The following is a 72,089-nucleotide window of genomic DNA, read 5'->3' as shown; positions in this document are numbered from 1 at the left end:
TTGTATTAGAATATAAATTTATAGGTTAATGGTTTACAAATTACAAATTACATGAGACAATAAAATAAAATAAGCAATATGAAAATAAATATGTTGTATATGAAAAAAAATATATATTTTCATATACTGTACAACATGTATACTTTTGGATTGTTTATTTTATAATAAAAATAGTTTACTTAAATTTTTCCTCATAAACAATATTTATTTTTATTATATATAGAAATGCTTATTTGTATATTCATGACAAAGCCCTTAAAAATAAATGTGCCACAAAATAAACATTATACAAGAATTTGTATTCATGGTCTTGACGGCTGTCACATAACTAGGGTTTATTATAAACCTATGAATTCATGTTCTACTATAATATTTGGTAGTGATTATGTATGGGGGGCAATCCATGGCAAGGGGGCATTTTAGCGCATTACACCGGAAACTAACAATGAAATGAATTGGTATACCTATTGGATCATTTTTCTGTAATACAAAAAGTTTTATTGTTGTACAGTGAGAGAAAAAAAAAAAACGTTAGATTGATGTGCACATGCCCAATAGAGCTCAAGCTGTATTCCTTCTCAACTGTATTAAACCCATAATTAAAATCAAATTACAATTATTTAAAGAATATAGTACCACAAGCTGTTCATAAAATTTTTAATGTAATTTTAATATTTTTGGAATACTATTAACTTTGTATTGGTTAAACAAGACCAAAAAAAGTTAAAGAATAAGTCATTCAGAATGTTTTGAACTGACAGTTGTTTTCTGTAGTTTTACTAGAAGTGCAACTACATTAAAAAGTATAAACATTCTTGTTTATACTGTTTTATATTGCTCTTTAAAATGTCACTCAACTAAAATAAGCACACTTGCACTATTCTTATTGCACTGTTCCATTTTTCACAGTATCAGCCTTCTGTGTTGTAAACTGTCCCTTTTTGCAGAACAGTAACTCAATTATCTTACCTCTGTTGTTCTCCAAGTTCTCCAGTGTTAAAGTTTTTTTTTTTTAGGTTCATTTACATTTTTTCAGTGTTATTTGTAACAAGAGTTGAGAGAAATGTAATTTCAATTCTCTATATGTATGCACTGTACATGTAGCAGAATTGACAATAACGTTGACTTTAACATTGCCTGCTAAGGACAAATATTAGATTAGATTAGATTCAAATTTATTGTCATTACATATGTACAAGTACAAGGCAACGAAATGCAGTTTAGGTCTAACCAGAAGTGCAATTAGCAGAAAGTGCAGGATAAAGGTATAAAGTCTTAGTACACTTAAGAGGGATATGTGCAAGAAGAAGCTATGGGTAACTATTACGGAAGGATATTATGGTAACTGGTATGGCTGGTAACTATACTTATGTGCAGGATATTATGTAAGCATAGTATACATATTGCAAGTAACTATAATTATAAATTTACAGTGGGTGGTCAATATATAGAAGTTGTTATTAACTGTAGACAGGAGTTTACAAATAGATATGAGGATAATGAAACATGTATAATGTAATAGTTCATAAAACACCACAATAAAGAGGAGGATGGGTAAAGTTTAGTAACCTTTGAAGTGGCACTTATTCAGTAAACAGTACAGACACAATTTTAGCCAATAAAAAAATTTATTTAGAGGCAGAGCTGCTCCGTTAAAGAGTGTAATCCACCCAACCTGTACACTCAATCTGCTTATTCATTCATTTATGCTGTAGTAGCAGTCCATGAAACAGAATCCTTTAAACTCTCGGTCAGAATAAAATGACGAGACCTATAACATTTCATGAGGCCTAAAAACATCTGTAGCGCAAAACGGATCCCGATACAAACTGCCAACCCTTACTTCGAGTGAAAACCTGTCCGTGTTTCGTCTCACAGTAATATGTGTTTGTCGACAACAATTAAACGAACAATTAATTGACTAATATAAAGAAAATAATTATTTATATTGACTAACCACACCAAGCCTTACCGCCGCCATGTTCTTCCACGCTAAACTAAAGGTACTTACATATAAATAGGATTATCGCTGATTGGCCAACGCAGAAGCTCCTTTCACCAATGAGAAACCTTTCGGCACGCCCCTACCTTTTGACACGTCCCCTACCTTTCGGCATGTTGATTGGCCAATGCAAAAGCTCCATTCACCCACCAGTTTCTTTTGACATGCCCTCTACCCTTCGGCACGCCCCGACCTTTCGGCACGCCTTATTGCTCCAACCTGCAGTTATCCCCACTTGACCTTTTAAACCTTTTTGTTTACTATTTAACTTAAGGTATTCATATCTTTACGTACTAAAGGAAAGGAACATAACTACTTATAATATAATTAACAGTCCATTTCACATATGAGGCACAACTTGTCGGTGGGTCTTTCCAGTGTACTGGTTTTAGTTTTGACCAGCACACGTCTCACAAGTCCTTTTTTTATCAGGGAACACTTTCGTGATTCGACCAACGACCCATGAATTTCTTGGAGAGGACTCATCAATTATTAGAACTACATCTCCAATCGAGAGGTTTTTTTCTCACTTGAGACCATTTTTGATGCTCCTGAAGCAAGGGCAAATATTCACACACCCATCGCTTCCAAAATAAGTCAGCAAGGTATTGAATTTGCTTCCTTGCGACGTGCATAAATGTCCTCTTTTTTGAAAAGTCAAGGAGGCAAGTTTGGCTGTTTTTTCATCAATAGCAGGTGGTTAGGTGTCAGGGGCTCCAGGTCTGTGGGATCATCCCTAGCAGTGGTAAGGGGTCGGTCATTCATTATTGCTTCCACTTCACACAGAAATGTATGCAAGCTCTCATCGTTTAGTGTTTGTTCTTTTAGTATGGACCTCAGGATCTTTCTGACTGATCTTATCTGCCTTTCCCATATTCCACCGAAATGAGACCCAGAAGGTGAATTGAATATCCATTGTATCCCCTTTTGCACAAGGACGCCTTTAATTTTTGACTGATTCCACTGTTAAATAGCTATACGCAATTCAATCTCAGCACCTATAAAGTTTGTTTCATTGTCACTTTTTATGATTGACACCTGACCTCTCCTGCACACAAAAGTGTCAAATGGCATTCAGACAGGAGTCTGTGTCCAGTGACTGCGCAACTTCATGGTGCACAGCTCTTGTTGTCAAATGAGTAAACAATACGCCATATCTTTTAACATTACTTCTACCTCGTTTAATCTTAAAGGGTCCGAAATAGTTTACTCCTACGTTAGTGAACGGTGGGTGATCTGGTGTTATTCTATCACGTGGCAGTTCTGACATTTTTTGTTCACCAGTCTACATGTCACACAACTAGCAAGAAATTTCCTTACCAGGGAGTTAGCTGTCGGAATCCAGTATTTCAGCCGCAATTTTGAAAGCGTGTAATTTCTTCCACAATGTCCAACCTCTTCGTCTCTTAAGATTAAAGTTGTGATGTGTAAGTCTTTAGGTATAATGACTGGGTGTTTTACGTGCTCGGGCATTGCAGACTTAACGAGACGTCCTCCAACTCTTAGCACTCCATCCTGTAGTACTGGGTCTTGGAGAGACAACTGTTTCTTTTTACAGATGCATTACCCTTTTGTAACATGGAAATTTCTTCTTTGAAATTTTGGCTCTTGTCTAACTGTGCTCCTGATACTTGTGTGCATGAACCCTTCATCTGTCACACAATTTGTAGGGCAGTTTTAAGATAATAATGTTGATGTTTTTAAGAATATCTAACTCGTCTATGGATTTAATGTTTGCCATAACGTTGCGGCAAGTTATCAGAAACGAGGAGAAAGCGCTTAATGACTTTCCGCCATCTGATTTTTGTCAGGGGGTGTTACGAGATGGCTGAACAGGGGTGAACCCAAAAGCAGACGAACAGTGATGAAATTGGTGTGCTTAGTGACTGGGAGAGCGAGGGAGCCCTTAGTGATTAAAGAGGAGGCGGGGCTATGACGCAAGGGAATCTCCACTAACCCGGAAGCTGAATGCGGAGAATCGGGTTGTTGCGAGCGTTTTCTCGTTGTCAATCCGCTTAGTGCGTAGTGGCTGGAGAGTGGAAGGCAGCGGTTTGTTTTCCTCAGTGAAAGCAGAGGTCGGTGCGTAGCGCGAATGTTCTTTCTGCGGTCCACGAAGACGAGAGAGCTCTAATGTGGAAGTGCCCCCATCGGAGGAATAGCCAGTTTGGCGAAGAAGGAGAGGTGGTGGCTAGGAGAATCGTCTTTGGATTAGGCTGGGGTTGATATCCGTGAATTCTAGCAGCGGGAGCGAATGAATCCAAATTGTGAGTAAAAATCCGAAGTCCTGCGAGCATGCGAGGTCATACACATTAATCATTTCGACAATAACAGAAGTACCGGGAGGGTGCAGACGAGGGAGAAATCAGAGAAACAGGCAGGGTCGATAACAGGCTAGTTTAAACTGAATTTGCTTGACAAAATAAACACGAGGCACACGAGTGAGATACTGCGGCACTGAATGGTTCTCTCGGCATGCTTAAAAAGCCTAGAGATGATTACCTGATTGAGTTCAGGTGTGCGTGAGTGGCAGGTGAGCTTGCAGGAAGAAAAAACCTGGAGTGGAGTTTAGGGTCCGGAGGTGCTGGGTTGGTCTGGCTGGCGTGTGACAATTTTATTTCCAGCCATTTGAGTGCCTTATGCATAAATGCTGCTGCAATTTTTAGTTTGTTTCCAAACCTGTTGTGTAGCAGTTTCTTTGCTTCTGCATAACCAAACTGGTTTTGCATATGCTGGCAGCTCTTTACAAGATCTCTAGGTTCTCCTCTGGTATACAGTTCAAGACAGTATAATCTATCAGTGTCACTATCAGTTCTGGATTCGATGACATGTTCGAACGCCCTCATAAAAGACGTGAACTCAAGCGGGTCTCCATCAAACGGAGAAATATCGTGATGAGGCAAGGAAAATTGCCTTTGGCTCTTCATAAGCATTTCTGTAATATCTGTCTGACGTTGCATCACTGTCTAAAGCTCTACTGGCTCAGTGTTATGGAGTGAGTATTCGTTTAGAGTACTTGTCATTTCAGGTCTGACAGTTACGGGCATACTTAACTGGCTTACCTCAAGATGTGATGGCAGTCTGGCATATTCAGTGGACGCGCTGTGGTCGTAGTGTTCATTATATTCCGGTTTCGGGAGCGCATGCACCACTCGTTTTGATGACTACACTCGTTCGTGCAGGATGTAGTCTTTTTTCACGGTCCTGGTACACATTTATTTCAGCGTTACCCTTGGCAAGTGCCGTTTCGATTCTCAACCTTTCCCTTTTACCTTTACCTTTAGTTGTGCCTCCTCCATTTCTAATCGTGTCTTTAGTTGTGCCTTTAATTGTGCTTCCTCCATCTCTAATCGTGCCTTTAATTGTGCTTCCTCCATTTCTAGCGCATGCCATTGGTCTAAGGTTGCTGCTTCAGCCAACAAGGCTGCTCTGCTAGCTTCTGCCCTCTTTAGTCGAGCTGAGGATGCTGTAAATGTTGAGGACCTTTTGGATGCTGCAGTTGCTATGCTTCTGCGCTTATGAGCTGTCCTCGACCCCCCCCCCCCCCCATGGACACGCTGTCTTTTGGCGAAACTCCATCGTGGGGAGTTTGAGACGTCTTTAAGCGGCTCTTGGTTTCCATAATCCAATACTTCACTTTTGCCATGAATTCTGTGCAGCACTGCAATTCAGGCTAAAACCAATTGTCCTGTAGCACAGTAGCACATCGGTATTGCTTTTGATAAATTCTCCTAACAGCCCTTTGTAGTTCATGCTGTACTTGGTGTCAACAGTAACTAGATTGCAAACATTGTTCATTAGTGTATTTAATTCGTTGGATATTGCAATCAGTTGGTTCAACTTGCCTTTTCTTGCATCTAACATTTTGTTAAGCTGCTCTTCCGAGTCTTTTTCGGTGAGCTCCCTCACGCGCTTAGACTCGGTAGTGGTAGTGTTGTCCTCATTGTCTGACATAGTGAAATTCAAAGTCAACAGTTGCTTATCTTCGCTTGAATGACGGAGAAAGCTTTTGACTTTACATGTACGGGCATGTTATTCCACAAGTTCTGATGCGTATATTTCTTGTTGCATTGTTACTCACGACACAGAAGTTCTTTTTGTCTCTTGTTTTATTTTCAGCATCAAAGATTCACATTTTATACATTTGTCTTGAGTAAATCCACTGTGGTTACAACTACCTATCCGCTGTATCTCATTATGGTTTCCTTAAGTTTACCACAACCTATTTGCTGCATCCTATAGATTACATTCTTAGCTTATGGTCAAAGGCTTGTGTTCTCCACAACTTCCGTATCCTAACAACAACTAACATGCGTGATAGACATGCAGCTACACAACTGTGGGATGATGTCACAGAACAACTTATGAAATTATGTCACAATACAACTTACAAGTATAATACTAAATGCTTAACTAATAAACTTAATAGACTTAATGTAAAATGCTTAACTAATAAACTTAATGTATAATGTGTAACTAATAGAATAAAGATAAACACAACAACAAATCACAAGAATGAAATATGGCCCTTACACCTGTTATGGGTAATGTTACAGATGGCTACACTGTAAAATGTAATAAGTTGACTTTACTTAGAAAAAGTGAGGAAACCGATTGCCTTAAAATTTCTACTTCTAAAAAGAAGTAGACTATTAATGTTTAGTTGGCATAACTTAACACCATTTGTAGGGACAACTTGTTAATCAAGTATACTTAAAGGGGTCATACAGGCCTACATGCACTTTTTTAAGCTGTTTGGACTGAACTGTGTGTTAGGAGAGTGCGTACACAACCACTCTATGATGATAAAGAGCCGCCCAGTGGTTTTCTTTTCATTTATTACAATAACATGCCCCTTCTGAAATCAGGCCAATCGCAAATGCCTGTCACTGTGACGCTACACCACAAGAGGTCAATCAACACTATTTGATTGACACTGGTGTTTTAGCAAAGACCCGCCCCGAGTGAGAAGAAGCTGTCGGCCATTGTTTTTCGCAGCTGGAGCAAAATGGCGCCTAAGCGAGTGTGGTGTACAGTTGTTGGGTGTAATAGCGAACACAGCAGTCGTCACTCACTACCGACATCTGAGCCACTGAGGACGCAGTGGCTGAATTTAGTTTTTAAAGCTAACGTCCCCGCCGATTTACCTAAATGCGTTCATGTTTGCGATAATCATTTTTCACCAGACTGCTTTATAAACGCAGGTCAATATAAAGCAGGTTTTACTAGGAAGCTGCTTCTAAAAATGGATCTGTACTAATGCTTCGTGTTCCTGCTTCATCTTCACCAGGCTCAGTAAGTGTAATTCCTTTTTCTATGAATCTTTGCAGATCGCCTTTTTAATAATCACGATGAATGTGGAGTGTAAGTTAACTTACACTCTCATAAAACATGGTTATGGCTTTTTCTCTGTGTACATCCGTCTCTATATAATCCCTAATCGCCCGTTTATAATAAACAATGCATTAAGGTGATTGTCTAGTTGCAAACTGTGTATGTGTACGTAGTCGGAAAACTATATTATGCTTACCTTTGTTACGTTAGATGGTTTATAATGGTGTCTGTCGAAGATTAAGAAGTCATGTAAACACATCAGTAAACACATCGCGTCCGTATCTCTCTCAGTAAGCTTTTCCGCTTTTGTTGTTGTTGTTGCTCGCGGCAGCATAACAGCCCGTTAATTGATGCCCATGCAGTCAGGAGAAAGACAAATCGAGTCGATGCATGTCCATTCTTTCAATTTCTGCGTTGTCAGGCGATATTACAAACTTCCGTGTAGGTTCCGTACTTAAATCTAACCAAAAACTACTTAAGAAAACAGGCTCAGGCTCTATATTCCAGCGTTTTTCAGTTTGGATTGCATTACCCACAAAGCACTGCGTTGTCTCAGCAGAGATCATAAGCATTTAAAGGAACATGCACTGAAATAGGTTGCTGAGAACAGAGCTAGTTTTTACCAGTTAAAAGTAGTGTTTTTTTTTTTACTCAACCATTGAGAATTTTTAATTAAATATATTACAAACTTTTCATTAGGACCCTAAAGATCATATTAACATTTAATGAAAAATGTTTCTGGATGATCCCTTTAAGTACCGTTGACTTAAAATCATTATTTGAGTTAATTTTTATTAGTGTTCACATAACTAGGAAAATATTAGGAAACCGATTGCCTTAAAAATCCAAAGTAAGCTAAACTAAAAACAATAAGTTAAGACAAAAAGCAACAACTGAACTTGAGTTTAACAGTTTATTATATATTGAATCTCTTCAGGTTCTACAGCATACTAAACAAAGTCAGATGACCCAACTCTGTAAACAGTTTTTTGAATGTAGCATTAACAATTTTTAATAAACAAAAAACACATTGTTACTCATGTTAATCTCCAAAAGCAACAAAAAAAAAGTGCAGTTTATATGCAGCCTAAAAAAAAAGGATCCTGACTGCTTGACAATCTTTGACCTGAAACTGAACAGGTGACCTTTTAAAATAATCAACACTAGCTTAAGTCTTAACTGTGCTTACAATAAAAAAATTAAAAAAAAAAACCTTTAGCAATACCATTGCTCTAAAACTTAAGAACATTTTTTAAACATTCTTTAATGTTTAAAAACATTTTCAACAAAGTTTGACAGTTAACTGTTGAAAAGTTTAATTAAACTTTTGTGCAACCAAAAGATTAAAGGAATTTAACTATCCTTTTAAACAATCTCAAACAGCCTCAACTTTCATCAGCAGCAGGTTGTTAAGTGACTGTAGTTTTGGTTTCAGAGATTTGTGTCCAAGAAAGAGAAAAACACTCTAAATAAAATCAAAGGTGTTCTTGAGCTGTGGAGGGTACTCCAAATTCAGTGCATATATCAGCCCAAAAAGTAGACATATGGCATCTGGAAGATTTTCAAGATCATCCATCATAATGATTCCTTCCAAGATGATTGTGGTGTTTGAAGCCTCCAAATGCAGTGCTTGTGGGAAATCTTGTTTTGTGGGGAACCTTCTGGTATCACAGTCAGTATCCCAATGGAAATCTGGGGTGTGTCACATTCACAGTCCTCCTAAAAAAAAAAGGAACAGCAATATTACAATTCTTGTTACATTATAAATGGGAAATCAAAGTATATGTCACCTAAAGAATCAGGACCATCTCTTGGGCCATGTTCTACGTACAACTAATAAAAACTGTTGTTAAAGTACATTGTAGAAATTTGACAAAATGAACAGTACAAGGGCTTGATTAAGAAATGTGAAACAAAAGCAGAATTTACTTACTGTATCTGGTCCAAATTAAGGAGTTGCCTAAAACATATTCGAATGCCTATATGTGATGTTTGTGTGGGGGTTATAGTAAAGGTACAGTACTTACCAGTGCTGTTGTAAAAAAGTTAGAGGCTTCTTCTCCAAGAATGAGTGGGAGGCCACGAAGAACTGCTGTGCGCTTTGCAGTGATGTCAGTGCTCTGGAAAAAAAAAAGATACAATTGAATGATTTTGTGTCAAATGTACCTTCAATGCATTTAAAGATTTGAAGGAACACAAACAGTCTGTGTGAAGGCATGGAATTGGACAAGTTAGAGAGTAGCTTCCATGATTTTTGCAATAATGCTTCAATAGAAGAAATCTCTTTTCACAGGAAAAAAAAAACAATACCTACACTTCCACTGCATGCCTCATCATCTAGTAAGATCTGCAAGTAAAAGAATATGTATTATTATCATCATACATCTAAAATAGCATTCAAATATAAATCAGTGAATCAGAGTAATCTCTAATGTTTTTGTCAGGCACTGCACACATTTGCCCTCATTCTTGAAAGTTTCATGAAAATATACAAATAAATTTACGGAAAACTGTGCGTAAACCAGACATTCACGAAAACGCTCGTCTGGATTTCACAAATGATTTAGAAACCACAGATTTGACCATCAAACATGTGTCTGTTTTTAAATCACAATCATTAAATAGCATATGTGTGCCATTCACTCAGCATTATCTCCCTTTCAATAAATTGTCTATATGCAAACTGTGACAGCACTTTGGTGGTACAGCGTTTTTCAGCTGAAATGCTGAGATAGATTATCCCCAGTTTAATATATTACACCAGCATCTGGTTTTGCGTATATCTGATAGTTTGTTCTATCAACAATTACTGAATATACAAATGCAGTCACACAGGCAATATTAACCTCTCCTTTTTTGTTCAGTAGTTGTGAATGTAGGATGTGAGAGTTAAAATATTTTTGCACACAATTTTAACTAAATGCAGTTTGCTTAAAAGAATACAGAAACATTGTATGTTTCAAGCACAATTTACATGTGCTTGGAAGCAGGTGTAAAACCTACTAACATTTAGAAAACACTTTCATTAACCAAAAAATTTACATCATAACGGAATGAACAACTTACACATTAACTGAATTATCAAGAATGAGGCCATTCAAAACAAAAACTTGATTAAACGTGATTAGCAAATGTTAGACTGCTCATTTCGATGAACACAATCCAGCACAATCCAACAATTTGATAAAAAAAATATATAACATTCAAGCTTGCTATGATGATGATGAATGATGAATGCCTTTATTGTCACTATACACATGTACAATGAGATTAAAGCAACTCCTACAGTACAAACATATAGATCACAAAAAAAAAAAAAAGAAAAAAAAAATGCGTTATAGGGTTAACTATATAATGCTATCCAATCAATGCAGGTGTGAATTTAAAATAGTTACTGCTTTTGGAAAAAAACTGTTCTTGAATCTGTTTGTCCTTGCGGTGATACACCTGTAGCGCCTTCCTGAGGGCATCAAGTCAAACAGATCAAAACCCGGGTGCGATTTATCTTTAATAATATTTTTTGCTTTACTGAGGCAGCGGGTGATGTAGACATCCGTCAAGGAGGGGAGAGGGCAGCCGATAATCCTCTGTGCTGTCTTTACTATTCTTTGTAGCCTCACCCTGTCTGCCATGGTACAGCTGCCATACCATACCGTGATACAGTATGTCATCAGGCTCTCAATAATCGAGCGGTAGAAGGTCAGTAGCAGCTTAGGATCCAGATTGTACTTCCTAAGCACCCTCAGGTAATGTAGCCGTTGCTGAGCCTTCTTGATAACTGCTGTAATATTGTCTGTCCAAGACAGGTCAGCAGAAATAAGGATACCAAGAAACCGGAAAGTATGGACCACTTCCACACACTTGCCATTTATATAGAGGGGGGCTAAATTGGTGTTGTGCCTCCTAAAATCGACTATAATCTCCTTAGTTTTCTTGGTGTTCAAAGCCATGTATCTCTACAAAGCTATGTATCTCTACTTTACTTACTCTGATTATTACATGGTCAATTACTGTATATTAAGCAACTTACCTCTCCATGTGGTTCTCCCATCGTCAGATGCACTGCCGCAAATCGACACTACCTATTGGTGGGACTGTGCATAACCACTTATTTCAAAATACTCAAGTAATTAAGTAAAGCTTAATTATACCTATTTAGTTTAATCACTTTTAGTGCACAAAAGTTGTCATTACTTTGGTAAACTTATTAAAGTCAACAAACTTATTCAAAATAAGTTATAATCACTTACTTTTATTAGTAAGATCATCAGTTACATTTTACAGTGTAATTATGGTGGGCCAGAAGGGCAAATCATCTTTCCCGTACATGTGTTTTTTTTTTTCCTTGTGTGTATTTTCCACAAGGTGTCCACAAGGAGATAGCATAGTAATATAAATATGAGGGTGTAAATATGTATATACATGAATATAAATAAGAGCAGTCAGAGATATATTATGCAGGAAATTATACATAAACTATACATAGTGTATTGCACATTTTCAGAGGCTGTATTGCACACATTGTATATTCGACTTATAGGGTTATATATATGTATTGCACCATAGAGTTATATATTACACTAAAAGTTTGATTGTGTTTAATGAGAGGGGACCTACAGAGCACGGCTAGAGTTCAGCAGTCTAATTGCTTCAGGGTAAAAGCTGTTTTTGAGCCAGGTGGTCTTGCACTGAAGGCTCCTCAGCCTTCTGCCCGATGGAAGAGGTTGAAATAGAGCATGTGCAGGGTGGGTGGAGTCCTTAATAATGCGGAGGGCTCTTCCTCTGCATCTTGCAGTGTACAGTTCAGTGATAGAGGAGAGCCTGCTCCCCACTGTCCTCTGTGCAGCCTTAACTACTCTCTGCAGGGCTTTCCTCTCAGCTACGGTGCTATTGCCATGCCACACAGTGATGTAGGAGCTGATGATGCTTTCAACTGCTCCTCGATTGAAACTCTTCAGAACCAGGCTTCCAAGCCCATCTCGTTTTAGCTTCCTGAGAAAGTAGAGGCGCTGGTGGGCCTTTTTAATCAGGCCCGAGGTGTTGACACTCCAGTTTAAGTCCTTAGCTATATGGACGCCTAGATTCTTAAAGCTGGAGACCACTTCCACAGCTGCTTCATCAATGTGTAGGGGGAGAGGAGTTCGCTTGTCCTTCCTGAAGTCCACCACCATCTCTTTGGTCTTTTTTACATTGATGCAGAGGTTATTACCCCTACACCACTGTACCAGTTGTTCTACCTCCTCTCTGTAATAGGATTCATCGTTGTCAGTGATGCGTCCCACTACTGCTTTGTCATCTGCGAATTTGACTATATGACAGCTGGAGTGTCTCGCTATGCAGTCATATGTCAACAGAGTGAACAGGAGGGGGCTCAGCACACAACCTTGAGGCGAGCCTGTGCTGATGGTGATGGTGGAGGAGATGGTGTCATGGATCCTGACAGTTTGAGATCTGTTGGTCAGGAAGTCTAGGACCCAGTTCCCTACTGAAGGGCTTAAGCCAAGAGAGGAAAGCTTTAGAATTAATGTCTGTGGAGAGATGGTGTTGAAGGCAGAGGAAAAGTCCAGGAAAAGCAGGCGGACGTAGGAATTCTTATTCTCCAGGTGTGTAAGGGCTGTGTGGATCACTGATGAGATGGCGTCATCTGCAGAGCGATTTGTCTTGTATGCATACTGATGGGGGTCTACAGTGGCATCGATGGAGGCTTTGATGTGAGTCATGACCAGCCTCTCAAAGCACTTCATAACTACCGAGGTTAGAGCTATGGGGCGGTAATCATTCAGACAAGTCACTGGAACAATGGTGGCAGTCTTCAGGCAGGTAGGAACAGTCGCAGTTGACAAAGAGGTGTTAAATATGTGAGTTAACACTTCTGACAGCTGGTAAGCACAGTCCTTAAGTACCCTTCCTGGTATGTTATCAGGGCCTGCAGCTTTGCGGGGGTTAATTCTTTTTAGAATCCTCTCCATGTCGGCTGTTGTTACTTTAAGGGGCGTCATTTAGATATAAAGCAGAGGACGGAAGAAGTGTAAGTGGCTGCTTCTTTAAAGATCTGCCAGTCAGTGCACTGAAAGCAGTCCTAAAGAACAATGTCTGCATCACTGGGCCATACAGTGATCATTTTCTTTGTGTGTATTGTCCTCCTCAGCAGGGGGCGATAGACTGGCGCCAGCAGTACGGCTATGTGATCGGAAGCGCCAAGATGGGGGCGGGGGAGAGCTCTGTATGCACCGCGGATGTTTGTATACACACAGTCCAGAATATTTTCTCCCCGTGTTGGAATTTCCACATGCTGGTGGAATTTGGGAAGAGTGTCCGTCAGTTCTACGTGATTGAAGTCCCCGCAACCACGTAAAATGCCGGGTGTTTAGTCTGCAGCGAGCTGATGGTATCATGAAGCTCCTGCAACGCTACGCTAGCATTAGCACCCGGCGGGTGTTGTGGAAATTAATTGAAGACCCAGGTTTTGGTTTCAGAAGATATACAACCTTTATTTATCATGCAATAACGGCCGGGGGAGACTGCAGAATCGCAACACTGTCCCGTCGGCTCCCCACTTATATAGTCAACCAGGACAAAAGAATTCATTCTACATGCAATGATGTCATCCTAAACATCTGGGGTTCATCAAGCTTCCCCAGTCTAGGGGGCCTCAACGTATATGTCAGATTGCTTATGCAAGCAGAATCTCAGGCCTTTACGTGCAGCTTCGCACGCACATTTCTGAGTACTTTCATATGGGCTACCATTTATTCCTTAAAAGAAAGTAAAGTTACATAAAATCTAATAAAATCAAATAAAATTTACTTCCATACGGAATGTAAACAATGGTGACGTACACAACATTAAACTCCCGCGGCAGATAGAATGGCCGACACTTTGTTGTCATGAACTCTATCGACTCGGAGCAGTGACTTTTAACTAAATTACTGCTTGTACACCAACCTTCATTCACATACACACAGAGTCCACCTCCTCTTTTTTTCCCTGACCGGTAATCGCGGTCCGCACGGAAAAGCCGAAAGCCATCAATTTGAAAGACTGAGTCCGGGATGTTTTGGTTTAGCCAGGATTCCATTAGGCAGAGAACAGCGCAATTCCTCATCTCAGAGTGAGCAATAATCCTTAAACGTAGCAGGTCCATTTTATTATCCAGGGAGCGGACGTTGGCCAAAAAGAAAGTAGGAATCGGAGGCCGGCTAGCCTTTAACTGTACAGACGCTCCCGCATGCTTTCCTCTCTTCTGTCTGCGAGCACAACGTTTCCTATTGCCCGCTGTCCCCCGTGCTCTGCTACGCCACTTCGATGTTCTCAGGAGGCGCTGTCTTCCGAGTTCAGATTTTAGTCCTGGTGGAATAGAAATAATCGAACTGTCTCTGATGTACAACAGTTCAGTTACGCTATACTTCCCTCGCATTTTCAGAACTGAAAAAGCGAAGTCTGTTGTATCTGGTGTGCTATCAAGAGGCTTTGTTCCGGGAGCTCGAGAAGCCGCTGCATCAGTGTGCGCCGCCATCTACTAACTCTTCCAGTGTGTTAGGTGTCAGGCAGTTCAGCTTTAATAGCTGATGTTACTTGATGTTAATATGGAGTCCAGGTAGTTATTTAAGCCCCAGGTAGACTTGTAGGAAGTTCCAGTCCTGAACTATCGAACTGTCAAGTCTCCAGAGAGTTGGGGACAAACAGTAAACAGTTGCCAACACCAGTCAAGGCAAGAACCATCTTCTAGGTAGAGAGAATCATCCCCAGACACCAGACCCCTCCCAAAGAGACACACGGGTCATCCATGTGACGAGATCTTCAACCAGAAGCGGGGCACCAGGATGGGTCAGACAGGTCTGGAGGGCAAAGGGAGACTGGATCACTGGCAGCTCGGGAACGACATGTGTAGCTCGACAAATACACTATTAAATTAATATATGTTTATGAACAAACTAGTTTCCCCATGCTAAGCGCTAGCGGTTAGCATAGTAATATTAGCTGGCTTATAAATCCATATGTGGATGTATATAACAGAGATGCCATGGAGCTGATGGTTTACATCCCTGTTTAATCGTCTAAATGAGATGATATTCCTTTTAATCATTGACATTTACACTCGGCTCGGCATTTCCCCCAAACATTCCAATAGTATTAACACTGCTACAAAGTTATCATTAGTGACTAAAACAGTAACATCTGATTAATTTTATATATTAACACTAGAAGCGCCGAGCAGCGGCCATTTGACCGCAAGGGGGTAAAAAAAAAATAATACTTCACACTCAATCAATTTCCAGGCCCCTCCTTTCATGACTTTTCCTAGTTCTGTGAGCGTAATCACCCTGTATGCTTAAATTTTTAAAATCGCACCAGAAAAAGCCAGTATAAAGCTATTTTGCTCTTATTTACGTGAAATCGCTGACAGCTGCGCGGCGGCATGACGTTTCCTGTCTTTTCCAACCTGCGATTCTCATTTCTCTCAGCAGATGGCGCAAGGAATCGCGCATACTATCTATGCGTCATTCAGTGCGTATGTGTAACTATCTCAGGTTTCATTCCATATATGCAGTTTATATATATATATATATATATATATATATATATATATATAATATGCTTCCGTTAAATATCGACAATTCGCCATTCCTTCTGGCGTTGATAATCAGTGATATTCTATAGGACATTTAGGTAATTTCGCTTTACTTCATTTTATAAGGTTTTGAGAAAATTATTTAGTTTGTTCGTTCTGTTAGAAGCTTCCGTGAAATTATCTCTAAAACAATATTGTTTTACATATTACATATGTAATGACCCCTCCTGAGGATATAAAGCCTCATTATTGAATGTAAATAAATCAGATCTACCACAGCAGTTAATAAACTATGCTATGTCATAACCGAAGCAAACACCACGATTATGCCTCGTTTCGTTCAGTGTTGCTAGGCAACGGACCACGCGCTCAATCGGCGGGAACGTGGTTCACTTGGCCGTGGTGTATTATAAACCTGCGGAATGTTTCACTGCTTATGCATAAAAGCGAGGGAAATGTGGAAGTGATGTGTGGCCACTGAATGAGAACTAAATCAAAGATTTCGGTAACTACACTGAGTGTAACATCTGCATAGTGACACTAAACAGCTGAACAACTTCAATGTTGTTTGTTGTTTGTTTATATGTAGAATGTTTATAAATGTACAAGAAGTAGGCGCGGGCGCGCACAGACACACACACACACACACACACCTCCCCTGAGCCCTCGGTCAACATCTAATGACCGTCGGTATGCAAATGAGTCAAGACGTAGCCTAACGTGGTGTCGTGTCGGATTTCAGCGGTCAAAGAAAGTGGAAAGACTTTGAAGCAGTTGCAGCGTTTTTTTCAGTTACAACAAGCACAGCGATGAGTTCACGTTGTTTCACTGGTTATGACATAGTGACACTAAACAGCTGAACAACTTCACTTTTCTGTTTACCTCTGAGAAAAAAAAGCTGTATTTAGTTTGTTTATATTCAGAGTAACACCTTCCAACCACCTCTCATAGTCTATTGTTAGTTTTAATGATTTGGCTGAAACTAATTATCACTACATAAGTACCCCAACACCATTGATCATGAGTTTCAGCTGAAACTAATTCTATACATGCAACAGAAAATGTAGATGCAGATTCCAAATGTATAAAGATACATGCTATATATATATATATATATATATATATATATATATATATATATTCCGCTACAGCGTGTTTCTTAATCTTTCCCTATATATATATATATATATATATATATATATATATATATATATATATACTTTTCAAATAAAATCGCTATTACTTGACCCTGAAGTTTAGTTTAGCACACAAAAACTGAAAAGTCCTTTCTGGTAAATCAACTGCATATGTAGTTTATTCACAGCAATTCATTAATAAAATGAATATACATTGTACAGTACAAGGTAAACACGAGAAAGATTACAAAATAAAAAAACAAAGAGTGTCTTCCTTATAAACAGCTTCTACTGTGCGTCGAGATGCTGAAATCCCTTGCATGTTGCCCCTCAATTTTGTGCTTCTATTTCAAGTGGAGAGATATTTGACCGACAGCTTAGAACAAAAGAACTGTAGGTGTGATCACAACCCCCTCCGAACGACCGTGCCATCAATCACTGACCACCTCAGAAGTTCCCTCCAATGTATGCTGATGTTTTGCAAGTATTTTTGCAAAACTATGGCACTCTCTTGAAAGGTGGTTGGAATGTGTTATTCATTCATTTATTCTATACAAGGGCACTAACTACACAGATCAAACTGTTACCTTATTTTATTCTTATACTCATCGCTGTGCTTGTTGTAACTGAAAAACGCCGCAACTACTTCAGGGGAGGTGTGTGTGTGTGTGTGTGAGCGCGCGCGCGCGCTGCAGCCTGTGAATGAATACGCACAGCAGAGGGACAGAGACATGAGGGACATCTAATACCTTATTGTGTAGTGTCCCTTTTTCAGCGGATTTCTCTGCTACCGCAGATCAGTTTATCAACTTGTAATATATTAATTTTAGGAATATATTAACATGTGCAGACATTTAGTTGATGGGGCGCTGCCCTTATTGCCCCTGAATAGAGCCAGCCTCGATTATACACACATACACACATATATATAGAGCATGCATCGAATACACACACATTATATATATATATATATATATATATATATATATATATATATTATATATATATATATATAGCATGTATCTTTATACATTTGGAAACTGCATCTACATTTTCTGTTGCATGTATAGAATTAGTTTCAGCTGAAACTCATGATCAGGGGTGTTGGGGTACTTATGTAGTGGTAATTAGTTTCAGCCAAATCATTAAAACTAACAATAGACTATAAGAGGTGGTTGGAAGGTGTTACTCCGAATATAAACAAACTAAATACAGCTTTTTTTCTCAGAGGTAAACAGAAAAGTGAAGTTGTTTAGCTGTTTAGTGTCACAATGTCATAACCAGTGAAACAACGTGGACTCATCGCTGTGCAAACTGAAAAAAACGCTGCAACTGCTTCAAATTCTTTCCACTTTCTTTGACCGCTGAAATCCGACACGACACCACGTTAGGCTACGTCTTGACTCATTTGCATATCGACGGTGATTAGATGTTGACCGAGGGCTCAGGGGAGGTGTGTGTGTGTGCGCGCGCGCGCCTACTTTGTGTACTTTTATAAACATTCTACATATAAACAAACAACATACAGCTTTTTTTTTCTCAGAGGTAAACGGGAAAGTGAAGGTGTTCAGCTTTTTAGTGTCACTATGCAGATGTTACACTCAGTGTAGTTACCGAAATCTTTGATTTAGTTCTCATTCAGTGGCCACACATCACTTTCACATTTCCCTCGCTTTTATTACATGAACATAAGCAGTGAAACATCCCGCAGGTTTATAATACACCGCGGCAAAGTGAACCGATTAGGCGCGTGGTCCGTTGCCTAGCAACACTGAACGAAACGAGACATAATCGTGGTGTTTGCTTCGGTTATGACATAGCATAGTTTATTATTTGATGTAGTATATCTGATTTATTCAAATTTAATATTGTTTTAGCGATAATTTCACGGAAGCGAGTTCAGAACTAAATCGTTGCTCCGAGACGTTCAGAAGCTTCAAATAGAATGAACAAACTAATAACATTTTCTCCATACGATATAAAATTAAGTAGAGCTTTCCTTTTTGTTATAGTACGAAGCCCCTAGATGGACAAAGGAGGAGAAAAAACGGCAGAAAAAAGTAAAAAACTTTGGGTTATAATTTCAAACATGACTTGTTTTTTCCCTCTGACTTGTTTTTTCCCTCTTCGTTTGTCCCCTTAGAGACTCTGTAGTAGGTTTTCTCAGTTGAATATGAAAAAAAGATACCGCTTATTATCAACGCGGGAATGAATGGCGCATTGTCCAAGTGCAAGTTGATCTTGGAGCTAAACTATTTGCTTTGGGTAAAAGCGCCATCTAGCGATCATTGTGTGTCAGCAGCAGCTTCCCATTCAAAACAATAGGCGGTCAAATGACCGCTGAACCGCGCTTTTAGTAGGTGACACTGGCGCGGCGCTTCTAGTGTAAACATTACCTGGTAAGAATGTCAAGTTGAAAATTTAGTGAAAATTATGACGTTATCACGCTATAATTCACTGTATATTCTATCATGTTAAGTCCTGGAGCTGATATCCGCAAGGTTACGTGTTGCGTTTTGGCCTCACTCCCATAGTCCTTTGCGCATTAGCTTTAGCTTTTAGCTTGCAAAATACTGGAGAAAGAGAGTTCTTACACGGGAAAAATCATACACTTACACGGGAAAAAGCACACACTTACAAGGGAAAAAGCATACATTTTCGAAGGGGGAAAAAAAAGCACATTTATAAGGGAAAAGGCATATATTTTCAAGGGGAATAAAAACACACTTACAAGGGAAAAATCATACGCATATACGGGAAAGATGATTTGCCCTTCTGGGCCACCGTACACTGTGGTGTCACTTTATGTTTTCTAACATTATTAGCTGAATATAATTGTGTAGTGCGCTGACATCAGTATTTCACTTTAGAAATTTTTTTGAGTGCATTTCCCACATTTTAAGTTATTATTCTTTTTTTTAAGTGTATTTTTCACATTATATGAGTTTAAAAATATTGAAAATTATTACTGAATTACTCCCCAATTATAAGTTGAGGAATATCAATAATTATAACATAGCATTGAGATAATTTAAGGCAACTGTAAATGTAATTTTTATTTTATGTTAACTTAAAACATTTAAAAACATGACTAAAATATTTTTGTGTAATCTGTTACAAAATAATTTTTGAGTATTGTGAAATTATTATGGTTTAAAGTGCAGCGATATAAAAGACTCATTGCCAGTTATCGCATATGCTTGATTGCAGTTGTTGCTGCCAAGGATGTCACAACCAGGGACAGTTACTTTTTTACATTGGGTCAGGCAGGTTTGAACAGATTTTTTCCCTTATTAAATGAAATCATCAATTAAACACTGCATTTTGTATTTACTTGTTATCTTTGTGTAATATTAAAATTAGTTTTATTCACTGTAAAAAAAATTACAGAAAATAACTTTATAAATAAAGTTTTCCTCTTTTAAAAAACTACATACAAATCTCTAAAATTACAGACATTATCTGTAAATTAATAAATCGACTGTTTTTAAGTATTATTTCAATACTTAAAAATCTTTTTTTTCGCATTTAAAGGTAAAGTGCAGGTTAATTTGTTTTATTTTTACTTTATATTTTGGGTTTAATATTTTTATTAATTTTTTTTTTACGGTATATTACATTTTACAATCCCCCAACCCTTACCGACAAATCCCTAGGATAGCGTTCATGCTGTCCATTAATTAAAAAAGGAATAATAAATAAATAAATAAAATAATAATAATAAAAAATACGGGGTACAGATATATACGTATATACACGTCTACAACAGCAAAAAAAAAAAAAAAAAATTAGAAAAAGGAAAAAAATTTACAGAAATTAAAAAGGCATTTAAATCAATTCTACGTGGCTTGCAAAAGTATTCGGCCCCCTTGAACTTTTTTACATTTCGTCACATTACAGCCACAAACATGAATCAATTTTATTGGAATTCCACGTGAAAGACCAATACAAAGTGGTGTACGTGTGAAAAGTGGAACGAAAATCATACATGATTCCAAACATTTTTTACAAATAAATAACTGAAAAGTGGGGTGTGAGTAATTATTCAGCCCCCTGAGTCAATACTTTGTAGAACCACCTTTTGCTGCAATTACTGCTGCCAGTCTTTTAGGGTATGTCTCTACCAGCTTTGCACATCAAGAGACTGAAATCCTTGCCCATTCTTCTTTGCAAAACAGCTCCAGCTCAGTCAGATTAGATGGACAGCGTTTGTGAACAGCAGTTTTCAGATCTTGCCACAGGTTCTCGATTGGATTTAGATCTGGACTTTGACTGGGCCATTCTAACACATGGATATGTTTTGTTTTAAACCATTCCATTGTTGCCCTGGCTTTATGTTTAGGGTCGTTGTCCTGCTGGAAGGTGAACCTCCGCCCCAGTCTCAAGTCTTTTGCAGACTCCAAGAGGTTTTCTTCCAAGATTGCCCTGAATTTGGCTCCATCCATTTTCCCATCAACTCTGACCAGCTTCCTTGTCCCTGCTGAAGAGAAGCACCCCCAGAGCATAATGTTGTCACCACCATATTTGAGAGTAGGGATGGTGTGTTTAGAGTGATGTGCAGTTTTAGTTTTCCGCCACACCTAGCGTTTTGCATTTTGGCCAAAAAGTTCCACTTTGGTCTCATCTGACCAGAGCACCTTCTTTTACATGTTTTCTGTGTCCCCCACATGGCTTGTGGCAAACTGCAAACGGGACTTCTTATGGTTTTCTGATAACAATGGCTTTCTTCTTGCCAATCTTCCATAAAGGCCAACTTTGTGCAGTGCACGACTAATAGTTGTCCTATGGACAGATTCCCCCACCTGAGCTGTAGATCCCTGCAGCTCGTTCAGAGTCACCATGGGCTTCTTGGCTGCATTTTTGATCAGCGCTCTCCTTGTTCGGCCTGTGAGTTTAGGTGGACGGCCTTGTCTTGGTAGGTTTACAGTTGTGCCATACTCCTTCCATTTCTGAATGATTGCTTGAACAGTGCTCCGTGGAATGTTCAAGGCTTTGGAAAAAAAATTTGTAGCCTAAGCCTGCTTTAAATTTCTCAATAACTTTATCCCTGACATGTCTGGTGTGTTCTTTGGACTTCATGGTGTTGTTGCTCCCAATATTCTCTTAGACAACCTCTGAGGCCGTCACAGAGCAGCTGTATTTGTACTGACATTAGATTACACACAGGTGCACTCTATTTAGTCATTAGCACTCATCAGGCAACGCTATGGGCAACTGACTGCACTCAGACCAAAGAGGGCTGAATAATTATGCACACCCCACTTTTCAGTTATTTATTTGTAAAAAAAAAAACGTTTGGAATCATGTATGATTTTCGTTCTACTTTTTACGTGTACACCACTTTATATTGGTCGTTCACATGGAATTCCAATAAAATTGATTTATGTTTGTGGCTGTAATGTGACAAAATGTGGAAAAGTTCATGGGGGCTGAATACTTTTGCAAGCCACTGTAGGGCATTATTTAAAGGCATCAACATAATTAAAGAAAGGGTGCCACACTTTAAAGAACTGTTCTCCCGATCCTCTTAATGAATACCTAATCTTTTCGAGGTAGAGACAAGACATAATTTCTTTAACCCAATGAGTGTGTGTAGGTGGGAGAGGATCCTTCCACCTAAGTAAAATGACTCTACGTGCTAACAAAAAGGAGAAGGCCAGAATTTCACACCGATGCTGACAGCCGTTACTCCTCAGGAGCAACTCCAAACAGTGCTACAAGGGATTCTGGCTCTAATCTGTACTTAAGAACCACAGATAGGGTGTTAAATATTGATCACCAGAAATGCTCTCATTTAGGACATGTCCAGAGCATGTGAATTAAAGTACCCTCAGCACACTGACATCTGTTGCACAAGGAGCTAGTACCAGGAAACATTTGGGCTAACTTCACTTTGGATATATGCGCTCTATGTACTACTTTAAACTGAATGAGAGAATGTCGAGCACACATAGATGATGAGTGGACCTGCTTAAGAACACACTTCCATGTGTCATCTGAGAGTGGTCCACCAAGGTCTTTCTCCCAAGCTCTCTTAATGTTGTCTAAAGAGGAAACTGACTGATTTATCATTAGATTATAAATAGTAGAAATTGAGCCCTTTGCTAATGTTTTACACAAAAGGTAGCTATCCAAAGGGTTTTCAGTAGGCAACACTGGAAAATCTGCTAAGAATGACCTAACATAGTCTCTATCTTGCAATACTCTAAAGAAATCAGATTTAGTAAGACCAAATTGTGACACTAACTGTTCAAAGGAAGCAAATAACGGTCAATAAATTGTCAGACCAGCTCCTAAATGACCTATCTTGCATTGAAGGCAAGAAAAAGTGATTATGTGCAACAGGGCTAAGAACAGAAGGATCTTTAAGACCAAATGATTTCCTAAATTGAGTCCAAATCCTCAGCGAGTGTTTTACCACTGGGCAGTCGGCAAAAGTATAAGAAACTAGCTGTAATTTGGTTGCAAGAAGTGCAGGAAGGGAAATTTGCTTATGTGCATGCATCTCCATGTCCACCCAGGATGGTTTATTAGGTAGAAGGTGATAATGCCACCAATACAGTGTATTTCGTATGTTAGCTGCCCAGTAAAACTTAAAATTAGGTAGGGATATACCATCATCTCGTCTAGACCTCTGAAGGTATACTTTACGCAGACGAGGGTGTTCACCATTCCAAATAAAAAGAAGAGAGGACAGATTTTAAAAATTATAAAGGAATAAACAGAGGTAAACACTGAAAGAGATAGAGAAATTTAGGAAGCACCATCATCTTAATGGAGTTAATGCGCCCAATGAGAGAAATCTTTAAGGGGGACCATTTGAAAAGATCTTTCTTGATTTATTCAAGAAGAATACCAAAATAATGTTTAAAACGATGATTATGTTGACGAGTAATACAGATACCAAGATAAGTTAATTTATGTAATGGTATGTTGGAGTACTGTAACTGCATGTCTACTTTACTAATGGGAAAACATTCACTTTTATGCAGATTGAGTTTATAGCCAGAGAGCTGACCAAAATTCTCAAGTAAGAAAAGAGCTGCCGGTAAAGAAGTCTGTGGGTTAGAAATAAAAAGCAGTAAATCATCTGCATATAGAGTAACTTTATGCACAACCTCACCACTTGAAATACCAGTAATCTGTTGACATTCACGTAAAGTAATTGCTAAAGGCTCAATAGCAAGGGCAAATAATAGTGGGCTTTACGGGCAACCCTGACGAGTTCCACAATGTAGTTTAAACAGTTGAGAAGACAGGCCATTGGTCAAAACTACAGCGGTGGGAGCACTATAAAGTAATTTAATCCAAGAAAGATATGCCTGGCCGTACCCAAATTTTCCTAAAACTAAAAAAACGTATTCCCACCCTACCTTATCAAACACCTTCTCAGCATCCAAAGAGACAACACATTCTGGGACAAAATGATGCTGAGAATATACCACATTAAGTAAACGGCGGATGTTAAAAAAAAGACTGACGGTTCTTTATAAATCCTGTTTGATCAGGTGAAATGATGGTGGGGAGAACACCTTCAAGTCTTGAGGCAAGCACCTTAGCTAAACTTTCTACGTCACAATTAAGCAGGGAAATAGGCCTATATGAAGCACAATCCAAAGGGTCCTCATCCTATTTAAACAATAAGGAGATACATGCTTGATTTAAAGTTGGGGGGAGAATACCGGTCTTAAAGGACTCTGCAAAAAACAGTCGTCAGAAAGGGAGCAAGCTGTGCAGAAATTTTTTTATAAAAATCTGACGGAAAACCGTCTGGTCCTGGGGATTTCCCAGATTGTAAGGACACAATGGCAGCTATCACCTCCTCCTCTAAAATTGCCTTTTCTAAAAGATTACGAGCATCAGAAGATAGTATGTGGACATTTAATTGATCAAGAAATTGTTTAGTATCCTCCTGCAAGAAGGGGTGAGCGGTGTACAAAGTGGAGTAAAAATCTCTAAATTTTTCATTAATAATACTTTGATCCGTTGTGATCTCCCCATTATCTAGACGAAGACCGCTTATAATTAGTTTTGCCTGGAGCCCACGCAACTGATTAGCCAATAATTTGCCCGATTTTTCCCCGCTTTCATAAAAAACACTCCTGGTTCTTCTCAAAAGGCCCTCTATTTCATCGGTCGAAAGTAAATCGAGCTTAGACTTCAATTTATGACGCCTACTATACAGATCCGGTGTCGGAGACCTAGCATTTTGTTCATCCAATTTAAAAATCTCATTAGCCAGGGATATTTGTTTTTCTTTGGAAAGTTTTCTTTCTGTAGTGGCATATGAAATAATTTGACCTCTTATATATGCCTTAAGAGTCTCCCACACTACTAAGTCTGAGACCTCCGGCGATTTATTGATGCTTAGGAAAAAAGAAATCTGGTCAGCGACAAAGGAAACGAAGTTCTCATTCGCCAAAAGTGAAATATTAAAACGCCAGTTCCTCCTAGGGGAGGGCAAATTCTAAAAAGTCAGATCAAGAAGAAGAGGAGCATGGTCCGATATAATAATACTTTGGTATGCACAGGATTGAACACTAGGAATTTAGGCATTATCCAAAATGAAATAATCAATCCGAGAGTAATAATGATGGACGCTCGAAAAAATAAGAATATTCTCTTTTTTGGGGATTAAAAAACCACCATACATCCGATAGGCCATACTCAGAAAAAAAAACTTTTAAGGTAAATAGAGGATTTATTTGGGGTGCATGGTTTGTAGGTGCATATTTGGAGGTGCATAGAAAACCAGAGCTTTACATTGGGGCACCTTTATTGTGAGCTAAAGAGGGCCCCTAATGGGAAACATATGTTGAAGGGATGTACAGCGAGCCCTGCATATATAATGGTGGAAACGGACCAGAGATTCAGTTGTGTCCATGGTGCATCCGGCCGTTATTGCATGATAATAAAGGTCGTAATCTTCTGTAAGCAAAGCCTGACTCTGAGTATTTTCCCACAACATCTTGGCGCTGCGAGCAGGGTGGAAAAGGAGCAAAGGTGACTGATCAGCATGGGCTTCCTTGGTCAGCAACACAAACAAGTGGCCACTTACAAAGGTAAGCAACTTTTGCTCATATACTTAGATTGTGTTGTTTGCTGGGGATCACCCATGGTGGTAAGGACGCCTGATAAAGGCCTCTCCAACTCAAGTAATTAAAAATGGGCTTTGTTTTCAGAAGAGAATGCATGCATCAGCTTACTAACTGTTGTACTGATAGTAAATTGATAAAATAAGCATTGCATTGGTCTGTTTTGTTGTCAAGAGGGCATTGATTGATGGCAGCAATAACAGACGGTATGAGAGAGCGCATTTGAGTGTCTATTTGAGTTGCTAAGAGGGCAATGTAAAAAGGTAGATAGTCTTGATATTAATTTGTACTCTGTCAAGTGGGCCTTGATGGATAACAGGAGTGGGAAGCAAGTTAATAAGGCATTGCGCTTAATGAGTAATATCGCTTGTGTAAAGATACGCAGCAATTAATAAAAAATACCCTTTCATATGAGGAACACCTTCCGTGTCGCAAACATTTTGTAGCCACCTTAAAATTTGTATTGTATGAGGTGTTTGTGGCTTTTATTGATATATTTTCTATGAGGAATGTATGGTTGTACATCATTAGCATTGTGTAGCCACCCAAAAAAAGGTATTGTATGAGGTTTTTGTGGCTTTTATTTTATATCTTTTTTATGTGGAGCACTATTTTGTGCCATTAAGTTGAATGCAATTGCAATTGTTTGTGTCTAATTGATGTTGTGTCTGTCTGTTACTGTCCGAGTGTGTTGGAGCTCTATGTTCGCCTAAGTGTGTGTGTCTGTGTGTGTGTGTGTCTGTGTGTGTGTGTGAGAGAGAGAGAGAGAGAGAGAGAGAGAGATGGAATCTGGGTAAGTGATACCATAAGCTCTGTGTCCAGTGAACAGGGCTGGACCTCCCGAGGGAATTGTGTGTACAACCCTCAGAGGGGGGGCAGCTTGTTGCCGGACCTGAGATGTGTGTGTATGAACCCTAATTAGCAAAGGGGACAAGTATGCAAAGAATAAGCCCTATTTTCTAGGCAAAGAGGGACAAAGTATGAATGCATAAGCCTATAAATATATAAATAAATAAATAAATAGTGTGGAGTGGTGAATGTGTCTAAACCCCATATTAATACTGTGGCATTAATTAGTTATTGATGGAAGTGTTCACTGTGTATAAGAATAGTGTGCTTTTTGGCAAGCTAATAGGCAAATAGTAAAATATTGTATATCAAAAAGTGATTATAACTGTTAAGCCTTGGTAAGGAAGGCGGACATTTCTGTGATTATACAATGTTGTATGTTGTTGTAAGCAAATTTAATCATTAAGTAAGGGCTTAGGCATAAGATAACGTAAGAATATCTAAGTTGTGGTGACAGGCTATAAAGCACAATGACAGTCTCTCCAGTGGAGATATTAGTGCTAAAGCATCCTTTGTGTGCAGATCTCATAACTAAGATCTCCAATAAATGGCACAAGCGAACTAAAGATATGATTACAAAATGGCCAAAGAAGTGGACCTTAGATGTGGCATAGTGAGGAGATGGAACCATAATTATAATTATAAAATGGCAGCAAGAGAGAAAAAACATGTCCAGAGGAGTTGAAAAGACAGCAGGAAAGAGAGGTCCTAGCTCTGTTTAAGGAAGAATGAATAGAGTTGGTAAAAAAAAAAAGCAAGTGAGGAAAAAGTTGAGAAAGTCAGACAGTAAGGCACAGAAAAAGAGAGTAATGGAGAGGAAACTCTAGTTACACCTCCCTCATATGTGCAGACAGAAGGTAATTTCCCGATGTTTAAGGGTATGTTGAATGTTGAAGAAATGCAAATGGATTGTCATGTAAATTTAGATGGAGACAACAGAGAGCCAGGTGTGAAGTTAAGAAAGGAGGGGAGAAGAAGTAGGGAAGAAAGCACACCATTTGATTGTTATAAGAAAGTAGGGGCAGATTTACAGAGAGTGAAAAAGCTATGTGGGGAAGAGGATAAAGAACAGGAAAGGGTGCAGATAAGTGCGAGAGGTTAGACAGGAGCACTAAAACACCAGGACAAGTAAGAAGTCAGATAGATACAACATTAAGGACTGGGCATAGGTCTTTGTAAAGTAGAGGGGATGATGGTGAAAGGGATTTGTTATTTAATATGGGCAGTTGGAAACAAGGAAGGAACCCTGGAAGACTTAGGAACCTAGCTCCACAATTCCCAATTTACCTTAAATTTTAGTTAAAGGTGCACTAGGACAGTATGTACCATGTGCAGCTCAAGATCTCGAGGGACTTGTCAACCTCCTCCCTAACATTCACGAGGGTGCAGGAAAATGGTTTAAGGTCGTAGAAGAGGAGACCTCAGGCAAGCTTTTATTGGTGATTGATATGAAACCTCTGTTGGCAAAGATTTTGGGGGGAGAAAAAAACATGCTTCTGACTCGAGTGAGGCTGTAAATACATAACACATGGATGAACTGTCTTTGAGGCTTACCCCCCTGTTGTGTGGCAGGCCTTGCGTGCCGAGTATCCACCTAGAATTGACCCAAAGACATTAAAGGGACGACCTGGAGGCAGTTACAGCTTGAAAAACTAACAATGGGAACCAAGGAAAAGGCCCAAGCTACTCTGATTACCAAAGAAACAGAGAGGGCCCCAAGCAGTCACCAAGGATCCAGCCAGCTGCAGACACAGTGAGACATCAGCAGCACTACCTCCAAACTCAAACCAGATGCCTGCGCCTGTCATCAACGTTTTCTCTTAAAGCCAGGGCAGAGGGAGTGGAGAGCCAATCAGCAACAGAGAGGACAAAGGAACACTCAGTCTAAATTACCCACAGGCGTATGTTGGGGGTGTGGACAGGCTAGACACAACCGAACAAACTGCCTAACATCCATGGCCCCAGCCCCGAGGGATGCGATGGGAGGGGGGTGGCAACATCCTCCCTGAGATCAAGTTCAAGGCCCAGTAAATCCTTGAAGAGGGGGATCCAAAACAGGGGTGCTAGGGGGCCCAGAGAAACCAACAGGGGAGAATCAATCACCTATTTTGACAAATAGTGCAGAACAAGAACTCATGTTACACATTGAAGTAGACGGGAAAAATACATCCATGTTAGTTGATACAGGAGCAGTTTGTACATGCTTAAATATAAGTCATGCTTATGTTCATTGCCTCATGTTTGGGAAAATTTGCCAAGACAGTAGGATTCTTGGGACAAAAGCAGTTAGTTCCTATGGCCGCTCCAGTCCGCCTACTAACTAACAATAAAAGTGTGAATATACCTGTATTAGTCTCAAGTCATACACGAGTTAATTTACTAGGCAGAGAGGCAGTAGGTAAATTAGGACTGCAAATATGGTGTTCTCCAGAAGGTGTGTATGTTGATCACACATTCTTGAAGCACAATTACCCTGTTCACACTTTTACTGTACAATGATGTATGACCCAACCAAAGATACTGACTTAGGACAGGCATGGCAGGAAGAAACAAAAGCGCAAAAAGTTGGTTGAATTAGTTACTCAGTATATCATCATAGGCCGGCAAGGTGCAGCTATCAGTGTAGATGAGTGTGATTTTGTAAAGAGGTGGTTCAATGTCACTGAATATGTTTCTCGGGTAACATTATATGTACTATAGGATAAAACTGCGGCTCAAAGGACTTGGGACCAATAATGAGGAAGGCTAAAGAAGTCCAGTGGGAGTCAACCATAAACCCGTTGATTTTTCATTCTGCAGATAAAAACTGTATTAAAATCTTGTGTGGTAATAACTTGATTGGTACCCCTCAGGAAGTTGTAGTTAGCCGCAAGTCACAAACACAATTGGCATCAGCATCTGAGGTAGTTGAGACTGTCGAAGATGAATTTTATAGGGAAATGGAGAGTCAGGTACCACCTGAATTATGGGTTTGGTATGACACAGCTATAGGCCTAATTATATCAGACAGCCCAATTCAAGTACAACTTAAACCAGATGTAAAACTGCCCAGATTAAGACAATATCCTTTGCAACCTGGGGCAGAAGCTGGCATTAAAAAACACTATTGAAGGCCTTGTTAAAGCATCAGTGCTAGAAGAGGCAACCAGTTGCTGTAATTCTCCTATTTATCCGGTGATCAAGCCAGGTACAAATAAATGGCATCTCGTGCAGTTAATAGTAGTTCCAAATCCACACGCACTGCTAACTAATGTCCCTCCCAAAACCAAATATTTCACTCTAATTGATCTTTGTTCAAGCCTTCTTCAGTGGCAGGAGAGAGTAGATATTGGTTTGCATTTACATGTGCTGGTAAACAATATATGTACCAAAAATGCCACTGAGGTTCAAACACTCACTGCTTATATTCAATCAGATTTGGAAGCAAATGGGTGATTGTTTAATACGTTTATCATCATTAGAAGCATGCCATAGGGATTCCATTAAGGCACACTGTAAGCTAGCTAAGGGAGGTCATAGAGTGTCCAAAGCTAAACTACAACACGGCAAACCTCAAGTTGAATGGGTAATGTGACTAATTTCACATGAGACGATAGCTGTAGTGCCTACCTAATTAGAAGGCATAAGTAAGGCACCATTGTCACAACCAGATAAACAGTGATGACCTTTCTAGGGGTAACAGGTGTCATGCTGACTGGAGTGAGGAGTATGCAGTCAAAACAGCTCCACTAAGGGAAATAATGAGAAAAGAAGAACTGCAAGATCTAAGTGCTCCATTAAAATGAAACACAGATGCACTGTTAGCATTTGAATCCATCAAAAAGAAATGCAGACTGCACCTACTTTAGGTACACCTGATTATATCAAACCGTTCTATCTGTATGTGGCTACCCAAGCTGATGGGTCTGCGTCAGCTATATTGATGCAGGAAACTTGCAGTGATAGGAAAAATTAGCCCCTTGCTTACTACAGCACTAAGCTAGATAATATAACTTAAAGTTACCCACCGTGCTACCAACTGGGTCTTGCAGCTGTACCTTATGCATATGGAAAATCATCTACGTTTACTAGGTTACCTATAGGTTGTAGAATTGATTAAAACAAGGTAAATTTGTTCTAACTTAAGCTTGCATTCTAGGTTATTCTTCACTGCTCACATATCCCGACATTACTACAAAGCGATGTGACACAGTTAACCCAGCTAAATTGATTCCTTATGCCTATGAAGGAGTGTCTCATGATTTTGTGGCGAATTCATTGGCATTTACTATGTTACGGCCTGATCAAGTCTAACCCGATATCTGATGCAGAAATCACTTACTTTGTTCTACCCAAATAGCTGAGCTGAACAGTGCTTACAACCACCTGCCAATTATCAAAAGGGCTAGTGGCAAATATTTTTACAGATTCAGCCTATTTGCATGGTGCATGTCATCTGTTTGGAGCAGTATGGAAACAAAGAGGGTTTAAAAGGAGTGACGGAACTCCCATTCAGCATGCTGAACAAATAAGTAAACTAATGTCTGCTATGATGCTACCAAAACAATTGGCTATCATTAAATGTCAGGCCCATAGAAAGGGAAATGACTACGTCACTAATGGGGTAACAACCTAGCAAACTTAGAAGCAAAGCGAGCATTAAAGTTTCAGCTGCAGGTGCCAATAGTCCTTATAGAACCGCAGCCTCAGTTGGAGGATATTATTCGGATTCAACATCAAGCAGGTCCATACGAGCACTCGATGTGGCTCCAGAGGGGAGCGCAGAAGGACACACAGGGTATTTGATGTTCACATGAAGGTCTGATCATAGCACTCACAGCATTGTTGAACATTTTTGGTTTTAAATACTCATGGACTTGGCCATTGTGCAAGAGGAGAGGTTGTGAGAAAAATCAAGCAACAAGGGTATTGGTCTTCATATCTGCATGCTATGGTTGATGATTTCCTAGCCTTATGTGAGATATGTGCTAAGCATAATGTCAGGAAGGAAACAGCGACACCTATTGGTCATATACCGGCACCAGAACGACCATTTAAGCACTTAGTGGTGAACTCTGTGGACATGATAAAGTAGGGTTCGAGGCGAAAAGGTACATACTCGTAATAACTGACAGATTTAGTAGATGGGTAAAATCACTACCATCTGCAGACAAAGGGGCAGGAACAGTTATCAAATCACAAGGGGAGTGATACCTAGATTTGATATTCCGTTAGAGACCAGTTCCGATAATGGATCAGTATTCATTTAGAAAATGTAAGGCAGGTTTACAACGGTTGGGAACATAGCAAAGATTTGGGTATGTCCACAGTACCAGGAGAAGGTAGAAAGTATAAATGGCAATCTCAAAGCCAAGATTAATAATATTTTTAGTAGTACAAAGCTTAACTGGGTTGAGGTGTTACTTTTTGCACCAATGAGTTAACAAGCATGCAAACTAACAGAAATACACACTTAACCCCGCATGAAATGCTTACGGGTCGACCCATGCCTGTTCCATTTTGTAAAAGCAATTGCAAAAATCTTATATGAAGAAACTAACTGCCATATGTAAAGCAATTTATGTGCAGGAAAAGAGCAAGGAGGCGATAAAGTAAAAGACGCTCCATGACCCACCACTCCAGGAGACCAGATCTATCTGCGAGTGTTGAGGAGGAAGTGGCACAATCCCAGGAGGGAGAGGCCCACAAAGTGTGGCAGCCACTCCAACAGTAATTCAAGTGAAAGGCAAAACCACGTGGTATCACTTGAACCATTACACGAGAGTCCCCAAAACATGAGTACTGAAAAAACGATGGAAAAAAGAGAGAAGGACCTAACATCAAATAGTAACAAAAGTGCAAAGAAAGTAAATCTTTATTGGGAAATAACCAACTATTGGCACAAGTTGGATACCAAATTGCGCAGCGTCAAACACTCTGCTGCTCCAAATTAAGTATAAGAAACTGCTTAAGAGCAGCATCCCACTTCTGATACAAAAGAAGACTGACTGACTTCGACCAGTTTTCCCCTGACACAATTGACAGGACAAACAACTGTACGGAGTATGTGTGACAACGATTCATGTCCTCTATATTGTATAAATGCATTTCTGTTTAACTAACAATATATTGCTTTCACAGATAAAACAGCAGCAGCGACAACTAATTTAATTTTCCTCCACAGGAAAAGTGCACGAGTGTGTAATGCCACTAAACAAGGTTCTCTTTTATTCCAGATGCAGAAATTTAATTGAAGCAGCTAATGGGTGACCTTATTGTGTCAAATGAAATTCATGAATGTGATTTATATTTAACCAAAGTTTTTCTAAAATTAAGAGCATTCCCCAGCAACAACAGACAAGGATGAATTTCTGGACACAGTCATCAAGGATATCCCTAACTCATCCATATATAACTCTAATAAGAGACTTTATTGGTGCATATATTGATGCGTATCCTCCATGGCATGAGCCCATAATGATGTGCTGGCAACCTCTCTCGTGGGCTCCAACTGACTCTCTACGATGTGCAAAGCATCTGGGTTGAAGACTATTATATTACGACAAGGCTGTTTAAAATTCTATCTATTCTTAAAAATTGTATTGTGTTATGTATGTTTTATTGTAGGTTATATGATTTATCCAATTGATGTAATCCTAGAAATTTACATGTTCATGTAATGTTATTGGGTTATGGGAAGTATAAGCTCATGGAGGTCGAGTCTTTTACTCTGTCCCAGTCAAATAAGGGGGAGAAGTTTGGCTTGATCTTCCCTAGAGTACGAATCCACAGGTTGGTCATTGATAAAAATCCATTGATTTAATTTAATCACTAGTAAGTGTAAGGAAGACTAGCTTATGGAGTCGCACTCTCGAGTAAACAATTAGTGTGGGACTTATAAGCCCCAGAGGGGGGGGGGGGGGGGGGTTATGGGAGAAAATATTTTTTTAATTTCATTTGATTTTACTTACTTTTGAGGGGTAGAAGGTACCATATCTGTATATAATCGGGGATGTGCGTGCGAAGCTGGGACACAGGCTTCTCTATGTGCGCGTGCATACTGTAGGAAACCAGAGCTTTACATTGGGGCACCTTCATTGTGAGCTAAAGAGGGCCCCTAATAGGAAACAGATGTTGGAGGGATGTACAGCAAGCCCTGCATATATAATGGTGGAAACAGACCAGAGATTCAGTTGTGTCCATGGTGCAGCTCCGGCCGTTATTGCATGATAATAAAGGTCGTCACACAAGTTTGTATGGTCTGAGGAATGTCAAAATGCTTTTAAGAATGCTAAAGCTTTACTGTGTAGTGGTCCTGTTTTAGCAGCACCAGTGTATAAAAAGGCCTTCAAACTGGAGATTAATGCGAGTTCTGTCAGTGTGGGCACAGTGCTTATTCAGGAGGATGTCCATGGTACAGTATTGACCATCCGATTTGCTACTTCTCCCGTAAGTTTAACAAGAGTCAATTGAACTACTCTACCATTGAGAAGAAAACTTTGGCTCTACTTTTGGCATTGCAATATTTTTATGTCTATTTGAGCTCCAGCAATTTGCGTATAATTGTAATTACTGATCACAATCCTTTAGTATTCCTTTCTCGCATGTATAACCAAAACCAGCGACTGATGCGCTGGTCTTTGGTCGTCCAAGGTTACCACCTGAAGATTAAGCACAAGAAAGGTTCAGAAAATATAATGGCAGATGCTCTGTCTAAAAGTAAAAAAAAAAAAAAAGAGTTTGAGTAAGAATTGTAAAAAAAAAAAAAAAAACTGTTAATTCATAGTTTACTTTTTTAAGGTATGTTTGTGTGTTATGTTTTTCTTCCCTCTTAACATCAACCACGTAAAAATTAGACAGTAACTTGTCCTTTGAAAATCATATTTCCAATAGCACAAAAACAGCTTTTTTCCATCTTAGAAATATTGCCAAGCTTAGGACTATCTTATCCGCATCTGATGCAGAAAAGCTAGTTCATGCATTCATGATCTTCAGACTGGACTATTGTAATGCATTACTAGGTGGTTGTCCTGCATCCTCAATAAACAAGCTTCAGTTAGTCCAAACTGCAGCTGCCAGAGTTCTCACTAGATCCAGAAAATATGATCATATAACCAAAATATTATCATCCCTGCACTGGCTACCTGTTCAGTTTAGAATTAATTACAAAATAGTATTACTTACATACAAGGCTTTAAATGGCTTAGCTCCCACATACCTAACCAGTCTTCTGATACACTACAATTACCACGTTCCTTAAGATCACAAAACTCCGGACATCTGGTAGTTCCCAGAATTTCAAAATCTACAAAAGGGGGTAGGGCATTTTCATATTTAGCTCCAAAGCTTTGGAATAGCCTTCCAGACAGTGTTCAGGGCTCAGACACAGTTTCCCAGTTTAAAAGTAGACTCAAGACAAATCTCTTTAATCTGGCATACACGTAACTCATTCCATAACCTCATACTCCAGTACATCTATCCTGAATGGCAACTGCGCTAATTCTCTCCATCTGTTCTGTATTTTTCTACCCATCCCGCGGCATCTGGAGATTGTGCCAGCTTCAGTAGGCAAAGGCCAACCCTGTGAGGTTCCTGAGGCATCCAGAGGAGAACCAGCTCCAGCTGTATTCTGCTTTATGATGGTTGGAGCTACATATGCTGCTCTTGTGCTTTCAGTGATCCAGACCCCATCTGCCCTTTGCACCTACTGAACTTCTGTTACATTGAACTTTCAGCTGCATAACGCACACGATGTTATATAATATCTATCTGTTATCATCCAAATGAGGATAGGTTCCCTGATTGAGTCTGGTTCCTCTCAAGGTTTCTTCTTATTGCCATCTCTGGGAGTTTTTCCTTGTCACTGTCGCCGTCACCCTTGGCTTGGTCTTTAGAGACATTTCATTCATTCATTCATTCATTCATTCATTCATCTCATTATTATCTAGACACATTTTTTTCCACACATACATACTTCCAAAAATTATCTTTTTTCATTTTTTTTTTCATTTTTGTGAAGTTTCTTTGAGACAATGACAATTGTTTTTTTTTTATCCCAGGAGGAGGAGGAGATGAGAAACAGGTGTGTGGATGGGGCGGAAACGGGGACGTGGGAAAGAATGCATGACAGGCTGGGGGAAAACATGGGCACGTGGGTAAAGTGACAGCGTGGAGAAAGAAAAAGGAATACGAGGCAGACAGGGCATAAATCATGACATAAACAAATAAGAAAAAAATAAATAAACTATATATATATATATATATATATATATATATATAGTTTATTTATTTTTTTCTTATTTGTTTAATACATTTAATTTTGTATATATATATATATATATATATATAATATTTGTGTGCATTATATATGAACGCATACATACACATACAAATATAAAAATATAAAACATTTTTAAACAAAGGCTAAATATATAGTAAAACAGTAACTGTAAATAGTAACTGTGTGAAAGTGAACAGGACATTTCTGTGGCCTTTTAGACAATATTCCTTGAATAGATAAAAGGTAAAAATAAATTTCTTTTTAAAAAGTACAAAATTTCACATCATATGGCCAAAATTACCTTGAATTATATTGAATATGGTTGTATTTTTAAATGGCTTCTTTTGCAGTTGGCCACCACCCCTCATATTCAATTTTGCCATTAGGGCATTCCACATGATTCTGTGAAAGAAATTACTCAGGATTACTTCACCATCAGGAAAATTTGGTACATGTAAGGTACATTTTACAATTAATGTAGTTGTAATATTATCAGCATGTTACTTGCATGCAATGTTAAATTATACACTTTAACAACCAGTCATTTGTCAGGTAACAAGTTCCCTGAACTATGTTCTTATCCATATCCACATTTTTGGAGACAACTAATTAATTAATGGCTTGCCCATTAATGGCTTACACTGAAATTATTGTGGCGTGGGTGGGGTTTTGCACTAGTAACCATCATGCTTTGCGGGAGGGGTTGTTAGGTGTTCACCCTGTCGAGGAAAGGTGTTTGGGTTAGTGGCTTCGGCCAGGGTGTGTGTGTGTGAGTGTGACGTGTGAAATGTGCTTTGGTTCAGGCTGAAGCTGAATTGGATGAAGGTTCCTGAGTGAAGGTGCTGCTCATGCCATACCTGCTGTGTGCCTAATAAAGTACTCCCAGCCATTGCATTGAGCAGCAAATAAGCTCACTCGTCTCTCCAGCATTCTTTCCGGCGTAAAAACGCTACATTGGTGTCAGAAGTGGGATGGAGAGTAACGGGTTAGAGCGCACCCCGGAGCAAGCTACAGCTCCGTGCCCCGTCAGCCGGCGAGGCGACCTGCAGCTGCACCTGCCGTCCTACAATGGCGCTGTCGAGCCCCACACGTTCATCGCCCAGGTGGAGCTAGCCGCCGACTTTGCGGGCTGGTCCCCGGCGGAAACAGCCGTCCGGGTGGCTCTCTCACTTGAGGGCAAGGCGCTCCGGTCGTTGGAAGATCTCCGGGCGGATGAGAGGAAGGACTGGAGCTGCGGGAGTCGCTCCACTTCCGGTTCGGCGCGGGGGACCGTCAGGAGGCCGCGGGCGAAGAGCTAGCGTCCTGCGAGCGGAGCGCTTCCGAGCCACTGGGGGCGTTCGCCATGGACGTGAGATCTCTCGCACGCCGGGGCTACCTGAGATTCGGGCCCGTCCAGCAGGAAGAGCTAGCTCGCCGTGCGTTCATGCGGGGAATTCGGCCGGCGCGGCTGCGCGAGCACATCCGGTTAGCGGCACCGGCTTCCCTGTCTGAGGCGCTGCGCGAAGCCGAGCGTGCCGAGGCCATCATGGCAGAACATCGCGGCGATAGAGCCGAGCGTTTTCCCATGGCTCGGGGCCGCTCGGTAGGTGAACCTAGCCGGGGACAGGGCTACCCGTCGCGGCTAGGCCTCGACTCAGCATCCGAGATTCCGGGACGACGCCGAGGCCAAGGACAGCCGGACTGCAACGTTCTCAGGCCTGAGGACAGCGTACCCCAGCAGCCGTTACAACTAGCTGGGGGGAAGCCGCCTCACACAGCCGTCTCTGTTTCCCCAACTGCCGGGCCTAACTTCCGGTCAGGACATGTATGTGTTCCAGGACAGGAAATCGCGCGGGCGTCTACGTGAACTGTGGCCTGGACAACGTTTCGCTACGGGCGCTCGTGGACACCGGCTCTACAGTTTCGCTGCTGCACTGGGGAGTATTGGAACAGGGCGAGCGCGGTTGTATGCTGCCAGCCCCAGCCTTGACCATTCGCACCGTGTCGGGGAGCTATTTGGAGATACGGGCCGTTCGCACTGTGCGAATACAAGTAGGTGCAATCAGTGTTTCTCATCCATTCTGTGTGGCAGACATTGAGGATGATTGTATCTTGGGGTTGGATATTTTGGAAAGGTGGGGTGCGTTACTGAATCTCGCTGACGGAACGTTGCGTGGTAACTTCGGGTTAGCCAGGTTGCTAGTTCCCGAAGCGCAGCCGGACGTGTTAGTAGCGCGCACCCGGGGGGCGGAACATCCGGTGGACGCGCCGTGTAAACATCCGGTAGTAGACCGAGCGAGAATAATGGCCGAGCTTATGCAGCGTAGCAGTGTGGGGCACAGACACAGACCGACACAGTGAAGTCCCTTTTACATGAGTTCGCGGACATTTTCGCGGTAGATGAGCGCGAGTGCACACATACTAATTTGGTGCAGCACACGATTGATACGGGTAACGCAGCTCCTGTTCGGTTACATCCGAGACGCCTTCCTTTAGCTAAACGAGCTATCGCCGAGCAGAAGCTGCGTGAGATGGCCGACTCGGGCGTCATAGAGCCAGCGTCCGGACTGTGGTCTTTACCGGTTGTTTTGGTGCGTAAAAAGGACGAATCGTGGCGGTTTTGTGTCGATTACCGGCGATTGAACGAGGTAACGCGCAAAGATTCTTATCCGTTGCCGCGAATAGATGATGCGCTGGAACACGTTGCGGGCTCGGCGTGGTTTAGCTCGTTAGATCTGCGTAGCGGGTACTGGCAAGTAGAGCTCGCCCCGGAAGCGCGACCTAAAACCGCGTTCTCGATCGGGCAAGAGCTATGGAAATTCCGGCGCATGCCGTTCGGCCTATGTAACGCTCCAGCTACGTTCGAACGGTCGATGGAGAAAGTGTTGGCCGACATTCCTCGCAATCGTTGTGTCGTCTACCTGGACGATTTAATAGTGCAAGGCAAGGAGTTTGAGGTTGCGCTAGCTAACTTACGGGAGGTATTTTTTGGCTATCCGGCGGGCGAACTTGCGGCTTAACCCGAAAGCTGTTGCGGCAAGAGACTGTGTTTCTGGGACACGTGATTAGCGCTCAAGGGATTGCCACCGATCCAGCCAAAATTGCTGCGGTACAGAATTGGCCGCAGCTACGCACCTTCCTTGGGTTAGCCTCGTACTATCGTCGGTTCGTGAAGGATTTTGCCACGATCGCTAGTCCGCTGCACGGGCTCACGAAAAAGAATCAGCTGTTTCGCTGGGACGGGGTGCACGCGCACGCTTTCACTCGGTTACGGGAAGCTCTGGTCACGTCGCCCGTTCTCGGATATCCTGACGCGTCTCATATGTTTATCCTCGACACAGACGCAAGCGATGTAGGGCTAGGGGCTGTACTGTCTCAGGTTTCCGAGGGTAAAGAGCGTGCTATCGCCTACTTCAGCCGCGCGTTGTCTGGACCAGAGAAAAATTACTGCTTCACGCGGCGCGAGCTGCTAGCGGTCGTCGCGGCCCTTAAACATTTTAGGCCGTATTTATATGGGCAATCCTTCTCGCTGCGGACCGATCACGCTTCGCTGGTGTGGCTGCTTAGCTTTAAAGAGCCCGAGGGGCAGTTAGCGCGCTGGCTCAAGCGGTTGCAGGATTATAATTTTACCGTTCAGCACCGAGCGGGAAAACTGCATGCTAACGCCGATGCTTTATCCCGCCGGCCGTGTAGCAAAGAGCGTTGTCGGCACTGCGAGCGGGTTGAAGAGCGCGTGGGTAGTCGCGACATCGAACACTCTCCGACCCCCGTGAATCAGAACATTCTCCCTGCGCAGTCCCCCGGAGCCCCCGTCGGTAACCGGCGTGCAGCCGAGTTACTGCGTCGCCTACATCATCACCTGTAGTCGTTCCGCCTGTGCCACAGATGGACTGTGATCAGCTCATTGCCGAGCAGGAGAAGGATCCGGCACTGCAGCGGGTACTAGGTTGGGTTAACGCGGGCCAGAGACCAGATTATGCCGCGGTGGCTCACCTGGGACAAGAGGAAAAGGCCCTCCACTCACAGTTTAATCGACTCGCGTTGCGGGGGGGCTTACTCTACCGCCACTGGGAACGGCAGTGCGGCGCTGGCGAATCTTTTCAGCTGCTGGTGCCACGGACTCTGCGGGCACGTGTGTTGGGGATGGTCCATGGGCACGCGGGCGCGGGACACTTTGGAGTCACTAAAACGCTGCGGCGGTTGCGCGCTCGTTTCTACTGGCTGGGCTGCCACACGGATAGTGAACTCTTTGTTCACAGATGCGAGGTCTGCACGGCAAAGAAGGGTCCTACCCAGCGCTCGCGCGCATCATTGCATTGGGCAGCAAATAAGCTCTCTCGTCTCTCCAGCATTCTTTCCGGCGTAAAAACGCTACATTATGTTTTGATTTTCTGGTTTTCAATCTGGCTGACTAAGTCAGTACAGACATCTAAAACCTTCTAAACTAAAAAAATAGGCATGTATGTGAGGAGATATAATGTTGTGAGAAAGATTAAATCTGTAATATTTTTTTTATTAATTTGGCTATAAGATACATTTACATATACATTTTATTTCTGAATTATGCAGCAATACAAATAATGCAAGGTAAAATACATACCTGTTCATGACTTTATTGACACAGTCCCTGAGAGAAGACCCCCCAACTCTGGACAGTTGCTGAACCTAAATGTGACATCACAATCTGTAATAAGATATTTCAAAAAGGGCACATTCCTTTTGTCACATTTAAAACTTACGCAGATCGACTTCCTCTTTTCATCTTTCATTGACCCTTCAAATGATGTCAGCTCACTCTCAGAATCCAGTCTCTTTCTTGATGAGGATGTATTTTCAGGGTCCACACTAGCAGCTACCCGCTGAAGTTCCTCTTTTACAGTATGTCAAATAACATCGCAAAGACCTTCCTTTGGAACCCTGGAAAAAAAAAAAAAACTGTACATTAATATGTTCACAAACCTCTACACATTACTGCTTAAATTTCTGATTGTGACACTTTGTGTTTATGCAGTACATTAGGCTTGGCAGTTTTAATTATAAACCATTTTGCAGTTATGTTTGCCTGCTGATTAATGGGGAGAATAAGGTCATGAAAACAAAGTGCAAGACTAAATTGACAGCCAGCAAAAACACTGGTATCATTACTGTCATTCGATACTTCGTTAGCAACAAATACTTGTAGTTCTAACAAACATTGACAGCAAACTGAATGCGTATTGACTTAGCTTTATTATGTATTTTATTTTACTAAGCGCTTCTTGAGGGTCTGGTGCCACCTATTACAAAATTTAAAAATGGTAAAACCAGATTTTGATAGGACAAGCTCATGGCTGGAACAGACCATTAACATACATACAATACAGGTTATTGCCGAGCAGGAGAAGGATCCGGCACTGCAGCGGGTACTAGGTTGGGTTAACGCGGGCCAGAGACCAGATTATGCCGCGGTGGCTCACCTGGGACATGAGGAAAAGGCCCTCCACTCACAGTTTAATCGACTCGCGTTGCGGGGGGGCTTACTCTACCGCCACTGGGAACGGCCGTGCGGCGCTGGCGAATCTTTTCAGCTGCTGGTGCCGCGGACTCTGCGGGCACGTGTGTTGGGGATGGTCCATGGGCACGCGGGCGCGGGACACTTTGGAGTCACTAAAACGCTGCGGCGGTTGCGCGCTCGTTTCTACTGGCTGGGCTGCCACACGGATAGTGAACTCTTTGTTCACAGATGCGAGGTCTGCACGGCAAAGAAGGGTCCTATCCAGCGCTCGCGCGCACCATTGCATTGGGCAGCAAATAAGCTCACTCGTCTCTCCAGCATTCTTTCCGGCGTAAAAACGCTACATTATGTTTTGATTTTCTGGTTTTCAATCTGGCTGACTAAGTCAGTACAGACATCTAAAACCCTAGGTTTTTTTTTTAGCACAAAGAAGGACAATTGACAAATTAGAACATGAACAAATCTGTAGACAGTTTGAAGTATATCTCTACATAAGTCATGGCACTTTACCTTTTGTTTTACTTTGGGAAGAATGTGCAAAGCCTCCATATGATTTGTGTTGCCCCACAACTGTGAATAAAATAAAATTGTAATTAATGATATTCTTCTCCCTCCTCCAAAATTAAAATTAAAATTTGTTCAATAAGATGAGCATATTTTCAAACTGAGCCCATTACCTTGCTGGGTTTTCTGATATTTGGGAGGAGGATCTGGATAGGACACAGTCCTTTTAACAGCTTTTTTATTCCGTTCAGGTTCTGCTTTTCCTTAGTACAAAAACAAAGTACATTAATCCAAAATTTATGCTGAGCTTTTATTACTGAACAGTATTTAAAAAGTAACTAACTATTAAACTGAACTCTTACGCAACTTTTACAGTGAGGCTCTAAAGCAATTCTAATCAATTTCTCATAATCCCTAATTTAACATATGTGCAATGATCCCTCCCCCCAAATGTAAACCTACAAAACAGAGTCTTAGGGCGTACTGGTTAAGTCAAAGGAATTATTAAAAAATAAGGCCACATTAATAAATTTAGGCAACTCACTTTTTTGGGTTGGCAGGAGACTCTGACTGAGCTGTGTCAACTCACTATCGGTCACGTCACTGTCAAGGTCCGACTCTACATCAAATAAAACAGAAATAAATTAGTGAAACAGTTTGAGGTTCATATATGACAGACATTGCATGACTATATAAGGCAATTATAATCTGAAGCTGCTTTGAAGCATGAAATAATAATGTACCATTAACAAAGTCATCAAAGATTTTCCTCTTTCTGGTCCTTTTTACCTCTCTATGATGGTCCATTACCTAAAAAAACAAAAAAAACAAACAAAAAAAAACAGCAGGAGAGTTTAACTTTCAGGACACAAAATTCTGTCTAAATATTTCAAAAGCTAAAAAGCAACTGGGCATTAATTTGCATTATACAGGTTAGTAATTGTTTATACAAAAGTATATTAATTATTTTATTAAATGTGTGTGGGTGTGTGTGTGTGTGTGTGTGTGTGTGTATGAGTAATACCCAAGTCAGAAAATTCTGACCACTATTAAACCACCAGGTGGATTTACATAGTCACTAATTGCTTTTTGAGGTGCCTTTTCAAACCCAACTGAAGCACCAGTGAAAGAATTATTAAAAGGTTAGTTAAGAAATCAAAAGTAAACATTACCAAATGTAGTTATTCTGGTTTGTGCAGCTGAGGGAATATACAGTGGTTATCCAATCAGAATGGTTACCGTTGTGCTCACCGCCGTGTAAAGACGACAGCGGCTAAAATAAATCAGTTGCATTTCAAAGTCATTCGTAAAATGGCCGCCAGGTGGCGCAAAGTGACATTTTCACTCGTCACAGTGAATACAATAGTGATGTTAATTTCCACGAGAACTTTACACAACAAACATGAAAAATCTGAACCAGAGCTATTGATACAGTATGTACTGTACAATAATGAGTAAAAAAAAAAAAACATTGGTTAAATGTTGTTTAGATCAGGTTCACTAGCTGACAATTTGATTTGTACAAAGTATAAACTGTTATATAGCGTATTTCCGTATCTGTTTATTGTTATTTCAGTTCTGGGTTATTTCAGGTACTTTAAACACATTGTTGGGTTGCTCATGTTGGCTCATATGAGATTTAGTTTACAAATGAACACCTGGTTGGGTTATTTTGACCCAACAACTGGTTTATTCATTATTCTTTCGTTTCTTCAAATGGCAGCCTGCAAAATGTTTGAAATATTACTGTTTATTGTGTTACAGGTGTAGTTTTAAGAGTTGTTTGGCAGGAATGCGTGTGTATACAGCAAAACCTCCATCAGTTATTAAAGATAGTGTCTATTTAGAAAAAAAGCACCTTATTCATATCAGTTCAATCATAAAGTTTTTTTCGTTATTGTGAGTGCTACTTCACGGCATGCTCCCAAATTAATATCGCTCCTCGCTCACTAGTTAGGCGGCCTACCCTTCAGATATGCGAAGCAGTGGGGCCAAGGAATTAGGCACGTGAGCTGGTGAGCTATCCTTTCTAATGATCCCGGGCTTGCACCCCGCGCTATGAAATACTCGGGGTTTGTTGGGTTACAGGGGATTTTACTAAGCGGTGTGAGTGCGGTGCGCGCGCAACAACGTGGAAGTGCGGCATGCAACCGGGGTGAATGGAACGCGCCCCGGGAACCAAAGAAGCGAGAGGTGGAAGAGGCCGGTTAGGCCATAGCGGAGTCAGCGCGAGCGGACGGAGGCAGGAGCTGCTGTCCGCGGATGGCTGTCGCAATCACACCGCGTAGTAAAATTCCCTGTAACCCAACAAACCCCATTTATTTTATAGCGCGGGGTGCAAGCCCGGGATCATTAAAAAAAACTAAAAAGTGGCAGCTTGGCACATCTAAAATAGACGCAGGTTAATTTTTTATAGTCTAAATAAAAATTCGCCTCTTTTATTTTCTATAGCCTAATTAGCGCTCAACCGTACACAAAGTTTTCCTGAGGGCTGAGGAATTTTGTTGTGCCAAATAGTATTTATTCAGTATAATCTTTGCCTCTTATTCCTATTAATCCTGGGTTGTTGTTCTTTTAGTGTCACTGTGCTTTACAATGCCAGACAACATTCAAATGCAAATTATTCACCCTCCCCAGGTGTGAATCAGCTGTTCTCACCTATACATGAAATGCACCTCTCTCCACTTTAAAAACCTTGAATCTGAGGCTCTTCTGGAGACTTTCAGTGATTTAAATTTGTGTAACTTTAATCTTCTGGATTCTAGATTCTAAAGTTGACATTGTTACCTTTTTTTAATCCTTGAAATGGAAAAAATTGAGATTTTCCTTATAATAGCTTAAATTGCACACACACACACACAGCAGACCAAATCATTAGCACGTCCCTCCCGCAAACAGCGCAGCCATTTACTTTCTTTTTTTTTACTTACATCCAAACTGAGTCGTTTACATAAGTCCCTGATCAATAGCTCATCATATCAATTTATTCATACAGATGTACCTGTTTTACAGAAAAACTTACTGTTACTGAATGATTGACTCTGACAGAGCCATAAGAACAGTGGCAGCTGGAACACCTAAAACGTGATCCTCCTCTTTACTTTAATACGTAGAATCAGCGCTTAACCTCACGCATGAAGTTTTGTAAATTCGTTTAATGTTTAACTTGTATTTTATAAGGTTTTGCCAGTGGTGGTACAGCGCAACGGGGTCATATTATTTACTATTAAAGAAAATTATGATGATCTGCCACGGCGTGCGCCTGTGATGGGTGTGCACCCAAATCTACTATCGCTACTCGCTCACTCCGTAGGCTCCCTGAATAGGCGGCAAAGGGACGAAGCCGCCTATTTGTTCCGGCTGGCGATAATTAATGTTAATATGATCTCAGGCTTGCTCCACATTATAAAAGCAAGGCGGGGAGTTTAGTCCGAGGTCTGGGACTATGTCATGTGGTGGAGAATAGGAGAATGGCATGCGAGTGGGGCGATGTGACGTGCCCCAGGGACTTTAAACAAGGACACTGGAAATCCGCCCTTTAATCTCTGCGCTGAGGACAGCGCGAGAAAGAGCTGCGCGAGCTCCCGCGGCATCTTCACTCCCGTACCATGCCCGCCTTTGCAGCCCCCCTGCCGTAAAGGAAAAGGCAGACGAAGACGTTTGTGTTAATTTTTTGCATCAGGGAAGACTCGCGCCGGCCATCGACAGCAGGAGAAGCGCCGTCATGAGGAAGCGTGCAGGAGCGCTGCCTCCGCGTGCTCCGTTCTGCCACTTATCGTCAGCTGTGTGCCTGCATGCCAGTGTGGCACAGCCCCTGGAACTGCACATGCACAACCTTTATCCCATTCTTTTTATTCTCCCTCCTTCAACCCTTTCCTTCGCCATTTTACCTAAATAAATTACCCTTTTCCCCGTAAGACCTCACCTCGTGTCCGTACCCGTTACAGATTATAACAGTCTTCTGAATTTCATTTTTATAATAACGCAAAAACACAAGCGGGGCTGAATGACCAACATCAGCTGACGCAGTAGAACGTCCAGACACTGTTTTAATTTTATGGTCATTTATTTCAGTTAATAAATTTACTATAAATTTAAAGAACACAAGAAATAAGACGACACAAAACCCTACACGCTTCTTTTCTAATTACAAGTGATAAAATCTAAAGGCTCACTGTGTTAACATTTATTGTGCTTAAATTTGATCCTAATAAGATATGATTTGATTTGATTTCTAGAACAGTGGCAGCTGGAGCACCTAAAACAGATGCAGGAATATTTTTTATAATCTAAATAAAAATGCTTTTTTAAACATGGGCTATTGTTATTTACTTGCAATATTTGTTAATTTAATTTAAATGGGGTTTGGTCTCCGGAATGTTGAGCATCATGATCCTCTTCTTTACTTCCCTACGTAGAATCAGCACTTAATCGCACGCATAAAGTTTTGTAAATTCGTTATGTTGAATAGGAAATAATGACCTCCGTTGCGTGTACCACCGCTGGGAAAACTTAATGAAATACAAGTTAAAGACAATTATGATGATCTGCCACGGCGTGCACCTGTGATAGGTGTGCGCCCAAATCTACTATCGCTACTCGCTCACTCCGTAGGCTCCCTGAATAGGCGCCAAAGGGACAGAGCCGCCTATTCGTTCCGGCTGGCGATAATTACCGTTAATATGATCTCGGGCTTGCTCCACATTATACAAGCAAGGCGCGGAGTTTTGTCCAAGGTCTGGGAAGTGCATGATGTGATGGAGAATAGGAAAGAAGTGAATGAGGCGATGTGACACCCCCCAGGGACTTTAAACAACGACACTAGAAATCCGCCCTTTGATCTTTGCGCTGAGGACAGCGCAAGAAAGAGCTGCGCGAGCTTCCACGGCATCTTCGCTCCTGTACCGTGCCCGCCATAGAGGGGAAAAGGCCGACGAAGACGTTTGTGTTAGTTTTTGCATCAGGGAGGACTCACGCCGGCCATCGACAGCGGAAGAAGCGCCGTCACGAGTAAGCGTGCAGGAGCGCTGCCTCTGCGTGCTCAGTTCTGCCACTCCGCGCACCAACACTTAGCGTCAGCTGTGTGCCCGCATACCAGTGTGGCACAGCCCCCGAAACTGCACATGCACAACCTTTATCCCATTCTTTCCATTTTTCCTCCTTCAACACTTTCCTTCCCCATTTTACCTAAATAAATTACCTTTTCCCCGTAAGACCTTATGGTGCCGCCCGTGCAACATGGGTCGAACCTGTTACAGATCATAACAGTCTACTGCATTTCATTCTTATAATAATGCAAAAACACAAGCGGGGCTGAATGACCGACATCAGCTGACGCAGTAGAACGTCCTGACAATGTTATAATTTTATGAATATTTATTTCAGTTAATAAATCTACTACAAATTTAAAGAACACAAGATATAACACGACACAAAACCCTACACGCGTCTTTTCTAATTATATGTGATAAAATCTAAAGGCTCACTTGTTAACACATTATCTTAAATGTGGTAACATTTATTTTGTTTAAATTTTATCCTAATAAGATTTAATTTAATTTGAATTCTACATTTGTACTTTAATTTTAGTTCTGTGATTATGAATTTGTTTAACTACAATGTTTTACTTGATTTTATCCGCTACTACATGCAGTTCTACAGGAGTGTGTCTCATTAATCCAGCAGTGAATGAACTAAGGCATGAGGCGTCAGTTTGTAGTTATATAGCGCCACTCAGTGGTAAAAGCCAGCAAACGCACAAAGCCAAATGCTACCGCCGAGTGCCGCGACGGTAGAACCTACATTCCGATTAGGTAACCACTGTAGCATAACCCTGTTTGTAAGGGAGACACAAAGCTTTTTTGTAGACACTTGCTCTGTTTGTCAGCATTCGCTTTGCTGTTGTCAAGTCACTGTTGACAAACATGATGTTGAAGAGCTTTGAGTTGCATGGCTTTTCAAAGATACTGTCAAAGTTTCCCCGATCACATCTATCCATCACTTCTTTTCTCTCGAATAAATCCCACTGCATTATCCATCAGGAGCACACAGTTGTCAGGCATCTTTGACGTTATTTTAGTTGTACTTTGGTAGCGTCCAGCATTTGTTTCAGTACATTGTCTTTCAGCAAGTCTTTTAGTGACTTGGACCAATGGTTGTTTCCCGCTTCTCACCATTTTTTTGATAACCTGTAAGTGGTTCTCAAATGGAAAACATGATATATGGTTTAAAGAGCAGTGAAAGTTAACAGCATCATCTGACAAGTGTTTGACGGAATGAATGTTGTATGTTGGAAAAGTGGGTCCATAAAAATCCACTGAGTGATCCACAAAGTGCTCCAGAATGCTGTGTGCGTAACCTAGATAAGACTCTCTCTTCCCATCTGCTTCATCCAAAAGAATGTTCATACCAACACTCAGACAAAGAAAGTGATGGTACTGGTCATCAGGAAGCACATCCTTTAGGATTAATGGTCCTGTGTAGAGCATGAAGTGACGTAGCTCAGTAGCTTTCCACCTGTCCAAGTCTTCCATGCTTCTTGGTTGCCTTGAAAACTCTGCGGGCAAAGCTCCCTTCAACGGACCTATGTTAAGTTCTACTTGTTTTCTCTGAGCCTTACTTAGTCGACAGATATCTGGACCACGCCACAAGTATGTCAGCAGCCTTTTCATGGCTCCAAGACATACTAGGTGCATGTAGTCAAGAGGGAATTGTTTCACACACAAAATACCAGCTTTAACAAGAGGTGATATTTGTTTTTGATGGTCAGGGTATCCAGCTTGGTTGAAAACATCATCTCTTCTTTTTTCAGCAGGCCCCTTAGTCAAGTAAACTATCCTCCCCTCGATCTTTTGTGCTACTGCAACACATCGCTCGCATCCATGCAGACTATTGTGACCTTTAATACATTTCAGAAATGACCTGGCTTGTGCATCACAAATGATCGCCTTTACTGTAATTGTGTGAACTGAATTCTGGAATGAAATGCCATTTTGAATGAGTTGTTGCAATTCCTCCAAGAAATCTTGTAAAAAATCCTCAACAGAGTCAGGTTTGCTGGACCCATGATACAGTGCCACAATAAATGGCTGAAAGTTCTGAATTTGACCAAGAATAGGCCAGGGGCCAGTTTCTCGATAACGCACACTGTCTACAGTGAAGTTACTGAATTAGCCGACATTGGTTGCTCAGGAATCGATTTTTGCCTCCTTTTGCATGAAAGCGTTAAGAAAGACGGCACTTTCTATGCAAATTAAAGATTGCACTAAATTCTTTTAATGGCGTTTATTTCGACATGGGTTAACTTATCAATAGCATGCGATAATAGACAAATATATAAATTAAATCACCAAACTGTGATATTTTTGAGTAATATTTCCATGTAACCTGTAGTGGCGGTGAAACGAACCGGATATACAATCATAGTTGATTGACAAACAGCTGACAAAACACTTTTCACCAGATTCAGAAACAATGTGAAACATGACAGTGGTTGTAGTTGTATAGCGCACTATGGAATGAATACGATGAGATGATAAAGTAGAGGTTTAATACCCCTATCTCACCTACGCGGTTTCATGCGGTGGCCATAAGTGCGGTTCATCATGATTCATCACGAGGTTTGGTGAGATGCAATGTTAGGCACCGTGAGCTGCCGCAATTGCCCGCGACGTTCCTTTAACATTCTGCGAAGTTCTGCATGGTCCGAAAGCTTCCGCAAGGGCCGGCAAAAAAATTAAACATGTTTAATTAAACATGTTTAATTAAACTTTAATTTAAATTAGATACTTAGCATAAGAACGTTTCGGGAAATGCGCCATAACGTTAAGAGAGAGGTTAAGGTACAACTTGAGAACTACTTAGCGATAAGAAGCTTTCGAGAAACAGGGCCCAGAAACACATTTTACTTGATTTAAATAATGGCACGCCATCCACATTAAAGCACAGTTCAACATTCCCTGGCAGTGTCTCTTTTGAAAAGTGTTCAAGAACATAACGCTCAATACCATAATAAATATACTGCCCACTGCATTTATTTTGAAAAGAGTTCTAGCGTCTTTGGGAAGTCTATGGCCATGACGTCTGAGCACATCCAGAAGCTCATTTAATGCCTTGTGGGTCTGGTTTGTAGCAGTAGCCCAACTAGCCAAGTCCTTGTGAAGAGATGGTGTTTCAACAATTGAACGTGAAGCCTCATCCAACTGTTCAGACTCATCCAACTGTTCAGAGCTGCTATCATTTTCCACTAAGGAATCAACCTTTGCCCTTCGTCGTCTCCACTTCCTCTGGTACTCAGAGGACATGTTTAGCAAATCTAAAATTACAAAATATTTTTAAAGTAGTTACTGAAAACATCCGTTAAATTCATTTACAGACACCAGCCCATGTTATTCTTGAGCTCTTCTTACATTTTGCTTAACATTTCACAGTCTCTTTCAGGAATTTACTTTTTGAAAAAACTCAAAAGGCTACATTGAACAGTAAAACTTACTGGATCATTAAAACATACTGGTATGCTATTATCAACTGCATTTCATAGCTTCTACAATATTTACCACTTGCTTGGGGTTTTAACAAATTCACTTATTTTTTACTTTATTTAAAAGATGTTTCACTAAACATCTCGCTTTAAAGTCAATTTAAGCAGTTACAACAGCACCTCTACAATCACTGTCCAGGAAATACTCCACCTGGAACTTAAAGCCTCCTGCTCTGCATGTTTCCAAACTCTTCTTGCTCTACCAAACGCACTGCTGATTTGCCCTCCCCCACTCCAATCTTATCTAAAATGATATCTTCCAGCTTCTGATTGTGTGAACACACCTGATCCAGGTAACCAGCAGTGGGTAGGGCAGGGATAATTAGAAAACAATTAGGCCAGGGGGGTATTCCAGAAAGCAGGTTATGTGACATACCCGGGTAAGTTTAGGAGTAAGTTAGTGGATAACCTCAACTTTCGGTTCCAAAAACGGAGGTAACTTTCTGGGTATGTAGTAACCATAGCAACGTACTCTCTGAAGATAGCTCTCTGTTCGGTAGCAGGTTATGTTCCAGGGTAAGTTTGTTTCAGAAGGTTATTGAGCATAGCGCGGTTATTGAGCATACGGGAGAGAGTTATAAGACCGCGTATTGATGTCTTTTCATTTCCTAATGATTATTTGAAAGAACATTATCGGTTTTCAAGGGAATCGTTAATTTACTTAACACATCTCTTGAAACCGCATATTGCAAATGTCACAAACTGAAGGTCTGCGCTTAGAACAGAAAACATTTTGATCATAGGACTTTGTTTTTTTGCGTTAGGGCATTTTTTATACAATGTGGGCGATGCAGAGCATGTGGGAAAGGCAACTGTATGTCTGGCACTTGTGTACAGACGTGTGTACAGTTCCCTGGACATAAACCTCTGCATGTTATTAAAGAGGAATTCCACAGAGTGCCAGGTTTGTCCTTTGTAGTAAAACTGATGACACATATTTAATATGTACTCATACTATTTATATCTATACATGTATTCATTTGCCCTATTTAATGACACCATACCCTGAACCTGATCCTGGACCACAGACATGCTTTAACCTGGCTCACAGCCGAACACGGGCCAAGGAGGGGATGACCACAGGGATCCTCAAGTCTAGGTTTCAGTGTCTGCGTGGGCTCTGGGTCAGTCCAGAGAGGGCATGCGACAGCATAGTGGCTTGTGTTGTGCTTCACAACATTGCCACTATAAGAGGAGAGAGCCACCCTCCTTGTATTCAAGTAGATGGCCCAGAGGAACCTCTACAGATTTTTGCACACAAAAGAGATGGAAGACTTTTGAGAGACAGGATTTGTTAAAATTACTTTTATTAAACTGATTGAACTGGTCTGCTGCTAGTTCATTTCTTTATTCCCTGAAAAACAATGAAAGTAAAATGAAATAAAATGTGTGTTTTTTTAATGACATTGCTTTATATACACAACACTTTTAACATGCAACAGATTAATATATGCACAAGTTCTCACTTTAAGGTGATGCTCCAGTAACTCAAGTGTTGTTTTTTTAATGGATAGAAGGATTTTCTCTTCCATTTGAAGCTGTATAAGATCCATCTCCACGTCACTTTTTTCATTTGTTTTTGAAGATGGACCTTATGCAGCTTCTTTGCTGGCAACTAGGAAGGAAACTAGGAATTATTATTTAAAAATAATTAAATAAATGAGATTCTGTTAGACAATAAAATTTAAATATGGTAAAACTGCACACAAATTCTTACATTGATTATATTGTGCATTGAGGTTGAAGGGCCTTCATCCGTGGAGAAATCTTCGGTTATGTACTGTAAAAGAACAATGACAGTTTGTTACTCTAATGTAAAGGGGGCATGCTATCCATCAATCAGTATGCATCCTACCTCAGTGGATCTACCAGCATTGTCCACTTCTTTCACAGCAGATGTGTTCTCTTGATCTTCATCCTTCAGTGGAAATATACAAGTATACATTATCTGCCAAATAGAAAGAAAAAATAAAAACTAAAAGCAACTAAAGGTACCTGACAACAAAACACTTACAACTGTGACAGACTGTTCTTTCTGTAGCGTTCAATAATACAATCCCTCTATCAGTATCTATAAGAAAATACAACCCATAAAATTCTCAGAATTATCAAAGAAAAAAACAATAATGCAGGGAAAAAAAAACATGTCAAAGTAATACAACTAAGATAACAGTAGCCTATACATCATATGCAGTTAAATAAAGTAAGCCTGCATAAAAAAAAAAAAACGTTTAGCATGTTCAAAGGCCTTTAATTGACAGAAATAGTAATTTATTAAGTCATATAATAAAAATAAATCATAGTGGTAAACTTGCATTTTACCATGTGTGTCACTGGTCGCCCTTTATTAAGGGACAGAGCCAGCTCCTCAGATGGGGTTGAGGTGGTGGTGGGCCCCAGCGACTATGGCTAGAGACATGGCAATCAGTTAGGCATGGCAGTTAGCTTTCATGACAGAAAGAATATACTAAATCGTGTTTAATAAATAGTTGAGTGATCATGTAATCAAATATTACCTTTTTGCAGAGCGTTTTTGTGTTTCATTTTTACTTGGCTTCTGGCTCCAAAATGATTACACCTTATTAAATAAGAAACCATATATTCCTAGTAAATATACAGTACATTGGTATTTTACCCTAAAGAAATTAATGGCAGGAAAAGTAAATGCTTTAACAGCCAAAAGAATGCAGAAGGAGTGTTTAATTATTTTGCATTATAATAAAAGGGGAGGCGATGTAAAATTTGCAATTTAATACACTCACGCATTTACCCTGTTATTTTTTGCCAAGCCAACTCTCTTTAGCTGGTGCAGCCGTAAGCTTTTTTTCATTATTATAGATTTGAATTCTTCATATGCGCGCATTAAAACATCTGTGAAGTATGCCGCTCTTTTTTCACTTTGATTTTCCATTTTGACTCGTGAAATCGGGGATCCATTAAAAATGTCTTGATGTATGCACCGTGCACGCATTAACTCTGGGTAACCAGTAGGAGGTTGATTAAACTTACTCTTCTCAGAGGTTGTGGAACCGACCTACTCATGGTATATATTATGGTGCGGGTTTGGGGTAAATCAACCCAGAGGTTATGATTAACCAAACGGTAAGTTAGCCAAGCTTTCTGGAATACCCCCCAGGTGTCCTTGAGGACCAGGGTTGGAAACCACATATCTATTACATCAAACTTCTTTGCTCATTTGTAAATATTTTTTAAGGCAGTGAAACAAAATCCAGCAAACTTAACATTTTGGGGACTTGGTCATTTTGCTATCAGTTTTCTACCAAGAACTTTGCTCAACTGCATAAAATAGCTCAACTTAAGTGTAGAGACTGGGGCTTTATACCTGCCAGCTCATGCTAACAGTTTGTTTATAGGAGAAGCCTAACTGTCACGTTGGGGTGGTAATGGCTGATGTTGCCATGGGCATAAAAGGCAGGCATAGGCACAGAGGGGTGTTTTAAGTAAAAGTATTTTAATAAGATAACAAAACATGTAACAAAGAAACAAAATGAACACTTTCACATCATAACCGGCATAAGACGTCACCAAGGCACTATGGCGAGACACGTATGACATTAGCTCGATGGTGAAACACAGGCTTGATGACAATATTCAGGACATTGCAGACAAGCTAAGCATGGAGCACGGGACATGAAAATCTCAGACACGGAGGTACAGGGGACACAGAAAGGCTAGGGACACCGGGACGAGGGACACGGGGAGACTAGGGAGGCCAGGGAAACTAGGGACACAAAGAGACTATGGCTAGAGACATGGCAATCAGTTAGGCATGGCAGTTAGCTAAACATGATAATTAATTAACATAGCAATTAGCTCCACATGGCAATTAGCTAAACATGCACCTAGCCAAACACACACTCAGCTAAACTTAACAACTAGCTAAACACACGGGGAAATATCAACAGGAGGACACAACCAACAATACTTACATAAACGTTAAACATACACCATACTTCACATAACCGAGTCAGCTCCACACACATTTAAACACAAAAGACTTACATATTAACACAACTAATGCCTTGGGACATGCTTCTAGGTTATGGTACAACCTAACTCAAGAAATACAATATAAAGCAAAGCAAATCAAATGTGCCCACATAGATGACAGTAAATACAAACGAGCAAGGCTCGATCTAGTTTCCCAGACTAACCAGCTATTTATAAAAGATTTAATGATCTACCTCGGTTCAGGTGAGCACTCGCATCACCTGACCGAGGTGCCTTCTGGGAAACTGAGTCTGCAAACAAAAACTACAAAAAAACAAACAGTGCTCTCTAGTGGCGATTCCTTACACTAACGTTAACACTACCAACTTATAGCCTAGTTCATTTTAGTTTATTTTAGTTCATTTTAGCCAAACTCAAACTACATTTCGAATCCTTCTTGTCAAACAAGTAAAACTTAAACATTTATAAAACAATACAAAATGGACTCACTCAACAGTAGTTTTTTTTTTATATAGATAGTGTATATTAAACTTCCACCCTTCTCTCTTCTTGTCAGTAAATAAGACTCGTGAAAATGCGGTAACTTCCCCTCCTCTCTCTCTCTCTCTCTCTCTCTCTCTCTCTCAAGATAATCTAGAATATCGCGGAATATCGCAAGACTGCTAACTAGTGGCGGCACTGTTTCCAAATTCAAAAAAAAAAAAAAAACTTTATGTATCCACATGGGTAAATAAAATGCATGCAGAGTACAGCGAGTAAACTTTTTTTAAAATTTGACAATCCACATCCAATTCGGACTTTAAATGGTAACCAGATATATACCTGTTCATATGTAAATGCATGAATTTTATAAAAATAATAAAATCATTTTTTAATATTCTAAAAAACAGGGCATATAATGCCAAATGCAGTGGCTTCACAATCACAAAGCACTTTGTGAATAATTTGTTATAAAACAATATGTAAATAAAAATTGTTTTCCCCAATGAGTCTTACATTTACATTTAGGCATTTGGCAGACGCTCTTATCCAGAACAACTTACATTTTTTATTTCATTACACATCTGAGCAGTTAAAGGTTAAGGGCCTTGCTCAAGAGCCCAACAGTGGCAACTTGGTGGTTGTGAGGTTGAACCTGGGATCTTCCGAACCGTAGTTCAATGCCTTAACCACTGAGCTACCCCTGGCCCCTGAGTCTTGCTTAAATAGACGTGTAAAGGATGTCAGTGTCTTTACACAACCTCTTAAAAACTACTCGGGGCACTTACTTTTTATTGCAGTATTAACCAAGGTGTAAGCACAATCGCATTTGCATGTTTCGCGCTCAATACCACAGTGGATTTAATAAAGGATCATGATGGACTGTAAATGCACGTGTAAAGAATGTCACATAGTGGACCTTCGCTCACACATGCACTCACTATTGAAATACACTTACAGATGTGGCCATTAAGACTGCGTGTGTTTTCCCGCGAGATGCCGCAATTTAGCGCGCGACGTGCCGCGACTTGCCGTAAGCAACATTCAGGAATTTAAATAAATGTGTTGTGCTTTACTGAATATCCGCCAGATGGTGCATGGAAGGACTTTATCTAAAAGCCGGACCAAGTACTGTACAACGAAGAATTGTATATTATTACTTAGCCTAAAACAATATTGTTTCCAATGCTGAAGCAAACATGAATTCTATTTTGTTTTACAACAGATCTTTCATGATGAATGTGTGTATATGTGCTTCATATTATTATCACAATGATGAAATGAGATGCCCAAATTAATGCTTTAAAAGTTTCTTATATAGTTTTTGTAATGTTTTAACAGGGACAAAACAGTGAAAGACATGGCAATGCCTTGGTTTAAATGGTGTTGAAATTAATTTTATTTCCTTATAGTAGGCTATGTGATAGTGTTAACTGCGAATGTCCTGATTCGTGAATATGCCAACATATCTTAGCCTATTTAAAACGTAAAAATGTGTCGACATCATCAGAAGACATAAATAAACAATATACATATTATCATAGTAAGTAAATATTATTTTATGAACATGAATCACGTCATCGCCACTTCTAACCCCCCTGCGCGATGTGTATACATCAATGTGTGTGAATAATATGAAATTTTATTTGATATAGGTATATATTAACTCATGCTAGGGTACTTTTACTATACTAAATTTATAAATTACACTCAAAGTATCAAATCCAACTATGAAGTCTGATTTAATTGTTACCATTAAACATTTTATATCTACGTGTTTATTTTTCTATTTATGTTTATGTTTTGCTGGCAAAATACATTTTAGGCAGAGTGTAATGGTTAACCCCTAGAGGGCGATAAACGCCCTCTTTCGGTTTGTGTTTTGTTACGTTTTTTTTGTGTTGCAGTTTTGTTTGAGTTGGACTTCATGTCCCAGACTGCACCTCGGTCAGTTGAGGGGAGCACTCACCTGATCCGAGGAATAGTAATTAAGTTAATCGTTATAAATAGCCTGACTGAACATCAGTCAGGCGTCTAGCATTAATTGTCTTTTATAGTTTCTGTGGTTATATTTTGTAAAAGTAATGAATTAAAGTTTCCAAGATGCTCTAAGGAAAAAAGAGCTTTTGTTTGTTTTATTACACTTTAATATCATTAAATAAAAGACTAACCTGAAGTCCTTGTTTCAGCCTCTGCGATTATACCACGCACCCACAGACAACCAGATCATGACACAGAGACGTCTACTCAGTCTTGTTAATTTGTTTTAAAAACCCCAATTCTGCGAAATCCCCCAGCAGCGAAACCGGTTTGATGACTTCACACTTGTCGTGAAGGTGAGATGGGGGATTACAGTAACTGTGGATGCACTTCACCTCGGAGAATTTAAAAAATAAACTAAAACAAAATCATGTTTGCTTCAGTATTGGAAACAATATTATATTATGCTAACTTCATTAAAGATTATACACTTTTGTATTCTTTGTCCATACACGTGGGCATCTTTAAATTTTTAGATATTGATCCTTTCTCGATGCAGCGAATTTTCTATGCAAATTAATAATAATTTCCATGAATAAAAAGGAGAAAGAAGAAAAGGTTACGCGAAAATACAGTAAGAAAAAGCTTTAGAGGTAAATGCTGTGAAATGCTTCAAATGAACAGATTCTGCCTATAACAGGTCAGGGACAGTAAGGCTGGATCCAGCAGCGCACCACATCCCACATCATAATACACTGGCTCATTAAGGTGGAGATTAATTTTTAAAACTACTTACTAGTATAAAAATTTAACACAATACAAAAACGTAAAACAAAGTTTCAGTGAACATATATTGGGTCATATTTGTAAAACAAATAAAAGAATAATAAGTCAAAAAACATATAAAACTACAATATTTTCAGTGTCCAGTAGCACCAGTCTCACAGAGACCTAGGAGGCTTAAAAACTGTTTGACAGCAAAATGAGACATTTTGTCAGTATTGTGATTTTTAAATTTATTTATGTCTTTCAAAAGATGCAAGACAATACTGCCAAAATGTATCATTTACATGCTGTTAGAAAATATTCTTTGCATTGTCTCTTATTGAGTCACAAGGGTGGTAAAAAGCTATTCATATCATTCAAAGATATCAGTGTAGTTAGTATGATTTTTTAAGTGCTATAACTCCACCTGGCACAGTTTAATCCCAGTGGAACAATCTGACTACATGTGCAGTGCCATAAAAAGTATTTGCCCCTTCCTGATTTATTTTTTCTTTGCATATTTGTCACCCTTGTAGTGGAAATCCAGGGACACTTTTTGGTCCCAGTCCGCCCCTGGCAATAACGAATGGAGAAAGCGCAGTCAAAGCCCGGGGATTCTGCGTTCCACGGGGGCCAGTCGTAAATAGCTGACACTCAGTGACAGCCAATGAAATTGAAGCATTTTTGCCGCTTTCCACGTGGTGTGGCATTGCTTAAATAATAGTATAAAATAGTCCAGACTCTGGTTCGAATCCCGCTCTGGGTGAACATGTAATAAATGTGAATCCTTTGTTTTACACTTTTTGCTTATTATAATCATTAAATTATAGCAACTGTGAGGTGAGTGCCTATGTGTTTAATAGCTTAAGAAAAAAAATTCTCTATCGTGGCATTTTAGCGCATAACACCGGCATCTTGAGCAATGACTGGGAATCGAACCCAGGCCTCCCGCATGGCAGGCAATCACCCACCACTGAGCCACCAGTGCCCGTCTATGTTTGGCGCATAAAACCAATAAAACAATTCTGTTATAGGCTAACATCATACACGCGCGGGGGTGTTATAATAATAATAATAAGACGAAGAAGAAATTCGGAGAACTACTACTACTAATAATAATTCTGAATGAAAATAAAGAATAAATACAGTACATATCAGTTTGAGCTTGACACATTTATGAGCTCTGTCGCTTGCTGTTAATGGGCGTCTAAGAGACATAACATTTTTCGGCTTCAGTACAAAAACAGACACACAATACTTTAGAATGAAACACGACTGCCCCCTACAGGTAATGAAGGGCATTTTCACAGCTTGCCTCACGCAGCCGCGGCAAAGTCGTGGGATCCCTTCTCCGAAAACGTGCGTTTTTAAAGGCCAGATCTGTAGCTAAAAGTCAAAGTGACAGCTATACATGCAACCCCAGACAACTGTAGACATGTACAAATGTATCTGACTGCATTTTTAGGCAATGTCCTGTGTCACACATTTTTACAGATTTATGCCGTCTTACCTTGACTGTTTTTGGCCAGGGACACAACGTTGCTGTCGGACCAATGTTTGCTGCGAATCTTTTTTTGAGTCATTTAGTTTATTTCATTCTTTTGATAAGAAATTAAATAAAATGTTGCATTTTCAATAAAAATACGTCCCCCAATACGTATACATACACAAATTTTGGCTTTAGTTCCAGTAATGAAAATATTAAAATGCAGCTAATGACATATTATAATAAACAGAATGAGTAGCTCACCTCTCATATCTTCCAGTCTGAGTCATTAATTTTTTTAAATCTATTGCACCGCCTAGCATCTATGGGAGTCAAGTGACAAAAGAACGACCGACACTGCACTTTTCGTCCGAGAAAATTCATTGGAACCGTTCAATTCTTCATTGCATGGCGTCTATTGGAGTCACGTGACAAAAGAACGAATGAGTTTCCTGTACATAACCGAGGGAGGTTTTGCGATGATTTGCACATGCGCGCCCAGTACAAAATAAACGAATCACTCTCCGAGATGACTCGTTCTTCTGAGTCACGTTAAAGATTCGTTAAAAAAGAATAATTCTTTCATGAACGACCCATCACTAAAATGCGAGATGTAAGCTGGTATAAAGAGCCTGAGTTTGTTTTTTTTCAGTAGTTTTAGCTTAATTTAAGTGCGGAATTCACCAGAAAGTTTGTACTATCGCCTGACAATGCAGCAAATAAAAGTAGAAGGCATGCATCGACTAGTTCGCGCTTTTAATCATTGCACGAGCGTGAATTAACGAGTAGTTACGCTGCCGCAAGCAACATTAAAAATAAAGTGGAGAAGCTAACACTGAGGGCTCGCGGTGAGTTGTACAGACATATTAAACTGTAAAAAAAAAAAAAAAAAAAGACGTTGTCAGAGAGAAAATAAAGATAGTGGATACTCGAGAGAGGACGCAAGTGGTGAGGAAACATTCTCATTTAAAGACAGACAGCCAGTGGAGTCCCACAATGGCGGAAAGGATGATTAATGATGAAAGACGAAATTATATTTCATTTGTTGACTGGCTAAAGGAAATGGATGCTTAAGTTTCAAAGACTGATAATGATAGGAAACCATTTAAATGCATTTCTACTCCATGTCCAGCATCAGTTTCAATGAACAAATCCACACGTTGTTATGAGCCTCACATATCACAGCAAACAGTAAAACCAGCCAATCCATTTATTAGTAGATGGGAAGATGAGCCTGCAGTGGCGTTGATACACAACCCTATATGCAGCATACTCCTGTAAATTTAAACTACTCACAATCAATATACAATGGGTTAACTGCTAAACGCCAGCCCTGTGAACATGATGGTTATGCCGCTTAGCATAGCTTTCGTAAGGAAGAGGGTAATACTGATGCTGTCTGTACTAGTGCTGATGAACGTTGTTTTCCAGAGCCTATTAAGCCCAGACAACAGGGTAGGAAAGTACGACAGACATTCTGTGATCTGTGATCAGACAGTGGAGATGAGTGCGGGGTCACAGAGAAAGGATCCCCACACTGAGACCAGGTCAGTTTGATGGTTCTACTTCATAGAGAGAGTTTCTGAATTGTTTTGAAGATTGTGACAGAGCCAACCACTGGTCTTGTCTAACCGCTTCTTGTCCCTGATGTTACATCAAGACCCCCCATGAGCTCTTGCACAGGGGAATTTACTAAGTTTTTTAAGTTTTTGTTGTTAAACATAAGGAATATTGAGTTGGAATGAGTGATGATTGTAGTTCTTGAAACTAATCAGAATAATGACTCCATTGTAAAATATTTTGATTAAAATGTATCAAAAATATAAAGTGCATGTTAAAAATATAATTCAGTTAGTCAAATACTAATTTCTATTTGTGAAATAAACATAAATTATAGTGTAAATTTAAGACAAAATTAATGTTATTATTTTTTTGCAAAATTAATGTTATTAATTCGTTTTTTTTAAGTATTTATTTTGATATGTCCAACTCAAACAATCACGTATGTGGTTTTTAGAGATCTTATTAGGGTAATATAACCTTTTTATAATTGAAATGAAATTTACAAGGCGTTGTCTTTATTGGGAAAAGTCAAAATGGCGTTATTTGATTTAACACTACAACTGTAATCATTCCTCATTCTGAAGGGAAATAAACAGTGAGACAGTGCGTGAAATTCCTGTTTATTCCTTACTTACAGTAGAACTTGTCATTTAACTAATAGCGATCCAATAACATTTAAAACCAAAACCATTTTTTTCCTTACATAAATGTGTTTAAATGTGTTAAAAATAAAATCATCTTTCTAACCAGTTGGTTAGTCAACCAGACAAATATGAACAATTCGTAAGTTATTAATGATTAATTCTCTTGAATAATTCTTTCTTCTTTCAACACCTTGACCAGCACCTCCAGGCCTGTGATCAAAGCATATACACTATACATGCAAAAGAGTCTGGGCAAATTCTTCAAACTGGGTTCTATATATCTTGGCGAGAACTGACCACTGGAGGCGCTATTTGCATTACAGAGAGCACATGACGGAGCAGCAGGTGTGTGTTTATAAACCATCACTAATTCACCTACAGGTGGCATGGTAGCTTAGTGGTAAATGAACGTATAATTCCCCTGTAACTGTAACTAAGAGCTGCGCTGCTTGTCTCCACGTTAAAACTAAAAAAATCAATGTCTTAACAGAAAACATTTTATTTGCGAAAATACACATTTATTTTTTAAATCACAACCTGTGAGGTTATTTCAGACGCCTATAAGTGCACCTGTAGCAGAGTTTTAAAGAACAGTTAACAAAACTTAACTTCATGGGACTGACTTATCACTAAACAGTATAACTAAACCACTGTAGGTTTATACATCAGGATTATTTTAATACAGCACTTTTAACAATGGTCAGTGTCACAAAGCAGTTTTACAGAATAAAAGTAATATTAAAACATCCTGCCTGGTCATATCTACTCTGCTCAGGCTAATAAAATGTAATTTACTCTTTAGACTGAGAAGGAAAGGGAAAGAGACATTTTTGTGATGTTATGATTGTTTCATTGTTGGGGTGTTGGGATTTATGTATACATGAAATAAGATATATAAAATGCTTTTTGAAAATGTATAGGTATAAAATAAGTATTATATAAACCTATAAAAGTTGCATTTTTGCTTTAAAATGATAATGCACTGTACATTTTTTTGTGAATGTATGCGATATTTTGGTTTCGAAGTGTAAATGAGTGTGTGCCAGCAAGTCTCCTGGGATAGGCTGCAGGGCCCTGAAACGCAGTATACGGGGGATAAGTGGTATAGACCATGAATGAATTTCTGCTAATTTATGAGAAGTGCATAAGGACAAACATTGTGCTCAGTTTACATGTAATGGTGCAATAAATCAATAAATAAAAGAAATGAATAAATTAATAAAGACCGAGTGGGGTGCAGACCTATGAGTGGAAATTCTTTGCTGAAGGTCAGAGGTAGATTTTTGCACTGGGCTTCTGATAGCTTGGATAATAGCATGAATTAGTACTGTAGGTGTACAGGTGTTCCTATTTTTAAGCAATATGGTATTATGTTTTAACTAAGGAATGTTCAGAAATCAGTACTTGGGTAGAATAACCCTAAACTGCAATCACAGCTTTCATGCAGTTTCATACAACTTTCACTCAGGATACCGTTGTCATGAATGGGGTGTATTGGCGGATGTTGATCGCCGTGGGCGGAGAGAGCAGGCATAAAGGCAGAGGGGTATTTTAACAAAGAGTATTTTAATAAGAGTTGTCACAACAATAATAAAGACACAAAAACAAAGGAACAAACTCAAACAATACTTAATAGCATGGGGGTCAACATGGGCTCTCTGGCAGGACACAGACAAAGGGACACCAACAGGCATTAATACCCGTTACACTACATTTAAGATTGGTAGCGAAACACAGGCAGACAGATGCCCAACACACGTCCTGTGGCGAAACACAGGCAGAAGGACGACTAACACGCAACAGGACACACAAACTACACGTGAAGCTGAAACAGGACACAAGACGAGACGGGAGGGACATAGAGAGACACGTAGAGACAAGAGAGACACAGATACAAAGAGAGAGACGGGACTAGGGCTAAAGACATGGCAATCAGCTAGGCATGGCTTTTTGCTAAACATGGTTAAGGGCACTTAACCATGGCAGTCAGCTACACATTCACCTAGCTAAGCATGTCTTTAGCCCAACATGCACTAAGCTACACTTACCTAATAGCTCAACACACACTAGGGAATTGGGCACAGAAACACAGACGGAGGATACCCAGTGGCTAGGCTAGGGGACACTCAAAGGCTAGGCTAGGGGACACCCAAAGGCTAGGCTAGGGGACACCCAAAGGCTAGGCTAGGGGACACCCAAAGGCTAGGCTCACTGGGAAACTAGGGAGGCAGGAAACACAGAATGGCTAGAGACACAAAGGGGCTATGGCTAGAAGCATGCTAGTTAGCTCAACATAGATTTTAGTTAAACACACTCCTAGCCAAACACACACCTATCTACTTACCTGCTCTAGCTAAACACCCAAGAAAACAGGGAGACAACAACCACAATACTCACAACTCCACACATGACATGACTGAATCAGCTCCACCAACATAGACACACAAAACATATACAGAAAACATTGCCAATATGAGAGCCCAAGTCAACACATCTTAAATTAAAATATAAACAAAACAAAGAACAGCACAAAAAACCCACACAAATGACAGGAGTTAAACTAATAATGCTCAACCCAGTTTCTTCTTCTTCGTCTTTTTTATTGGCGGGTGGCAACCGGCATTTAAGGTGCATTTCCGCCACCTACTGTGCTGGAGTGTGGGCCAGAAAGAAAAAAAAAAAATTTACTTTGTCTTCCCTCTATCTTTATAATAATTGATTGATTAAATCCTTTTCATTAAACCAGTTTCTTTCAGAAACGTAAATAAAGCTCCAATTATCTGCTCTCCAATTTTAAAGAGATTTTTAAGGTTCAACATGTTTTCCCCAAACTTCTTTAATTCCTCTTTTAATTTTTTCCTTTGATTTTCATATTTGACACATTCACTAATCACATGTTCTGCTGATTCCTCTCTCCTTCCACAATTACACATACCTGAAGGGTGCTTTTTCAATAAGTACATAGTTTTATTTAATCTTGTATGTCCCAGTCTCAACCTCGAGATAATGCTACTTTCTCTAGTACATCGACCTGTAGGTTTAATTTTCCCTACTTCTTGCATAATATTGAATAGATGTCGCCCTTTCTTCCCTTCCTCCCATTGTCTCTGCCATGTCTTCATAATATATATATATTTTTTTCTTTGACCTCAGCTTTACTTACTGCCACTTCCATACTTCAATTAAGTTTCAAAGCTTGCTTAGCCCACATATCTGCTGTTTCATTTCCATCGATTCCCCTATGAGCCGGAATCCACAAGAATCTGGCCGCTGCATTGCTATGTTGCAGTCTGTATACTGTTTCATATATATTATAAACAATATCAAGTCTGTTATTAGACGATAAAGACTGAAGGGCCTGTAATGATGCTAGGCTATCAGAGCAAATTAAAATCTTGTTAATTTTGTTTTTCTCTGCCCACTGTAATACCCTTAATATGGCTAACATTTCCACAGTAAATACTGTCAGATGATCAGAGGTTCTTTCCTTAACATTTATATTTAGTTCTGGAATAGTGAATGCCAAACCAGTAAAACCACTCTTAGGATCTTTAGATCCATCCGTATAAGCAGCTATAAAGGAATTATGCATAGACCTTATTCTGTCTTCCACTTTTTCTGCCCAGTTTCCTTTTCCATTACGTCTTTTTATTTCTCCTTGAATATAGAAGTCTATTGTTAGTGGTGGGAACAGCCAAGGCGGTGTACTTGAATAAGGGACAGTAGGACTGAACTTACTCTCCTGTAAATTCATTTCTATTGCTACTTTACTAGCTCTCCAAGCAAAGCATTCCACTTTAGCCTTCGTACTTTCCCAACAAGGGGTAAGGCACTTTACTGTAGGATGTCTTCTTTCATTATGGCCTTTTAGATTGGCCCAATAGTTCATCATCAGTTGCTCAAATCTTAGACTTAACGGTAGTTCGCCCATCTCAACTTGCAATGCACAAGCTGGTGAGGACCTTATGGCTCCACAACAAATTCGCAATGCTTGATTTTGTATAACTTCCAGTCTCTTTTATGATGTTTTCGACGCGGTTCTATATACTATACTTCCATATTCGATCACGGGTCTTAATAAAGACACATATATCCCTCTTAGGGCTCCTTTACTAGAACCCCACTCCGTTCCAGTCAAGCACCTCATTATATTTAAAATCTTCTTACATTTTTCCTTCACTTTCCTCACCTGCTCCGACCAAGTTAACTTAGGGTCAAAAGTTACCCCTAAAAATCGAAAGGAATTTACCTGCTCAATTTGATTTCCATACAATAACACCTTAGCATCTTTATCCCTCTTTTGAGTGAACACCAATATCTTTGTCTTTTCTACTGAAAATTTAAAGCCCCATAAAAAGGACCATTCTTCAATTGAACCCACTGCTTCCTGTATCTTCTCCTGAACTACCTTTAAATTTTTGCCCTTTTTCCAAAGGGCAGCATCATCAGCAAATAGTGACTTCCCAATATCATATTTTAATTTACTAAAGACATCGTTTATCATAATAGAGAAAAGTAATGGGCTTATCACACTACCCTGCGGGGTCCCATTATCCACTTTGAGTTTATTAGACATTGAAGTACCAATTTTTACCTGAATATACCTTTCAAATAGAAAATCTTTAATCCAGTTAAAGGTTCTTCCCTTAATACCCATTTTATCTAGTTTAATTAATAGTCCCTCTTTCCATACCATATCATATGCTTTTTTCCACATCCAAGAAAACTGCCATAACCGATTCCTTATTTGTCATAGCTTTTCTAATTTCTGTTTCCAAGCAAACTACAGAATCCATTGTTCCTCGTCCTTTTCTAAAACCACTTTGGTAGGGGGATAGTAGACATTTACTTTCTATATAATACGTCATTCTTTCAACAATCATCCATTTCATAATTTTCCCAACATGTGACGTAAGGGCAATGGGCCTGTAGCTTGCTGGATTTGTTGGGTCCTTGCCTGGTTTTGCTATAGGTATAACAATAGCCTCTTTCCAGCTTATTGGTAATCTCCCTTCTTCCCAGCTCTTATTATATAAACCTAAAAGTTTCTTTTGCATTAGAATTCCAACCTGCTTCAACATCCTATAACTAATCTGATCCATTCCTGGAGCTGTTACTTTAGCTTTGTCTATTGCCCGTATCATTTCGCTTAATGTAAAAGGGGTATCCATGGCATCATCCGTACTTTCCTTTCTTATTAATACTCCTGGGTATGATTCTCTAGTCACTTTTCTCCCTCCTTTGCCAGCCTCTGACAGATTATTGGTACTATGAATTTCAACCAAGGCCTTGGCTATAATTTCAGCTTTTTCTCCATTTGTTATTGCTATGGTTTCCCCTGATTTTAAAACAGGGTACTGCCAGTCTTTCCTAATTCCCCTCATTTTCCTTATCATTCCCCACACATTTCCTAATGGCGTCGTTCTACCTATTCTATTGCAATATTCTCTCCAACTGTCTCTTTTTGCCTTTTTTACTACTTTCCTAACTTGAGCTTGAGCCTTTTTGTACTCTATTAATTTTTGGGTGTTAAGATTATTCTTCAGCATTTTAAATGCCTTATTTCTTGCTTTAATGCTCTTCCCACATTCTTCCGTCCACCATGGAACAGCTTTCCTATTAATCTTGCCTTTGCTTTTTGGTATACATAAGTTAGCCACACTAAGTACTACTTCTTTAAATTTTTTATCAATTTCATCAATATCCTGGCTTAGGTCAATTTCACTACTTGCCACCTCACATAAATATTAAAATTCACCCCACTTAGCCTTATTAAATATTCCTCTCTTTCTTCTTCCCTCTCAACTTTCCTCACATATAAGATACATAAAACAGGAAAATGATCACTGCCCATAGTAGACTCCTTCCATACCTTCCACTCACAGATACCTGCCACCTCTTTTGATACCAGTGTTAGATCAAGTGCTGAGCTTTTACCTGTGTGCACGTCTATTCTTGTGCTTCTCCCGTTGTTAATGCATACCAGATCAAACTCGTCCATCAACTGTTTAATTATTCGACCATTTACATCTGTTTTTCCCCCACCCCATAATGAACTATGTGCATTAAAATCTCCACATACAACAATGTGGTCTCCAGCTAGTTCAACAATCTGCTTTAATTTATCCCTATCTAATCTTCTACATGGGTTATAATAATTTACCACTGAAAGGATCTCTTGCTTAGTCCATATTTTAGTTATAATATACTCTTCCTCCCTTCCTTTTGATATAGCTTGGAATGGAATATTCTTTTTGATAAATGTAGCACACCCACCCCCTACACCTTCTTCCCTGTCACTCCTTACACTAACATAATTACTTATACCAAAATCTAATTTCTGTGATAGCCATGTTTCTTGTATACAGATTATGTCAGGTGTAGTTGGTAGCAAACTGATAAAATACTTAAATCCCTGCCAATTTGCTACCAGACTTCTTGCATTTCATTGAAGAATGAGTACCATAATATCATCCAAAAAAATGAGGCTTCCTGACTGGCCTGGGCACTCAATTCATTTCTCACCTCTTCCCAGGACAAATCATTCAGGTTAAGATGGTTCACTGCTGCCTTTACTATTATTTGTATCCTTTCCGTTTTTGACTTTGTTTCAGTTGTAGCATTGATGACCCCTGCTATAAAAACTATTAATTTCTTTAGATCAATCAGAACTTTACCCTCTCTTAGCTGCTCTTGTTGACTATTATTCGGGCTTTCGCTTGCTTCATTTGCTACTCTTTCCTCTCTGTGATTTACCAGTCTAACGGCCTCTGCATATGATATTTTATTTTGCACTCTAACCTGCTGAATCTCAACCTGTCTTTTCATTACTTCACATCCCCCGTATGCCACGCTGTGATCCCCTCCACAGTTACAGCATTTCGGTTGTGTATCTCTTTTACATTTCTCGTAGTCATGGTCCTCACCACATCTAGCACACCTTCTTTTCCCTTTGCAATTCATGGCTATGTGACCAAACCTCTGACATTTAAACACCTCAAAGGTTTAGGAACATATTCTCTCACCTTATATACCATATATCCTAGTGAAATTTTATAAGGGAGTATTTCATCCTCAAATTCCAGCAACACACTTTCATTTACTTGTCTTATCCCATTCTTAAAGCTGGTCAATCTTCGGGCATTTTTCACTTTCCCTCCTTTTAAGTTCGCTTTTATTTCATCTACATTAACATCAATAGGAATCCCCCAAATCACCCCCCTATTCCACTTATTTCTCTTCTCCACGCGGCAAACACTACTTACTTTATGCTTTCCTATCTCTTTTATTCTACATGTCCTTTCTCTTTGTTCTTCATTTTTGCATACTATTAGAAGGTTTCCATCTCGCAAAACTTTAGCCATTTTGACATCTCCCACTTGGTTTTTTAAAATAGTAGTCAACTTTACTGGACTCACATTAAGCACTCCATTTCCTTCCCCAAATCTCAGTATTACTTTGATCTCATCAACATCTATCTTCAGATTATCATCCTTTCCATCAACTTTAGTCATCATCCTTTTGAATTTCTTTAACCCCGTTTTTCCACTCTCACCACCCCGTTTCTCTCTTGTTTTGTCTATCTCCTGGCTAAGCTCTATATGATCTACATTCTCTGTTTCATCGGAATTAACCCATTCTGATCCATTTCCAGCACAGCTTTGCCAACCCGACATTGTTGTTAGCGCTTTATCACATTCTTCCGTTAAACTTCCTTGTCTTCTCTTCATTAGTTGATCAAGTGATCCAGAGTCAGGCGGTTTGTCTCCAGACAGCCCTGGGGTAAACTGCGAACACTTCCGAGACCTCCGTCCGACCCAAACCTTACCCTCAACCCAGTTTCCCTGACTAAACAGCTATTTATAGTTGGATTAATGGCTACCTCGGCTCAGGTGTGCACTCGCATCACCTGACCGAGGTGCTTTCTGGGAAACTGAGTCAGCCAACAAAAACTACAAATGAAAAACAGCGACCCCTAGTGGTGGTCCCTTACAACCATCTAATGCCTTTTTTTTTTTTACTAACAACCCCAGCACTGATTACAAGTAACTGCAGATGTTGTCTCTGACATGTATTTGATAAAATTTTAACATCAACTGCTATGCTGAACTGCCTGCCACCTAACACACAGTATGAATGCAAATCAATTCCTGCTCTCTGTTTCACCCAAATTATTTTTATTTCAGTCTTTTAAGTTCACCTCAGGAATACAGTGCAAAGCTCCATCCTTTGGGAAGAGCAGGCCCACAGTATCTGAGTATCTCATCTTTTAGTTAAGACAATTGCAGTCTAAGTCCATGTCGCATTTATTTGTCTAGTTCTGCATCCAATTACTAGTTAATTAAAAGTGTGTCTAAAGATTTGTATCAACTTATTATGATTCTGTATTGTATACTATACATACTTACATCATAACCCCAGCATTACTTACTGCATGTATCAGCAGCTTTTCAAACAGCCACGTCCTGTTATTTTCTGTAAGAGGTGGAAGCTCCTAGGCAGTGGCCAACTCCTGGACACTTCTTTTGTCATCTTTGGACACTTTAGCATCCCCTCAAGCTAAACAATAAAACTAAAGGAAATAGAAAATGTATCCTATGGGAGAAAACACAGACGAGTAACAAAATAAAGGAAAACACTGTTATTGCCGAAGCAACGCATTTAGCCACAATGACCGGTCTAAAGACCTTCCATGCTCCTTGGCACCAATCTCCAAGTTTCTGACACTCTGATGGTAGCACAAGCAGCATTCTTTCAAAAACATCTGCATTGTTTTCTTTAGTTAATCAGATTTTTCCTGTAAGTTGTCTTTTACGCAACTGAACAGAACACCTTACTCCCTTATAACTGAAGTATTATAAAGCACTCTCACCAGCAGCCGCAGAGACTTTAGTGATTGTTTCCAAGGAGGAACTGAAGCTCTTTTAACAGTTTGTAGTGGCTTAACACATTACCTGTTTACTTTCTATTGTAGTCTACTAGACAGTTATTTACTCTTGTTTACAAACACATTTGTTGTTTACCACAAGATTAAAGCCACATTGTGTAATTATGAATTTTATACAATGATCTACCTAAAAAAAACTATGCATGACAATAGCCCTCTAAATGGTGATAAACGTAAAAAATATTAGGTGCAGAATATATATTTAAAGATTATTCAGCCATGGTTGTGGTTTACCCTGAACACAGATGTCAGACTGCATAAATTATACACTGCCCAGCCAAGAGAAAAGTCGCATGCTCCTGCCGTGACATCAATACTGTAAGTGTATGCAATGTCGCAACATGTATTTCCGGCTACAGTGACATTCATTTCTCTCCAAGATCTTGTATTGATCATGGTAGAGTTGGACAGTTATATAAAGCCTTATTACTGTTTATTACTTTACGCTAATTTTGCTTTGATGGATTGCTAAAAAGCAGTTCTTACCAGTCTGATGGTTTCATAGATGGTCGTCTATTGTCCAGTAGCAGTTTCAAGATTTCCAACTTCACTTTACTTAATTAGAAAGATGACAAAAAGAGAAAAGTGACTTAAAACAAATGTATTGGTTAATTATTTTAATAAACATTTGGTTTTTCATTAGTTGCATTATGTACTTACTGGGTAAATCGAACCAAGAAAGATAGGTATAGACCTTTTGCAAACACATGACACGTACCATGGTCTCTTGAGCCCTTCAGGTAGGCGTCATTATAAAATTAAGTTTTAAGCTTAGCCCCAAATATCTTAATATTTTAAGCTTAGCCACGAACATGATGCTACATGCACGCGAAAAACAAAGTATGTTTGTATGCAGTGTCTTGTGGCTGTGGGCCCTGGATGCTTCGCCAATTTCCATACCAGATAGATGGGAAAATGAGACGAGAGGGGCATGATGATAAGAAGATGATAGCAAATCAGAGAGGAGAAAGAACATTTGTTGACCCACCAATATTTTTTTTTCTTTTGTTTAGTTCAATATACTGTAGTTGCCACTTTTTGTAAGGGCATGTTTACACACACACACACAAAAAAAAATAAAAAATTTGGTTGAACATGATCCAATAGTGTACAGTGGTTTCACATAATTACACCACATTATCTTAACAACATTGGATTATGTTAAACCAACTTGAAATATTTGTGTTCATTTAACATGAACAGCTAACATTGATGGACATTATTTAAATATTTCTATTTAACCTATTTTTTTTGTTGAACTTCAACTATTCATGCTATACAAAATGTATTCCTTGATGTTAATCCTATATGTTTACATTGGTTTTAATGAATCCCATTTAGTCATGTTACTACAACTAGATGTTATACCATAATAGCAGCTTCATTTTCCTATGCTTTAGTGACTCTTAAGCCCTATTCATTTTTATTTTCACACAGTAATGATTTTCTGCTATTGGTTTGTTAAATGCATATTTCTCAAACGCATGGGGTC

At 39.8% G+C, this 72,089-nt stretch overlaps 1 long non-coding RNA gene across 1 annotated transcript; it reads right to left on the bottom strand.

The window, feature by feature from the left end:
- Positions 1-42,225: 42,225 nt before the first annotated feature.
- LOC128508939 (uncharacterized) lies at positions 42,226-43,423 on the bottom strand. The gene is made up of 5 exons (XR_008355986.1): positions 43,394-43,423; positions 42,965-43,031; positions 42,766-42,840; positions 42,395-42,484; positions 42,226-42,287 (listed from the first exon to the last, which is right to left on the bottom strand). It is a non-coding gene; the product is annotated as an uncharacterized LOC128508939 (long non-coding RNA).
- Between the last annotated feature and the right edge of the window lie 28,666 nt (positions 43,424-72,089).

This window comes from Clarias gariepinus, chromosome 21, assembly GCF_024256425.1.
Source record: "Clarias gariepinus isolate MV-2021 ecotype Netherlands chromosome 21, CGAR_prim_01v2, whole genome shotgun sequence".
Lineage (NCBI taxonomy): Eukaryota > Metazoa > Chordata > Actinopteri > Siluriformes > Clariidae > Clarias > Clarias gariepinus.
This window is presented reverse-complemented; position numbering and strand designations above follow the sequence as displayed.